Source organism: Typopeltis vanoorti, chromosome 16 (genome assembly GCF_054136105.1).
Source record: "Typopeltis vanoorti isolate ZY-2024b chromosome 16, IOZ_Tvanoo_1.0, whole genome shotgun sequence".
Lineage (NCBI taxonomy): Eukaryota > Metazoa > Arthropoda > Arachnida > Uropygi > Thelyphonidae > Typopeltis > Typopeltis vanoorti.
In genome coordinates this window covers 14,004,939-14,077,027 of record NC_143564.1, presented here as the reverse complement: position 1 = coordinate 14,077,027, position 72,089 = coordinate 14,004,939, and positions in this window count along the sequence as shown.

The window sequence follows — 72,089 nt, the reverse complement described above, 5'->3', positions numbered from 1 at the left end:
ATTTGCCCTGCTATCTCTTACCGCTTCCTCATAGTCTTTTACCACGTTTTCCATCACTGTGAGTACGTGTACTGACTCTTCATCATTAAGTTGCCATATTCTCTTCAAGCATTCATTCCATTCCGCTCGGTCGTAAGTGACTTTCCCAAACTTGAGCCATATTCTAAGACTCTCTAGCTCACCTTCACATTGCAAAGCCACGTCTCCCTTTTCCTGTACAGCTGTGTGGACTTTGTTTTTTATCTCGGGTTTATTCCTAAGATAGAATAGCATTCGTTCTGTTACATTCGAATATTCATATCGGGGTTCTTTTCTTTTTACCGGATTTGTAATGGCGTGAGAAGAACCGGTGTTTGTATCCTGTTTATTTCGTTTCATTTCTCCTTCTTCTTCCGGCGTGATGGGTCGTTTTGTTGTACTGGTGTTGATTTCCATTTCCTCTATTTCTGTACTGTTATTGTTGCCTTCCGATTCATTGGTGTAAGATTTCATAGTGTTCTGTTTCTTTTTCTTCCTAATTCTCCCTTCTGCGTTCCTCCCAGTTATTGCCTGATTTCCTAATGTAGTCGTTGCGGTAACTGGCGGTTGGAGGGCTGGAAACTCTTCTGGTTCAGTTGTTTGTGGTTCGTTTACTGTTTGGCCGGCCGGTAGCTCGAGAGTCCTGTGTTGTGAGCTTAGGAATGGCTACTGCCGCAGGTGTTATGGAGCCTCCTGCTCTTTCTGCAAGGGTCCTATTAGGACAAATATCTATTTTATGGGATGTGTTCCCACATTTACGGCACGGTGACTCACATTGATTCAATGTGTGTTCTGTCGATAAGCAGTTGCAGCATGTGTTGTTTTTCGGGCAGTGAGCGCTAAGGTGACCCAAAGCGGTGCACCGAAAACATTGTTTTCTTACGCCTGGATAATTGACTATTACTCTTGCTGAGCCTAAAAAAATCAAGTTGGGGACCTCGGTTTTCATCTCGATTGAAATGCTCACTTCCCCTGATTTCCACTCTGGGATATCCGCGTCTTGTCCGAATGTTACGTTTCGGACAGTCCCCCACTTGGAGAAAATGGTTTTAATGATTTCCTCCCCTTTCTCTAGATATTCGAGTGGAAACCTGTCAATTTTTATGGATTTTAAAATACTTCCGACTAGGAAGGGTAGGTATTTTTTCCCTTCACATTCTACACCCTTAAGGAGCGTTTCTCTTGTTTCTATGTTGTTTGTTACTACTTGGAATCTACCCCCCCCTGTAAGGGGTAAGCCCATAAATACTTTCTGCTTTGACGACTTTGAGAAGAGCTCTCACAAACGTCGCTTTGTCGATGTTTGGATCAATTTCGATCCCGAGAGTACGAACTCTTGGCAAGAATTTCGACATTGTTTAAAAGCAAATACCTTACCAACGGAATAGCAAATTTCAGTCCCCAAAAGGAAATACCCTAAAACGGACCTGCACCGATTGGAACGAGGCCGCAAAAAAAAAAAAAACCAACAAAAGAAAAACTAGAAGGGTTCTTACCAAACAATACTGGAATAGGAGCTCTCTCTCGGGATCTGGTAACTGGCAACTGGAATCCAAAAGAAGACTGGAACATGGAGCTTTCTCTCGGGGCCGCTAAATCTGGAACTTGTCTCATCAGTGGGAGGTCTCATCAGTGAGTAGGCAGACCTCTTCAGTGGGAGCCAGGCCCAAGTCGAGATATCAGGCAGAAGCATTAGCAGGTCATCTCCACCTATAGGAATTGCCAATTGGTGTGCCACCCTTTTTTAATAAATTACTCTGGATTTAGAGAAAGATGTTGAAAGTTTATTTTCCACTTGGTTAGAGTATAATAAATTTAGTTTAATCCTTTATCCAAGTGTGAGCAAACAAAGTTTGTGCCTGAAAGTATCTTCAGGACTGGGTTAAGGTGATACAACACCAGGGCAACTCGTTGCAAAGGTGGAGCAAGCTACCAACACTCCTATCTTAGTATCTCCTATAATGCAAAACACATCTCCTTGCGGATATGTCTAATGTTATGCATTAAGGGAAGGGCCACTACCCAGACCGGTTTCGATCTTTATTGAGGTCTCTTCAGTGGGAGCCAGGTCCAAGTCGAGATATCAGGCAGAAGCATTAGCAGGTCATCTCCACCTATAGGTGGAGATGACCTGCTAATGCTTCTGCTAATGCGTCTGGGTAGTGGCCCTTCCCTTAATGCATAACATTAGACATATCCGCAAGGAGATGTGTTTTGCATTATAGGAGATACTAAGATAGGAGTGTTGGTAGCTTGCTCCACCTTTGCAACGAGTTGCCCTGGTGTTGTATCACCTTAACCCAGTCCTGAAGATACTTTCAGACGCAAACTTTGTTTGCTCACACTTGGATAAAGGATTAAACTAAATTTATTATACTCTAACCAAGTTGAAAATAAACTTTCAACGAGAGTTTCATACTTGAGGTTGTACAAAAGAAAACATAGAGAGGAAAGATAGTTTGTGTGTGTGTGTGTGTGTGTGTGTGTGTGTGTGTGTGTGTGTGTGTGTGTGTGTGTGTGTGTGTGTGTTACCCAGGTATGATAATGATGAGCTGAGCAGAAAAGCAGTAATAATGAATAGCATAATAGCCAGAATGTGTCAGAAGACAGGATTGGAATATGTGGATTGGAGGGCATTTGAGGACAGAAAGGAGCTGTATGCGAGAGACCGCTTGCATTTCAATGAGGAAAGATGTAGGCACCTGGAGAGATTGCTGTTTTCTGAATAAGTCGATGCATCAATGCAAGGGGAAACTAGAACTCACAGAGTGGATAGTAGTATGGGTGGCCTCTTATTGGGAATGGGTGCTTGGGGGGAAGGGGGATGACATGTAACACTGAGTCCAGTGAAGTCTGGAAGGGATTAATGATAGGTATAGTAGAAGTGACATTTTTATACTTTATACTAGTGCCAGGAGTATCTGAAATAAAGGAGATGAATTGAAAGGAGATAAAGGTATAGTAGAAGTGACATTTTTATACTTTATACTAGTGCCAGGAGTATCTGAAATAAAGGAGATGAATTGGTGGCATTGAGCATCTGCCTGGCCAAAGATTATTGGGATCTCTAAGATGTGGTTCATGGAAGATGATATAATAACAGGAATAGAAGTAGCAGGGTACAGCATTTTTTGGCAGGATAGGAAGGGAAAATGCAGTGGTGGAATACTGCTTATGATAAGTGATGACTAATGTCTTCTAAGAATGGAGACTTTGAAAGTATATAGTGTGAGGTAGAGGTGGGAAAGACAGGATATTTAGTGGGATGTTGCTACAAGCCAGGTCCACAGAGGGTGGGGAGCATGAGATGTTTAGGCAGTTGAGCTTGGTAAGTGCAAGAAGAATCATTGTTATGGGAGATTTTAATTACAGCAGTATAAGTTGGGAAGAGGAAAATGCATGTAGTATTAAGGGAATGGAATTTCTGGAAGTCTTGAGGGACAAATGTCTTAGGCAACATGTAATAGAGGGAACAAGCAGTTCAAGAGTTTTGGATTTGGTCATAGCATCAGAAGAGCTGATCAGAAGTGTGGTCTGATCAGAGTCTTATACAACGGAATGATAACTCTTTTATCTCTGCAGGTCAGTGTCCTTCTCATTATTGCAGCAATCCTCTGTGTTACCTTCACCACCTTTGCAATATGTCCCCTAAATTTCAGGTTTCTATCAATCGTCAACCCCAGATCTCTTGTCTCCCCTACTTCCTCCAGTATAGCTCCTCCCATAGAGTGTGCAGCGTTCCATCGATGTGGCCCAAACCTCAAGACCTTACATTTTGCTGCATTAAACCGACATTCCCAATCATTTGCCCATCTGTCTAGCTTATTCAAATCCTCTTGCAGGGCTATCACATCTGCATTATTACTTAATAACCCTTCCAGCTTCACATCATCTGCAAACAACTCAATATCCCCTTGCAGTCAACTGACAATGTCATTGATATAAAGGTTAAACAATATAGGTCCGAGTACTGCACTCTATGGGACCCCCACTTGTAACCCTTCTGCCTCCTTGAAACTGCTCCACTATACACAAGTCTCTGATACCTATCGGACTGCCAATCCCGAATCCAGTTGACCAACCTGACATCCAGACCCATGTGCTACAACTTAAATATCAGCTTATCATGTGGCATCCTGTCAAATGCCTTCGCTAAGTCCAAGAAAATGGCAGTATATACCTTTCCCTCATCTACTGCTCTCTTGTAACTTTATTATAAAAGGCTAGCATATTGCTAAAAGAAGAGCACGCCTTCACAAATCCATGTTGACTCTCACAGATAACATTACTCTCATCTGCCCAATGCTGTATACAGTACCTCACTAATTTCTCCAAGATCTTAACTGATGACACACAAACTGGCCTATAATTAGACACTTCCAGTCTGCTACCACCCTTATGCAATGACACTATCTTACCTTCCTTCCATTTCCTGGGCACCTTTCCCTCAATTAGACTTTCATTGAAAAGCCAGGTCAAAGGTGCTGTCAGTTCTTTAGCACATTCTCTCAAAACTCGTGGTGAAATACCATCCAGTCCCACTGCTTTACTGATATCCAGAGTACTCAGTATTTGTATCAGTACCCAGTATGCACCTCTAATCTGCCCTATCCCTCTAGTATTAAAATTTACTCCTCCAGGATGAAATACTCCAATGAAGTGTTCATTGAACAACTCCACACCTATGTCTTCTGCATCAGTCACTCTATTCCCATTTTTATCCCACAATGTCATTCTTCCACAGTCATTTCTCCTCCTACTGGCCACATAGCTAAAAAATTCCCTAGGATTTTCTTTGGATCTTAGGGCCAATCTCTTCTCATATTCCAGTTTTGCCTTCTGTACCATACTAGTCACTCTTCTGGCCTGTGTCTGATATTCGTCATGCATCTTCTCTTTACGTGCCTCCTTATATCTCTTCCATAGCAAACAATATTCCTGTTTAATTTGTTTGTCATCCACTTTACTCCAAATTCTGTCCTCTTCTTCACTCGTGGAATACAGCCTACTATTGCTGCTAACAAATATTCCTTCACAATTTCCCAAGCACTAATGATATCCCATCCTTCCAATTCCTCCCTCCATGAAACTTCCCCAAGTTAACGTCAAAGACTTTATAATCACCTGCCTTATAATTCCACATATGTTCCCATCTCTTTGATACTCCTGCATGTACTTTTCTTTTAGTGTTGCACGGTGATCAACATTCATTTTAGAAATTATGGACTTTACAACAGTGTTATAAATAACTCTTTTAATTTCCCGACGTTTCGATCTTCATATTAAGATCATCATCTGGAGCATATACAAATATACAGGACAAGCTGAGTTACATTACATACAGTAAGCTAAAGAAACAATGATTTGATCACAGGTTATTTTACTTGCTTGACCTCTAGTGAAAAAAAATTACAAATTAATTAATGATTTAGAAACGACATCAAGCTAAATTCTATTTATGATAACATGAGCAAACATTCTTTCTTATAGATAGTTTTCTTTCAGTAACAATGATGTCCTATTTTTAGCATTACAATTGTTACTTTTGATTTAGGATCCTGGAATATCTACAGTGCTGTTTATATTCGACCCATATAACCTTACTCTTAGAGGAAGGTTATATGGGTCGAATATGTGCCATCCATATGTTTGGGATTTTTAGACCATCATTATTGTTCAGATTGGGGTGGTTGATAATAATCTCACAGGCTTCAATAATAAATTTAGTTTAATCCTTTATCAAAGTGTGAGCAAACAAAGTTTGCGCCTGAAAATATCTTCAGGACTGGGGTAAGGTAGTACAACTCTGGGCAACTCGTTGCAAAGGTAGAGCAAGCTAACATCACTCCTATCTCAGTATCTCCCATAATGCAAAACACATCTCCTTGCAGATATATATAATGTTATGCATTAAGGGAAGGGCCACTACCTAGACTAGTTTTGACCTTTATTGAGGTCTCTTCAGTGGGAGCCAGGCCCAGAGGTGGAGATACCAGGCAGAAGCAATGGCAGGTCATCTTTACCTATAGGAGTTGCCAAACTGTGTGCCATCTTTTTATTAAATTACTCTGGATTTTGAGAAAGATGTTGAAAGTTTATTTTTCACTTGGTTAGACTATAATAAATTTAGTTTGATCCTTTATCCAAGTGTGAGCAAACAAAGTTTGCGCCTGAAAATATCTTCGGGACTGGGGTAAGATAGTACAACAGCGGGCAACTCGCTGCAAAGGTGGAGCAAGCTAACATCACTCCTATCTCAGTATCTCCCATAATGCAAAACATATCTCATTGCATAACATTGTACATATCTGCAAGTAGATATGTTTTGCATTATTGGAGATACTGAGATAGGAGTGATGTTGTACTACCTTACCCCAGTCCTGAAGATATTTTCAGGCGCAAACTTTGTTTGCTCACACTTGGATAAAGGATTAAACTAAATTTATTATAGTCTAACCAAGTGAAAAATAAACTTTCAACATCACAGGCTTCCTTAAATTTGCGTTCATACCATGTTTTGATGTGATGTTAACAATTGGTGCTTTTCTAGTCAATTCTATGTAAGGTGTTCAGGGAATAATCAGAAAGGCCAACTTTACCATAGTTATTATATTTAATGTGTCATTGATGTTCTTTTTTGTCTGATAGGAATTCCACTTCCTGTTTCCCCTATATATTGTATGTTACAGGTGCAATAAATACGGTATACTCCAGGTTGGGCCAGCGGAGGGAATGGGTCTTTGGATGAGTTGAGTAAGCTTTTTAATTTTGCTGGAGGTTTAAAGGTGACTTTGAGGTTGTATTTTTGTAGTATTCTGTTTATTTTATCTGATGTGCCTTTAATGTAATGTAAGGAATGGTTATAGTTTTACTGTAGTCTTTCTTTTTTATTGAGGTCTTGTAAAAAATTTTGTTAATAGTATTTTGGCTGTAACCATTTTTTAGAAAAGTATTGCTGATAACTTTAAATTCATCGTTCAGTGCATGTTCATTGGAGCAGATCTTCAAAGCTCTGTTTTTTAGAGTATTAATGATACCTAGTTTTTGTGTTGGGAGGTGGTAGGAGTTTATGTGTATATATTGGCCAGTATGTGTCAGTTTCTGGTAAACAGTGAAGGAAAGATTGTCAGAAGGAAGAAGTGTGTTCTGTTTTTCAATCTCAATTGTGAACTGTATGTGTTGGTGTTGTTTGTTTAGGTGGCTAAGGAAAGTGTCTAGTGTCTGGCGCCCATGGGACCAGATCACGAAAACATCGTGAATGTATCTAAGCTAAACTTTGGGTTTTATAGGAGAGGAATCTAAAGCATGTTGCTCAAAATGTTCCATATAAAAGTTAGCAATAGGGAAAGGATGATAATGGCAAGCCCATGGCTGTGCCTTCTTTTTGCAGGTAGAAAGCATTTTGCCATATAAAATAACCAGAACGTAATACATGTGCAAGAGCGCTGCCGTGATATCTGGAGGGAATTTGTTCTGTAAAAGAAGGATTGTGTCATTGATTGGGACATTCGTAAAGAGGGCAGAGATGTCAAAACTGACTAATAAATCGTCATTTTCTAATGTAATGTCTTTGATTATGTTTACGAAGTGTTGTTGCTGCTAAAAAGAAATTAGCGGGAACACTCAAGGAGTTGGTAAGTCATTCCCCATCCTATATCAGAAACACACAACACTTCATAAACGTAATCAAAGACATTACATTAGAAACAGATGATTTATTAGTAAGTTTTGACGTCTCTGCCCTCTTTACGAATGTCCCAATCAATGACAATCCTTCTTTTACAGAACAAATTCCCTCCAGATATCACGGCGCTCTTTGTGCATGTAGTATGTTCTGGTTATTTTGTATGGCAAAATGCTATCTACCTACAAAAAGAAGGCACAGCCATGGGCTTGCCATTATTCCCCCCCCCCTATTGCTAACTTTTTTATGGAACATTTTGAGCAACATGCTTTAGATTCCTCTCCTTTAAAACCCAAAGTCTAGCTTAGATACGTTGACAATGTTTTCGCAATCAGGTCCCATGGCCGCCAGACACTAGACACTTTTCTTAGCCACCTAAACAAACAACACAAACACATACTGTTCAAATTGAGATTGAAAAACAGAACACACTTCTGTTTCTAGATATACTTGTGACACGTCTTCCTTCTGGCAATCTTTCCTTCACTGTTTACTGGAAACTGACACATACTGGCCAATATATACACATAAACTCCTACCACTACCCAACACAAAAACTAGGTGTCATTAATACTCTAAAAAACAAGGCTTTGAAGATCTGCTCCAATGAACATGCACTGAAAGACGAATTTAAAGTTATCAGCAATACTTTTCTAAAAAATGGTTACAGCCAAAACACTATTAACAAAGATGTTGAAAGTTTATTTTTCACTTGGTTAGAGTATAATAAATTTAGTTTAATCCTTTATCCAAGTGTGAGCAAACAAAGTTTGCGCCTGAAAGTATCTTCAGGACTGGGTTAAGGTGGTACACACCAGGGCAACTCGTTGCAAAGGTGGAGCAAGCTACCAACACTCCTATCTCAGTATCTCCTATAATGCAAAACACATCTCCTTGCGGATATGTCTAATGTTATGCATTAAGGGAAGGGCCACTACCCAGACTAGTTTCGACCTTTATTGAGGTCTCTTCAGTGGGAGCCAGGCCCAAGTGGAGATATCAAGCAGAAGCATTAGCAGGTCAACTCTACCTATAGGAATTGCCAATTGGTGTGCCACCCTTTTTTAATAATTTACTCTGGATTTAGAGAAAGATGTTGAAAGTTTATTTTTCACTTGGTTAGAGTATAATAAATTTAGTTTAATCCTTTATCCAAGTGTGAGCAAACAAAGTTTGCGCCTGAAAGTACCTTTCAGGCGCAAACTTTGTTTGCTCACACTTGGATAAAGGATTAAACTAAATTTATTATACTCTAACCAAGTGAAAAATAAACTTTCAACATCTTTCTCTAAATCCAGAGTAAATTATTAAAAAAGGGTGGCACACCAATTGGCAATTCCTATAGGTAGAGTTGACCTGCTAATGCTTCTGCTTGATATCTCCACTTGGGCCTGGCTCCCACTGAAGAGACCTCAATAAAGGTCGAAACTAGTCTGGGTAGTGGCCCTTCCCTTAATGCATAACATTAGACATATCCGCAAGGAGATGTGTTTTGCATTATAGGAGATACTGAGATAGGAGTGTTGGTAGCTTGCTCCACCTTTGCAACGAGTTGCCCTGGTGTGTACCACCTTAACCCAGTCCTGAAGATACTTTCAGGCGCAAACTTTGTTTGCTCACACTTGGATAAAGGATTAAACTAAATTTATTATACTCTAACCAAGTGAAAAATAAACTTTCAACATCTTTCTCTAAATCCAGAGTAAATTATTAAAAAAGGGTGGCACACCAATTGGCAATTCCTATAGGTAGAGTTGACCTGCTAATGCTTCTGCTTGATATCTCCACTTGGGCCTGGCTCCCACTGAAGAGACCTCAATAAAGGTCGAAACTAGTCTGGGTAGTGGCCCTTCCCTTAATGCATAACATTAGACATATCCGCAAGGAGATGTGTTTTGCATTATAGGAGATACTGAGATAGGAGTGTTGGTAGCTTGCTCCACCTTTGCAACGAGTTGCCCTGGTGTGTACCACCTTAACCCAGTCCTGAAGATACTTTCAGGCGCAAACTTTGTTTGCTCACACTTGGATAAAGGATTAAACTAAATTTATTATACTATTAACAAAATTCTCTACAATACCTCAATAAAAAACAAAGATAAACCAGACTACAATAAAACTATAACCATTCCTTATATTAAAGGCACATCATATAAAATAAACAGAATACTACAGAAATACACAACCTTCTGCAAAATTAAAAAGCTTACCCAATTCATCGAAAGACCCACTCCCTCCACTGACCCACCTTGGAGTATACTGTATTTATTGCACCTGTAACATACCGTATATAGGGGAAACAGGATGCAGAATTCCTATCAGACAAAAAGAACATAAATGACACATTAAATATAATAACTATAGTGAAGATTGCATTTCTAATCATGCCCTTGAACACCTTATATAGAATTGACTGGAAAAGCACCAGTTGTTTACATCATACCAAAACATGGTATGAACGCAAATTTAAGGAAGCCTGTGAGATTATTATCAACCACCCGAATCTGAACAATAATGATGGTCTAAAAATCCCAAACATATGGAAGGCAGATGTTCGACCATCATTGTTACTGAAAGAAAACTATCTATAAGAAAGAATGTTTGCTCATGTTATCATAAATAGAATTTAGCTTGATGTAGTTTCTAAATAATTAATTACTTTGTCATTTTTTTTTTCACTAGAGGTCATGCCAGTAGAATAACCTGTAATCGAATCATTGTTTCTCTAGCTTACTGTACGTAATGTAACTCAGCTTGTCCTGTGTATTTGTATATGCTTCAGATGATGATCTTAATATGAAGATCGAAACGTCGGGAAATTAAAAGAGTTATTTTAAGTTATTATAACACGGTTGTAAAGTCCATAATTTCTAAAATGAATACTCCTGCATGTCTATTCATCTTCCAAGTCAAAACCATATGGTCACTCCCTCTAACTGGTGGGGGAGAGATGTCATCTCAGTTATTATCAACTCTTCTGATGCTATGACCAAATACAAAACTCTTGTTTCCTCTGTTACATGTTGCCTTATACAGTTCTTTCTCAAGTATTCTAGAGATTCCATTCCCTTATTGCTACATGCATCGTCTCTTCCCAATTTATACTGCTGTAGTTAAAATCTCCCATAACAATCATTCTTCTTGCACTTGCCAAATAGAAGACATGCAGGAGTATCCAAGAAAAGGGAATGTATGTGGAATTATAAGGTAGGTGATTGTAATAGTCTTAGATATCAACTTGGGGCATTTCCATGGAGGGCAGAATTGGAAGTCTGGGATATCATTAGTACATGGGAAATTGTGAACGAATATTTGTTTGCAGCAATAGTAATCTGTATTCCATGAGTGAATGAAAGGACACAATTTGGTGTAAAGTGGATGACAAACAGTATCAAACAGGAACTGCAGGTGTAAAAGAGATTATGGAAAAGAGATAAGGAGAGTGGGATAGCAGATGCATGAAGAATACAAGACTCAGGTCAGGAGATGACTAATATGGTAAGGAAGGCAAAACTGGAATTTGAGAAGAGACTGGCACTATGAACTAAATATAATCCTAGGGATTTTGTTAGCTATATGGCCAGTAGGAGGAGAAATGATTGTGGAAGAATGACATTGTGGGATAAAAATGGGAATAGAGTGACTAATGCAGTGGACATAGTGGAGTTGTTCAATAAACACTTGATTGGGGTATTTCATCCTGGAGAAGTAAGTTTTAATACTTGTGGGATAGTGCAGATTCGAGGTTTAGAGGTGCAAGAGGGAAGTGTGTTCCAAATACTGAGTACCCTGGATGTCTGTAAAGCTGTGGGAATGGATGATATTTCACCACAGGTTTCGAGAGAATGTGCTAAAGAACTGACAGTTCCGTTCACCTGGCTTTTCAATGAAAATGTGGCTACAGGAAAGGTATTCAAGGAATGGAAGGAAGGTAAGATTGTACCATTGCATAAAGGCAGTAGCAGACTGGATGTGTCTAACTATTTAGCCAGTTTGTGTTTTATCAATAGTTGCTAATATCTTGAAGAAATTAGTGAGGGACCACATACAGCATTGGGTAGATGAGGGTAATGCTCTCTGTGAGAGTCAACATGGATTTGTTAAGGAGCTCTCTTGCTTTAGTAACATGATTGCCTTTTATAATAAAGTGACAAGAGTAGTTGATGAGCTCAAGGTATACTGCCATTTTTTTTTTTTTTTTTTGATTTTGAAAGGCATTTGACAGAGTGCCACATGATAGGCTGATATCTAAGTTGTAGCACATGAGTTTAGATGTTGGGTTAGTTGACTGAATTCAATATTGGCTGTCTGATAGGTATCAGAGAGTTGTGTATGGTTGAGCAGTATCAAGCAGGCAGAAGGTTACAACTGGGCTTACAAAAGGTCTCAGTACTAGGACCTGTATTGTTTAACCTTTATATCAGTGACATTGTCAGTGGATTGCAAGGGGATATCCAGTTGTTTGCAGATGTTGTGAAGCTGGGAAGGGTTATTAGTAATAGTACAGCTGTGGCAGCCCTGCAAGAGGATTTGTATAAACTAGATAGATGGGCAAATCAATGGGGGTATTGGTTTAATGTAGCAAAATGTAAAGTCTTGAGGTTTGGGAAACATCGATGGGAGACTGTATACTTGATTGGAGGAAATGTACTGGAGGAAGTAGTGGAGACAAGAGTGGTGGTGATGATTTATAGAAACCTGAAATTCAGGGAATCTATTGCAAAGGTGGTGAAGTTAACCCAGAGGATTGCTGCAATACTGAGAAGGACACTGACCTGCAGAGATAAAATAGTTATCATTCCATTGTATAAGGCCCTGATCAGACCACACTTGGACTATTGTTCTCAAATTTGGTCTCCAGGATTTGAAGGGGATAAATTAACTGTGGAAAGTGTACAGAGGCAGATAACAAAGATGGTTGCAGGACTGTACGATGTCAGTTACAAGGATCGACTGAGGGAATGTGGACTGCAGAGTTTGGTGGATAGAAGGAGAGGTGATATGATTGAGACTTTTAAACTGTTGAGAGGTAGTTACAGGGTTGACACTGGGAAGTTCTTTCACTTGGTTGAACAGCAGGAAGCAGTGATGTCAAGGGGCCATCCCTGGAAATTTCAAAAGTGACAAGAGGGTGAGGAGTGGTTTCTTTGCATCAAGGGTGGTTGAACCATGGAATGCATTGCCTGATTGTTTGGTGAGGGCAAGAACGGTGAATGAGTTCAAGGAGTGATATAGTAGCCTTTGTGTTTCTTAGGAAGGACCTTCCATGATGAGTCTTTTGACTCCTTGGAGGCTTGAATAATAATAATAATAAAAATAATCCAATCTCCAGCCAATCTGCTCTCATACTGCATCTCTTCTTTCTTTACCATGCTCGCCACTTTCCTAGCTTGCAGTTTATACTCTTCATATGGATCTGATCGTCACCAACTGTCCTGTACCTCCTCGATAACATTTTCTTTTCAAACACAGCTTTCTTGATTTCATGGTCCATCCATTTCACTCCTATTCTATTTATTTGCTTCACCCTTGGATTGCAGTTATACATTGCATGTGTCAGATACTGGAAGGACCTTCCATGATGAGTCTTTTGACTCCTTGGAGGAGTCAAAAGACTCATCATGGATTTCCTTATGAATTTCCTTATGAATTTCCATAGACTGTCAACATCTTTTTTTCACATCCCATCTACCCATCATATTGATGTTAGCTTCCCAGAATCACCTATCTAATTCCGCATGTATCCTTTTTTTGGTTGTAACCTTTTCTTGTTTCACCACTTCCCAACAAGCACCTTAGGGTCATGTGCATCAATTTGTGGCAGTGTTAATAAATCATTAACAACTACATCTTGTGAAGTTATCACCAAATCCAAAACACTAAAGCCTCTAATTGCTTTGGTCGCTTGCTGCTTAAGATATTTATCCCTCAGAAATTTGCCAATCTCACTCTTCTTGTTCCTATATACTATCTTCTCATTTCATTCTATATTCTTGTAATTAAAGTCTCTCATCAGGATCACCTTCTTTTTACATGCCTAACCAATTTGCCTTAATATTTCACAGTTAATAGGTTTTAGTTCTGGGGTGCAAGTTTTGCATACAGTAGTGGAATACCATCAGGTACCAGATGCCTTATTTATGTCCAGGTTATTAAGGATTCTTTGGATTTCTTGTGAAGGAGACTGTGGATTGCACAGAGTGAGCAGTTTTTGGTAAAATGGGGATGAATTTGACCCTGGTTATCTGTGCAGGAATTCAAAGAGAATGCTGCTAGTAAGTTGGCCTTGTCTTTAGGTGAAGTGACTATTGCACCTAATGGCCTTGACAAAGGATTAGAAGGCTCGACTGCCACTTTGACAAGTGAGTTGTGATATAATGGAATGAGGCTAGAGTTTTGGTCTTGATTCATTCGTATCATGCTGAGTTTTTCTTGTACTGCATTGGCACTTATTTTTGGAAATGAAGGCTTCAGTGGTAGCCAGAGATTTTGGGTGGTATCAGGGATGATGACCTTCATTCCAGTGAGAATGATTTCTTTTTTTTTTCTTTTTTTTTTTCAATCTTAGCAGATCATAACAATTGAAGCAGTAGTTGCACCACAGAAAGGAGGAGGAATAAAAGTCACTCAGGTGATGTCATTTGGCATTCTTGTAGTGTCGAGATGCCCTTGATTAGTTTCTTCTAGCATAATCTCACTAATATAATATAATATGCACTAGATATCTAATCACACCAAAGTTCATGCCTTTATGTTCACTAACATTAAACTGATAGTAATTTTCACATGCCCACTATAATCAGAGGGGATTGAAAGGAGATTATAATCAGAAGAATAATGTATTATTTGTGGAGGGGAAAAAAAAGGAATCATCAGTAGAACACCAATCGCTAGATGGAACCTTCGTAGATCCAACTGGAATGTATCAGAGAAACAAATTGAGAAAATCATTATAGCAATACCACCCACTGCTAATTGCTATCCCAGATTTGTTAAACTAATCAAAACTGCAGCCAAAGCCTCTATTCCTAGAGGCTACAGAAAACAATACATCCCATGCTGGAGTAGGGAAACTGAGTAACTTTTAGGCAAACATGAAGAAACTGAAGATCCAACTGTTGCTAAGGAACTCATAGCAATGCTCGAAAAAAACAGAAAGGAAAGATGGATGGATCTCAACCATCCATGAATTGACCTCACCAAATCTAGCCGGAAAAGCTGGTCACTTCTGAGAAAATTAGTGGGGGGTGGGGGAGCTAAACCAACAACACACAAACCACCAGAGATAACTCCTGATCAAATGGTTAATCATTTACTGAAAACCTGCAAGATATGTCTACCAGGAAAATAACTCTGCAATCTTCCATCATCTTGGGAGCCCACCTTAAGATGGGCTCCCAAGTTTCCTGAACTTGTACACCCAGTATCTTGGGAAGAGATACAGGAAGCCTTAAAACTCATGGAATGGCAAGGCTGTAAGAGTGGATGGTATCCTCCCCCGAGTTTCTAAAACATCTCGAACAACAAGGTCAAACATGACCCTTTTCTCAAAAATTATAACAACTGGAAAACTACCAAATTTGTGTTGGAAAGCCAAAATAATTGCTGTGCCCCAAAACCAGGGAAAGATCCAAATGATGTCAAAAATCTGCAACCTATCTCCTTGCTTTGCTCTACTTTTAAGTTCTTTGAAAGAATTCTCCTTAAACGAATTTCACTACTCATCGAAAGAGAACTCTCGATTGAGCAAGCTAGCTTCAGGCTGGAAAGAAGTTGCTGTGACTAGGTCCTGGCCTTGACAACACAGATTGAAGCAGGCTTCCTTAAGAAACTTAAATCCAGAGTCACCTTCACTGACCTAACATCCGTTTATGACACAGTCTGGATCAGGAGTCTCCTCCTAAAGCTATGCGATATTATAAGCTGCAAAAAACTTTCCAGCTTTTTGAATCCATTCTCTCCAACAGAAAGATCCAGATCCATATTGGTGGAAAAGAGAGCAGGTCCAGATTCTTCCACAACAGTCTCCCAAAGGACGCTGTGTTAATCCCTTTACTTTTTAACATCTGCGTGTCCAACTTGCCACATACCAACTCAAGCAAATATATGCACACCAATGATCTAGCGATCCTACACTGATCCACCTCCTTTGCCAACCTGGAGTTAACCTTGTACACAGACCTGAACATCGTGGAAGAGTACTTCAAGCAGTGGTTGGTACCTGAAGCCAAATCCAACAAAAACTGTGTCCACAGTATTCCACCTAAACAATGCAAACAAATCGACATTTCAACCCCTCTCTCTCTCTCTTTCTGTGGCAAAATGGTAGAACATGCCGAAATACCTTGGAGTGAGCCTAGACAGAAGCCTAACCTATAAAAGGCACATTACCAATCTGTCCAACAAAATTAAAATGAGAAAATATCATATCAAGGCTTGCTGGAACAACCTGCAGTTGTGGTGCAGAACTCCTAAGGTCGTCTGCACTATCCCTCACATTCTCTGCAGCAGAATACTGTGTCCCCATCTGGGAAAGAAGTGCTCACACTAACATTATAGACACCCAGCTAAACTGTACCATGTGCACAGTTAGTTGGACACAGAGAAGCACCTCTCTTCCCCTGACTTCCTGTCCTTTCTAACATTGCTCCACCAAATATATGGAGAAGACAAGCCTCGATTAAAGAATTTAATAAACTAATGAGCCCACCTCTGTCCCTGCACCAAACTCTCATAAATCCACCTAGTCTTCTCCTAAAATCAAGAAACCCTTTCTGTTTCATGGACTAACTCTTCAGCTGCCTTACCATCAACACCTGACATGTGGAGAGAACACTGGTCCAATCTTCCAACAAATGCTTCCTGGTTGAAAATCCATGTGCTCTGCAGCTTGGTTTTGCTCTTCCTAGGAAGATTTGGTTATCTATCAACAGGATCAGAACTAACCAGGCCAGATGTGGTTCCTACTACATAAATGGAGACTGTCAGACCACCCTTATTGTGACTGTTCCCCTTTGGCCCAGACAATTACTCATATTGTGAATGACTGCCCAAGGTGCCAATTTTATGGTAGTGGCCTCCAGGACATCCACAAGGTGACAGATGTGACTCTGGATTGACTTTCTAGACTGGACTTGACCTGTAGCTGTTTTGTATTCCTTTTGCCATAAGAATAAATAAATAAACCATGGTAGACACAAGAAGTTAAAGAAGCAGTCCTGGAAAAGAAGAAAGCATGCCAAATGTTCCTAGCAAATAAGTCGGTGTCTGCCAACTTATTTGCTAGGAAATAAGTCGACTTATTATCCCAACTTATTTCCTAGCAAATAAGTCAGTAGACATCCTGAAAGAATACAGAGAAAAATGTAAGAGAGCTAAGCTTTGTGTAAAAGTAGCAAAACAAAAGGCATGGGAAGACTTTGGTAAGAAAATAGAAAATGAATTTATTTAAATTAAGTGAATATTGAATCCCACATTATTTCTTAGCCGAAGAAGAAACTCTAAGATAGGAAATCTAAGAGTTTCATGCCCAATATAGAAACTATATAAAGTTTCAGCGAGTCCAAGCATAAACCAATACCTGGTAGTACATGCTGGAGCAACTCGTAGTAAAGGTGGATTACACTCCGATCACTGTCCTTAGTATTTTCCCATAATGTAAAACACATCTCCTAGGAGATGTATGCTGTTATACATTATGGGAAGAGGTCACTATCCAGACCAGTTTTTCGACCTTTATTGAGGTCTCATCAGTGAGTAGGTAGACCCAGATGTAAATACTGAGGTCGTCTACCTACTTTATTTCAGTTATGTTATAGAAAATGAATATCAGGAAAGTGGCAAAATGTTCTGGAGACAATTAAAGACGCTTAGAAATGGAGGAAAGAGTACTGTATAAGGAATCAAAGATGATAAAGGTGACATGAAAACTGAAGATAATGAATGATAATGAAGATAAGATGTCTGGGGTAACTACTTTGAAAGACTAGTAAACGAATCAAGCAGCAATAGAACCATACTAGAAAATTTTCATGTGTTCCTAAACATATACAGTGGCACTATTTTTCCTTCTTTCCACTCTTCTGGGACTGTTACTTTTTATGTTGCTCCCGCCCATGAAAGGTTATTTACAAACCTATAGTACATTTTGTACTATGGGTGGACTAAGGATATATTTTTTTAAAATATTTTTATCAATTTATATATATTTTTTTGTATTTTTATTTTTTTTACATAGTCTGGAAACCTGACCAAACACGGAACTTTTTCAAACCCACTTCAGGCTTCTGATAAGCGGGACATTGATGTCACACTAAGTGATGAAATTCATCTCCCACTTCCTGTTGCCAGACGTGTTGAGCAACCAAGTCAAGGGCACTGCCAACTATTTTACACATTTCCTTAATATACATGGTGATATCCCATCCAATCCAGCAGCCTTACTAGCATTAAGGTTACTTAATGTTCTAAACACTTCCTAATCCTAATTGAACTGTCAGTTTTCTGTCCTCCTTCCTATTGCTATTCAGTGCTGCTCTTATCCCCTTACATGAAATATATGATTCATCTTCTGTCTCTAGCAACTAAAGTCATTTTTCCATATTTCTACTAGCAGCATAACTATAGAATTCTCTAGAGTTTTGCTTCACTGCTTCAGCCAATCTCTTTCTTTACTCCACCATCCCTAGATTGCATCTTATATCCTCATGCTGTTTATGGGTACCCTATTCTTTATATCTCCTCATAACATCCTCTTTCTCAGAAGTTCGGGCATTTTCTATGGCAATGACTGATTGCCATAGTTTGCCACCTTCTTGATATTTATTACAGTATTCTTTGTATGACTCTCCATTTAGTTGCATTTTATTATTTGCTTTTCTTACATTTTTCTCTGTATTCCTTAAGAGCACATGTTGACTTAATTGCTAGGAACTTTTGATATGATTTACCCTTTTCTAGGACTGCCTCTTTAACAATTTGGGCTTATCATGAAATTTTGATTTCTGTCTTAGCAGATCATTTCATCACATGCTTCTCTCTCTAAGTCAGCAATATGTTCTTTGGATTGCCATTAAGTATGTAAGGTCTGGTTCTTGTTTTTAAACTGTTTCACTTTTTCCTCTGAAATACTGGTATATTTGCAATTTACATCTGAGACTATTTGACTTTGGTTCTTTTTAAAGCCTTCTTATATGTTTCATTTTAAATATGGTACTTATTTTGAACCTGCTCAAAAATATATATGGCAGTTCACATAGTTTTCAAATCCCCCCTGTATACCCTTTTATTCTGAACCACTGTGAAGATTTCACCATCCATAATAACATAAAATTTTTCTTATTTCTTACTTATTCTCTATGAAATTACTGTATGTCTGAGATGGTGGTAATAGTACATGATACATATTCTGAAGAAATTCATCAGGTATTTACATTTATTTTTAGGCCTGATTTTTCTCCCATTTTTCTCTCCAAATTTAAGTTCTATTTCGAAATATGCTATTCACCCTACTGTATACAGTTAACCATTCAGGTATATATGAGCCCAATTTCCTACTCTGCTGTTTATCTTTCCAACAAGAATTAGTTTTTCCTTTTTTTTTTTTTCTGTATTTCAGTTACCTACTGTAAATGACTCTGGATTCCTCTACTTCTTTACCAGCCTTTTATTAGACCTTATTATTATGTTACACCTCCAAGGAGTTCAAAGACTCATCGAGGGAGGACATCTGCTCTACAACTCTCTGTCTCCACCACTCACTCAATCCACCAACTACAACAAACTGCAACTACATCAATGCCATCTACCGCCCACCACTACTATTTTCAAAGACAACCACAAAGGATATATATATATAGGCAAATTTAAGTTCTATTTTGAAATATGCTATTCACCCTACTGTAAACGGTTAACCATTCAAGTTTTTCTTTGTATTTGGTCTTGAAGACTATATTTGCTTCTGTTCCTGCTCACTGTAGTACAAATAATCTTCTGTATCATTTTTTTAGAAATATTCAGAATTGTTATTTCATTCCTTTTTAGAAATACCTCATTTATTTTATTTTTGTTCATCATGATTAACACTAATTATGTGAACATGGTATTTCTCTATAATCTTCACCACTTTTCTTTTGATGTTTCTTATGTTGGTATATCTTCAATTCTATTAAGTTTGAGGTTGTTCCAATAGCTCAATCTTTGCTGCTAATTCTGGTTCCCTGATGAAAGTAGCTGCTATGTTTTTTAACTAGTTCATATCCCATTTATCAGCATGACATTTGATTGTTTGACCATCAGCTTTCCTGTATTCTTTAAGCCAGTACAGAATAGAATTTAGCTGTCTAAGTCCCAAATTGTCAGTACATCCTTAATTTACTAAGATCCTTATGATACATAGTAATAAAGTGCACCTGGGAAAATGAGGATTTGCTGTTAGGCAAGAAGTCCATGGTTAAGTCTCTTCATTCCTTGTAAATTATGTTTGAAGTATAGATTTATTTATTGCCCTTTCTGTTATCTGTTATGACCTTTAAGTGACCTCTCAGAGTTTCAGTTAATTTTTTTATAATGGTTTGTTCGTTTTAATGTATGCCATATACTTTATTACTAAATTCACGTAATCTATGCTTTGTTTCTAGTTTGCAAAATCTAAGTGAGAAGAATAAGCATTTGCAAAAGCAATTAGATGATTTGAAAGCAATTTTGTTATTAACTAAAGAAAGAAATGCAGATTTATTTCATAAATTACATCTTAGAGAGAAAGAAAATACCATCCTACAAGGAAATCTAAAAGTTCTCAAAGAAAAGGTAAATGCTTTTTCTCTCTTTCTCTCTCTCTCTCTCTCTCTCTCTCTCATACACACACACACACTGTTGACAAAAGTATTTAAATACCTTACATGCCATGCAAATATTCAGGGAGTGCCTGCATAAGTCTATTAATAAAAGGTGGGGATGATCTTCTGTATGTTTTGCACTATGCTCAATGTTAAAATGCCACGTTCAGCTAACCTGACAAATTGGTTGGTTTGAAAATTGCATCTTTTATACAGCTACTTGAATATTTTGACTAATTTTTCTCATATTCCACTTAAAAAATATTGATTTGAATTACCTACAAAATCACTGGGTTTGCATATTCTGTTTGTTCCATCTTTAATTTTTCATCTTCACTAAAAATTTTGCCTAAATATTTTCTGATTCCCATTCATGATGCGACAATATTCATGCCTGTTTTCATAGTTTTTTTTTTCCTTTTAATTACTGATTCATACAGTGCTGACTTGTTTCAGGTGGAGGCCAATAGGACAAAATATATTGTTGGGTGCTGCTATAGACCGTTTTGTGTGTGGGGGGGGGGGTCCTCAGGGAGATGCCATGTATTGGAAGATTAGCACAATAACTGCAGGCCAAACAATTATTATGAGAGACTTTAAGTATGTGGACCTAGATTGGAGGGAGGAAAAGGGGCACTGCAAAATGGAAGTGGAATTTATACAATTGCTAACATGAAATGACATATTATAGAGGGGACAAAGGCTTTCACAGTGTTGGATCTGATAATAACATCAGAAGATATATCCGTAACCAGGATAGACACTTTGCATCCAACTGGGGAGAGTGAACATGGAGTTTGTTCTGGGAAGTTGCCAGACATGTGGAATTCTCTATCAAGAAAAGGTTTATGTCGAACTACAGGGTGTCCCAAAATTCACACAAGAAGTACCTTTGATAGAAAACACGGGTTTCATCATCGTCATCATCAAATTCCTGCCATGTACCCTCAAGGGGTGTACAGGATATGATAAAACTACATGAAAAAATTACATCATTACTAACTTCCTATCTACAATTTTCCTCCAAATCAGTCTGTTACTTGTCAAGACTCCAACATTATTGGATCTTATATTTCTATCGTCTAAGGCACTTTGAACCGTATCAATCCACCTATATCTTGATCTTCCTCAGGGTCGTTTTCCTGCCAACCTGGCAGAGAACACTCGTTTTGCTAAACTTTTCTCTCCCATTCTATTTAAGTGACCATACCACCTGATATTAGCTCTGCTAATGCATTCCTGGATGCTGACAATGTCAAGTTCTTTCCTAATATCCTCATTTTTAATATGATATTGCCATTGATGCCATCTGTTCACGCCTCTAATCTTTCTCAGGACTCTCATATCTGCGGTCTCTAGTCTTTGGGCAAGTGTTTTATTTCTGACCCAGCTCTCAGATCCATAAGTTAAAACTGGTTTGAACACTGTCTTGTATACAGCTAATTTAGTGTTCCGACTAATTTCTCTCTTATTCCATATGAATTTATTCAATTGACTTCCCACCATACCAGCTTTGCTGATTCTGTTGTCTATTTCTATATTTAATTTACCATCTTCAGTAAAAATTGTGCCTAAGTAGCTGAAATGTTTTACTTGTTCCACGGGTTCTCCATTCACAACACAGTTGACATTTTCGATGCTTCTGCCTATTTTCATTGTCTTTGTCTTTTTATTGCTGACCTTCATACCATATCTATTATAACAGCTATTCAATTTAGTCAGAGAATCTTACAGACTAGTAGCGGATTTATTTAGAAGTATAACATCATCTGCATAAAGCAAAGAGCTGCTATTAACATCTCCAATTTTGATATCATGTTTAATACCATTTTCCTTCATAATGTGATCCATATAGATAATGAATAACAGAAGGGTTAATGTACATCCTTGTCTCACACCAGATTTAACATTAAACCACCTTCCTGTACTTCCTTCAATTGTAACTGCTGACTTATAACTCAAATAAAGACTAAGTATTGCTTGATATAATGCCCCATTCACACCATATAACTGCACGTATTGATTAGCTTCTCTATTGGCACCTTGTCATATGCCTTTTCCAAATCGACAAAACTTAAATACAGATCTTTGTTATATTTCCATGCTTTCTCGACTATTTGTCGTAAAGTGAAGATCTGATCCTGACAGCCTCTATTTGGCCTGAATCCATCTTGTTCTTCACCCAGCTTTTCTTCCACAATTCTTCTCAACCGTTTCTCAAGCATACTTGCATAGATCTTGCCAGGAACACTCAGTAGGGAAATACCTCTGTAATACCTCACATTCGGTTTTATTTCCCTTTTTATATATGGCTACAATGAGAGCTCTACTCCAATCATTGGGAATTCGTCCCTCTGTCCAGGCTTTCTGAACTATGCAGTGCAGCCACTGTAAGACTCTTATACCACCATGCTTCAGCATTTCTGGTCGAATATCATCTACTCTTGCTGCCTTTCCACATTTCAAGCCTTTAATGGCTTTTTCTATTTCAAGTATGGATATGTATTCCTGACTGCATGCCTGGTCAGTGTTTTTTACCACTGTGCTGTCATCACTGCTTGTTTCATTTAGCAGTTTTTCAAAGTAATTACTCCGTACTTCAAGGATATCTTTTTCTCCCGTTTTCATGTCACCTTTATCGTCTCTAACTCTTTTTACAGCACTCTTTCCTGCATTCCTAAGCTTCTTCAAGAATATTTTGCCACCGTTTTGATATTTATTTTCTATATTCTTGTCAAAGTCCTCCCATGACTTTTGTTTAGCTAGTTTTACACACTGTTTAGCATTCTTGCATTTGTCTCTATATTCTCTAAGAGCACAAGCTGATTTATTTGCCAGGAACTTTTGATATGCTTTCTTCTTTTCCTTCACTGCTCTTTAACTTCCTGTGTCCACCATGGAGTTCTGATTTTTTTATCCTTGCAGACAACCTCACCACGTGCCTTTCTGGCTGAATCAATCAGGGTTTTCTTCAAGGCTTGCCACTGAATCTCCAAGGTTTTGTTCCTGTTCTCAAACTCTTTCGTTTTTTCTTGAATAATCTTTGTGTATTTTAATCTACAATTCACATCTGAGAGCTGCTCAACCTTTATTTACTTTATAACTTTCTTACATATTATTCTTTTAAATATGAAATGCAATTTTATTCTGCTCAAGACGAAATAGTGATCACTTCCAATGTCAAATCCTCTGTACACTCTGGTGTCCTGCACCAGGGAGAAAACATCACTATCAACAATAACATAGTCAATGAGACTTTCTTATTCCTAGCCTCTTCTCTCCATGTGAATTTATGCACATTTTTATGTTGGAACATGGTGTTAGTAATAACCAGTCCATGTCTGAGCAGAAATCCAACAGATATTTGCCATTATTATTAGCTTTGCTCTTTTCTCCAAATTTTCCCAAAATATTTTTGTATGTCTCACCATCGTTTTCTACTCTGCTATTTAGATCCCCAACAAGGACTAACTTTTCCTTTTTCATTGTGTGAGTTGCTTTTTCTAGAGGGTCAAAAAATTCCTCCACTTCTACCTTAGTAGAATCTTATGTGGGACCATAGGCACAAATAAGTCTCATTGTCCATTTCCCCATTCTCATATTTGCCCACATTACTCTACTTGAGACTGACTGCCATTCAAGAAGATTAGCCTCGTATTTTGTGTTGAATACTATGGCTACTCCTTCTTTTCCTTGATTGTCATTGCCTGAATATAACATTTTGTATTTATTGCTCAGAAAGATCTCACCAGTTTTGGTCTTTTTTGTTTCAGTCACCCCTATTATGTCGATCTGGTACTTATCTAATTCCTGAGTTAGCTCCATTTCTTTGCCATTCAGGCTTCTTACGTTGATAGTACCGATCTTTAACTCTGGTGATGTTGAGTTGGGGTTTGTTTTCAGATTTGTTCCAGTAGCTGACTTTTCGCTGTTCGTCCTGGTTCCCTGGCGAAAACAATGGGGCCTTGTTTAACCGGGCAACGCCGCAGCCGGCATGAAATTTTGTCAAATTGTACCATCATTTTTTATTTTGGTTTAACCAATAAGAATACAATTTGGTCGGCTAAATCCCAAATTGCCAGCCCATCCTCGTTCGTTCAGTATCCAAGTAGATACCCAACAGGTGCACCATGAGAAGATGAGGATTGGAAATTAGGTCAGAAGCCCTAGTCGGTTCTCCGCATTCTTGTAATTTCTTATTGATTCATAAAGTATACAGTATAGGGTTATGCATGGAATAGCATGTCAGGTAAATGGCCTCCACGGCTTTGATGGCACATACGCACTCTTTTGTCGAAATTTTCCATGACCGTTTTGCATAAACATGGCTAAATTTCATTGATACAGTGCTCAATTTCCTCCTTCAAGGCGTGGGTGGTCGTGGGCTTGTTGGCATAAACCTTAGACTTCAAAAAACCCCAAAGAAAAAAGTCCAAAGGCGTTGTCACATGATCTGGGCGGCCAATTCTGATCACCAAAACGGGAAATTACACGACCAGGAAATGACTCGTGCAGTAATTGAATTGTTTCTCGGGCTGTATGGCATGTGGCACCGTCTCGTTGAAACCACATGTCGTCCACATCCATATCTTGCAGTTTAGGCACAAAAAACTGGATTATCATGTCGCAATAGCAAGCACCATTAACTGTTATTGCCTTACCAGCCGCATTTTCGAAGAAGAATGGACCGATGCCTCCATCCCAAAATCCGCACTAAACAGTGACACGTCGTGGATGCATTTGTTTCTCAACAATCACTCGTGGATTTTCTGAACCCCAAATGTGACGATTTTGTCGATTAACACAGCCATCAAGATGAAAACGAGCCTCATCGCTGAAGATGATTTTGTTCGAAAAGTAAGCATCCACTTGTTGTTGTTCCATAATCCATTCAACGAACTCTCTTCGCTGTGTGTGTTCAGTAGGCTTCAGTTCTTGAGTCAATTGAACTTTATAAGCATAAAGATGCAAATCTTTCGTGAGAATATGTTGTAGAGAGCTTCTTGAAATGCCCAATTCAAGACCACGGTGCCGAATTGATGTTCCTGGACTCTCAGCAACACTCTCACGAACTGCTTCGATGTTTTCTGTTGAACGACTTGTTGAAGAACAGCCAGAGTGTATAAGATCACTAATTGATCTAGTTTCCTTGAATTTTTTAATTAATCTTTTCACAGTTGAAGTTAAATCACTATTCGAACCATATTTTGTACAAAAATTGCAAACTGTAGCTGCCAAACCTTCATTATGTTTAAAATATTGCTCAACAATGAAAATGCGTTGTTCTTTCGTGTAGTGCCCCATTTTTAATAACCCTGAACTGTCAGCTGTCACGCTGTCTTTGTTTCCTCGTTGGCAACACTTTACTGCACAAATGGCACTAAATTTAAATCTTGCGTGAATTTTGGGACACCCTTTATAAAGCTGTTAATTATGACAGATTTGACAGTGTCATCCTGGGGAAATGCCATGGCTTGAGAAGCTACAAGGGAAGAATGTCAGTAGTGCATGAAATTGTTCAACTTCCTAACTACTCTTTTGACCCATTCCAAATATTGATTAAATATTTTTCAGAAATTGTTTGAGAGAAACAGTATCAGACTGCAGACCCAAGGTCAGGCAGATAAACCAAGTGGGTATTAAGAACATGAATTGAGATATAAAGCAAAAAAAGCAACACTGTGAAGGGAATGTAAAGAAAAAGGTGATCACATACTCATAAGCAGCACAAATTGCAACAGGAAAGGTGACTGCTATGATTACAAAGGCCAAATCAGATTATGAAAGAAAATTGGCTAAGTATGTCAAAGTAAATCCAAAAGAGTTTTTTAATTATGTAGCAAGCAAGAGGGAAAATTACTATTGTAGGATTACTTAAACATTAATACAAATATTTAAAAAAAATCTTTATCCCACTTACGGTACTAACATATTGGGTTGGCAAATAAATTTGTTCGGTTTATGCGTTAGTACAAGTTTACCCCACTTTGCCTGTCGCTATTATTGCACTACTGTGCAACACTATTGCACAGTTGGAAGGCAACATTTCATATAACCTTTCAGTGAATTTTCATTCAGCTTACTTCAGTTGCATGCGTGTAACATATATTTAGAAATGGAAGGAAATAATGTACATTACTGGCATATTTTGCTTTTTTATTTCAAAAAAGGCAAATGAGCTGCATAGGCCCATAAAAAAAATATACAGCGTATATGGGGATGGTGCCTTAACAGCGTATGCCAAAAATGGCTTACCAAATTCCGTTCTGGAAATTTCGAAGTCAATGATGCGCCTTGCACCGGTCACCCAATCGAGGTTGATTCGAGTGTTGTGAAGAATATCGTCAACAAAAATCCCTCACAAACAGTGTGGGAGATTGCTGCAATACTGAACATATCCCATACAAATGTTAAAAACCATTTGCACAAGCTCGGGTATGTTTCAAAACTCAATGTTTGGGTGCCGCATCAATCGACTGAGGCCAATATGACTGCTCGTATATCCATCTGTGATTCACTGCGACATCAACAAAAAAAAGACCCATTTTTGAAGCAGATCATTACAGGAGATGAAAAATGGGTCGTGTACAATAACATGGTGCGTAAAAGATCATGGGGGAACAAGAGTGAACCTCCACAAACAACCTCGAAAGCAGGATTGCACCCAAAGAAGATCATGCTCTCTGTGTGGTGGGATTATAAAGGTGTTATCCACTACGAGGTGTTACCATCAGGCAGAACAATTGATTCAACTGTCTATTGCTCACAGTTAATGTGACTGGCCTGTGCAATTAGCACAAAACGTCCTGCATTGGAAAATTGGAAAGGTGTTGTCTTTCACCACGACAACACCAGACCCCACACATCGTTAACAACCCGGAGTAAATTGTTACATCTTGGCTGGGATGTTTTGCTGCATCCTCTGTATTCACAGAACCTGGCACCTTCCGATTACCACTTATTCTGATCGTTACGGAATTCTCTGAACAGGAAAACCTTTGCTAATGAGGAGGCTGTCAAAAGATTCCTGGATCAGTTTTTCGCCAGTAAAACTCAGGAGTTTTATGAACGCACCATTATGAAGTTGGTGGACAGATGGCAAGAGGTCATTGATAAAGAGGGTCAATATATAACTGACTAGTATGTATTATATATATTAAATAAAATGTGTTTCATTCCACTCTGAAAAACCAAACGAACTAGGCTAACAACCTTTCATGAGGGGGAATCACATAATATAGACACACACATACAGTGATCTCGTATTATCTAACCTTCAATGAACAATCTTTCACCCACCCTTGAATAGATTTGTTAACTAACTTTTGACATAGTATTATAAATTGCACCTTCAGTTATCCAGTCTCTCAATTATCCAACCAACAAATTGATATCTTCCATTATGATTGGATAATTGGCAAATTACTGTATTATATATAATATATTATATATTACTATAATATATATATACCAATGGCATCGCATGCCCATTTAGGTTTGGTGTGCTGCCATGTGATATGCAACCCTTGCTACAAAATTCACATCAGTTTGACTGTATGATTGTATTTTTATCGATGCATGAAAGTTTTAAGAGTGCATAGCGCATCAGCAATCATCTTAATTGGTCCAATGCAATTAATTGTAGGATAATGTTAAATACTTTAAATTATCAATTAATATACTTTTAAATATGTAAAGCATGAAGGTCAAATTAACAACATAAGAAAATGAACCTCAAGGAAAATACAAATATGGGCACCTGGAATGTTAACTCAATGTATCAAGCAGGGAAGATGGCCATTGTGATCAGAGAAATTTAAAGAATGAAGATATCAATTCTTGGCATCTCAGAGGTTAGATGGAAAGGAGATATAAGAACAGGTGATGGATTTAGATTTATTTACTCACAGAAGAATATCAAAGGGAGGTGTTGGAATAATGTTGGTTAAAAGAATAGCCGATATGATGGAGGGATAGTGGCAGAGATCTGAAAGAATGATTGCTTTGAAAATAAATACCAAACCTAGAAATATCCTTATAATTCAAGTATACTTGCCTACAACAGATCACATAGATGAAGAAGTCAAAGAGATCTATCAACAAATAGAGGAATGTTTGCATTTGAAAAATAACAGAGATATACTGATAGTAATGGGAGATATGAATGCAAAGATAGGAAAAGGAAGAGAGAATGATCTGGTGGGCCCTTGGGGCTTGGGAGAAAGAAATGAAAGGAGAGACAGACTGGTGGAGTTTTGCAGAAGACACAAATTGATAGTGACTAACACCTGATTTCAATGACACAAGAGAAGACTGTATACTTGGAGAACACCTGGACAGAGAGGTGAAGAAATGAGAAATCAGATTGATTACATACTAATTAACTCAAGATATAGAAATGTAATAAAAAATGCAAAAACTTATCCTGGAGCAGACTGCAATAGTGACCATAACCTGCTCACAATTAAAGTAAAAATCAGAATAAAACAAATAAAGTAAATGAACTAGAAAAATATGAATTAATGGACTATAAAAGAAAATATATCAGAGAGAAATATCAAACTTAATTAGAAAATAAGATCAGCCATATTGATGCTGATAGACCACTAAAGTAATCTGGACTGATCTAAGAGAGAAAATCAAGGAATGTGCTAAAGGTCTTCTGGGTGAGGAGAGAGGAGAAGAAGGAAGCCCTGGATTATTGAGGAAGTGATAGAAAAAAATGGATGAAAGAAGAAAATGGAAGAATAAGAACAACGATGAAGCTCAAGCCAGATATAAAGAGATCAATAAACAAGTAAAAATTCTGGCTAAAAAGACAAAGGAAGACTGGCTCAATCAGGTCTGCAAGGAAATAGAGGAAAATGATACAGCAAAGGATATGAGAAGGGTCTATGTAGGCTTGAACTTGATTTCAGAGAAGAAAAGAAGAACAAAAAGCGGTGCTTGGAAGGATGAGAAAGGAAAGATGTTTTTGGAAAAAAATTATAAGATGGAAGAAGTATGTAGGGAGGGCATCTGGATACGGAAGTCTGGAGGAGGATAGAATACCTGAAGACTTTATAAGATCTATTTTTATTCCTATTCCCAAGACTATAGGAACAATGGATTGCAATAAGCACAGAACTATCAGCCTTGATTAGCCATGTTGCAAAAGTCCTAATCAACATAACATATAGAAGAATGGAACAGATGATAGAAAGAGAATTAAATGAAGCACAGTTTGGTTTCAGGAGAAACAGGGGATCCAGGGAGCTATCACAACATTACGGATATTGGGGGATTACCATATGCTTCGTGGATTACGAAAAAGCTTTCGATAATGTTAATCACTCTGTTTTATTTGATATTTTGCATAAAATAGGAATAGATGAAAAAATTATCAGACTGTTGTTCAGAATATATCAAACTCAAGAAGCCAGGGTTGGATTTGAAGGAGAGGATACTGAATGGATCCCCATAAGAAAGGGTGTGTGGGATGGCCCAACTACTTTTTAATGTCTATAGTGTGGCTTGCAAATAATTTTGAATAGACTGAACAGGGTTGGAAATGAGAGATATAAAATGAAAATAAACGTTCAGAAGATGAAAGTGATGAATATTTCAAGAAAAGGAAATGATGGGATGGAAATCACTTTGAACGGACAAAGAATAGAGAATGGAAAAAGTTTTGAATTCCTTGAGAGTTGGATAACAGATGACAATTGATCTAATTTTGAAATTAAGAACAGAATTACAAAAGCAGCATTTTTCCAAATATACCACATATTAGGAAACAGAAATCTGAACAAACATTAAAAGTAAGAATCCTCAACACAAATCTAGAGCGTGAGGACATATGGATCTGAGTCCTGGACATCAGTAAGGAGATGAGTGACGGTTGAATGCATTTGAAATGTGGTGCTTGAGAAAAATGGATCGTATCAGCTGGACTGAAAGAGTGAGCAATGAAGAGGTTCTTAAAAGATTCAAGATGAAAAGAGATTATATGGCTAGTATCCAAAGAAGAAAAATAGCCTTTGCAGGACATTTGATAAGGGGTTCTTCTGGAGAGCTCCCCAGAAGAGTATTGCAGGGGATGGTGGAGGGAAGGAGAGGAAGACCCTGACTGCAATGGAAAGACAACATGAAAGACTGGATGGGCAACATTCTTACAGAAGCAAGAGATAGAGAGGCATGGAAACGGACTGCTCATCAGCTGCAGCCCTCTTAAAAGATGAGGCCACAGGATTAGATTAGATTAGAACAGGGGCAAATGCTGGTCTTGAAATTCATGCTTGCTCTTGTTATCATTCAGGGAATGAGAGGTGTGATTAAAGTCTGATTAGCGGAATAATGAATTACTGACCATTTAAAACTATATACAGTAACCCTCGTATAACGCGGATGTTAGGTTCCGCAGAAATGCCACATTATATAAATCGTGTTATGAGCGTCTCAGATCACATAGAAAAAGTAGGGTTATGTTCCGAAATCTTTTCTTTTTTTTTTAATTATATAAACAACAATGACATATCCAACACAAAATATATTCTTATTTAATTCAGGTAATTCATGTAAGTTAAGAAAACATAAACTATGAAACAAATACATAGTATAAAAATTACAAATTTGAATCAAACTTCATTACACATAATACATAAATGTTTTAGGCAAAATAAAATATGCATATTTTAATCTATCATAGCACAAGGATTTGAGGATTGTTTAATAAACACTGGTTTTGTCATGTAATCACATGATGCATTACTGCAAAACAGTAGAGGAATTCTATCTTTGGAAACTTTGACTCCAGGAGCTGATCTTTAATTTTTTGAAATATAGGTGCGTTTTTGCACTTTTTTTCCAATATAACCTGGATTCATGTGCATTGAACACCTGGTCTGCACTATAAATGTTTAGAAACTTTGAGAGTTTTTTGTTTAATAAGATTTCCATCCATAGGAATTTTCTTTTGAGGTGCAATCTTCTATCAAAATCATTACAGATTTCTCCATTTTTCCATTAGAATATCGCATACACGAGCAATGAGCTTTGTACTTATTGTTGACCCAGCAATAAACTCTTTCTCAGATTTTATGTTCATTTTGTTTGATTGTTCAAATTGTTGATTCATTTAAATTCAAATCCCTGCACAAACTCCTGGTTTTTTCCATTTTTCAACCGATTCAAGATTTTGAATATTTTTCTTCGAGAGAAGTTAATTTTGTTTTCAATGTAGGTTTTTCCCTTTCGTTGCAGTTTGTGGTCATTACTATAAAAATAGTTTTTTACACATAAAAGCCAGCATTACATATTGTAACTCACCAGAATATAAAGTGCTCAGCTTGAGATGAACATACTTATGATTTTTAATGCACTGTCCTGGCAGAAACGAGGACAATTTTCAACAATAAACGTTTTATATGGTAAACAATTGAGGTGTGTGTTATGGTCCATCGAGTCGTTTCCGACTCCTGGCGACTCCATGAACATACACTTTCCATTCCGATCTGTCCCTCACCATGTCTTTCAGAACCCCCAAGCACACTCCAGTTGCTTCTTTAACTCCATCCACTCGTCTGATTCTTGGTCTTCCTCTTCTCCTACTTTCATCAACTTTAGCAACCATCATCATCTTCTCCAGACTGTCATTTGCTCACATATGTCCGAAGTATGACAATTTTTGCTTGATGATCATAACTTCAAAGGAGCAATCTGGGTTTATTCTGTCTATCACTGATTTATTGGTTTGCTTCCATGGTATTCTTAGTAAGCCTCCAAACCCATAATTCAAATGCATCTATCTTCTTTCTTTCACTCTTTCTCAGGGTCCAACTTTCACATCCATACAGCACCACAGGGAATACCATTGCTTTCACGATTCTGATTTTTGTTGTGAGGCTAATATCTTTAAAGATCTTGCCTAAATTTGACATTGCTTTTTTTCCGAGTAATAATCTTCTTCTAACTTCTTTGGTACAATAACCATCTTTATCAATTCGGAATCCTAGGAACACAAAATTGTTAACTGCTTCCATTTTCTCCCCATCTACTTCAAAACAGTTGAGGTACATGCGTGCTAAAGGGTATTTCCCCTAATATAAATTCGCTACTTATAATTACATGCAGGATACAGGTAGACACAAATTTAACGAAGATAAAATTTGATTTTTAAGTTCCTTGGTGAAAAACATATGAAAAGATAAAGGATTTTAGACCACGTTATATTGAAACTGCGTTGTATAAGTACTGCGTTATTATTATTTTTATTTTTATTATTATTATTATTCAGGCCTCCATGGAGTCAAAAGACTCATCGCGGGAGGTCCTTCCTAAGAACATAAAGTCTGTCAAGACTCATCGAGGGAAGGTTCCCCCTAAGAAGCACAAAGTCTGTCATACCACTCCTTAAACTCATTGACCATTCTTGCTCTCACCACTCCATCAGACAATGCATTCCACAGTTCAACCACCCTCCATGCCAAGAAACCACTCCTCACCCTCTTGCTCACAGTTTCCTTTCGTAACTTCCAGGGATGGCCTCTTGTCATCACTCCTTCCCGCTGTTCAACCAAGCGAAAGAAATCCCCAGTGTCAACCCTGTAACCACCTCTCAACAGTTTAAAAGTCTCAATCATATCACCTCTCCTTCTTCTATCCACCAAACTCTGCAGTCCACATTCCTTCAGCCAATCCTCATAACCAAAATTGTACAGTCCTAAAACCATCTTTGTCATCTGTCTTTGTACCCTTTCCACAGTTAATTTATCCCCTTCAAATCCTGGGGACCAAATCTGAGAATAATAGTCTAAGTGTGGTCTGATCAGAGACTTGTACAACGGAATGATAACCCTTTTATCTCTGCAGGTCAGTGTCCTTCTCATAATTGCAGCAATCCTCTGTGTTACCTTCACCACCTTTGCAGTATGTCCCCTAAATTTCAGGTTTCTATCAATCATCAACCCCAGATCTCTTGTCTCCCCCACTTCCTCCAGTATAACTCCTCCCATAGAGTATGCATCATCCCATCGATGTTTCCCAAACCTCAAGACCTTACATTTTGCTGCATTAAACTGATGCCCCGATTCATTTGCCCATCTATCTAGCTTATTCAAATCCTCTTGCAGGGCTACCACATCTGCACTATTACTAATAATCCTTCCCAGCTTTGCATCATCCGCAAACAACTGAATATCCCCTTGCAATCCACTGGCAATGTTATTGATATAAAGGTTAAACAATATAGGTCCTAGTACTGAGCCCTGTGGGACCCCACTTGTAATCCTCTGCCTTCTTGAAACTGCTCCACCATACACAACTCTCTGATACCTATCATACAGCCAATCTTGAATCCAGTTGACCAATCTGACATCCAGACCCATGTGCTGCAACTTAAATATCAGCTTATCATGTGGCACCCTGTCAAATGCCTTCGCTAAGTCAAAGAAAATTGCAGTGTACGCCTTTCCTTCATCTAATGTCCTTGTAACTTTATTATAAAAGGCTAGCATATTGCTAAAACAAGAGCGTCCTTTCACAAATCCATGTTGACTCTCACAGATAACATTACCCTCATCTGCCCAATGCTGTATACGGTCCCTCTCTACTTTCTCCAAGATCTTAACAACTACTGATGACACACAGACCGACCTATAATTAAACACTTCCAGTCTGTTACCTTATGCAATGGCACTATCTTACCTTCCTTCCATTCCCTGGGCAGCTTTCCCACAGCCAGACTTTCATTGAAAAGCCAGGTGAAAGGCACTGTCAGTTCCCTAGCACATTCTCTCAAAACTCGTGGTGAAATACCATCCAGTCTCAAAGCTTTACTGACATCCAGAGTACTCAGTATCTGAAACACACTCTCCTCCTGTACCTCGAACCGGCCCTATCCCTCTAGCATTAAAACTGACTTCTCTAGGATGAAATACTCCAATAAAGTGTTCATTGAACAATTCAACTATGTCCTCTGCATCATCACTCTATTCCCATTTTTATCCCACAATATTCTTCCACAGTCATTTCTCCTCCTACTTGCCACATAGCTAAAAAATTCCCTAGGATTTTCTTTGGATCTTAGGGCCAATCTCCTCTCATATTCCAGTTTTGCTTTCTTTACCACACTAGTCACTCTTCTGGCTTGTGTCTTATATTCTTCATGCATCTTCTCTTCACCTGTCTCCTTATATCTTTTCCATAGCCTCTTTTTCGTATGCAATTCCTGTTTAATATTGTTTGTCATCCACTTTACTCCAAATTCTGTCCTCTTCTTCACTTGTGGTATACAACTTACCATTGCTGCTAACAAATATTCTTTCACAATTTCCCACGTACTAATGATATCCCGGCCTTCCAATTCCTCCCTCCATGAAACTTTCTGAAGTTGACTTAAGACTATTAGAATCACTTGCTTTATAATTCCACATAAGTTCCCGTCTCTTTGATACTCCTGTATCTCTATTCATTTTCCAAGTCAAAACCATATGGTCACTCTCTCCAACTGATGGGAGAGATGTCATCTCGGTTATTATCAACTCTTCTAATGCTATAACCAAATCCAAAACTCTTGAACCTCTTGTTCCCTCTGTTACATGTTGCCTAAGACATTTGTCCCTCAAGAATTCTAGAAATTCCATTTTCCTATTGCTACATGCATCTTCCTCTCTCCAATTTATACTACTGAAGTTAAAATCTCTCATAACAATCATTCTTCTTGCACTTGCCAAACTTAACTGTCTAAACATCTCCTGGTCCCCATCCTCTGTGCTCCTGGGTCTGTAGCAACACCCCACTAAATATCCTGTCTTGCATACCTCTACCTCACATCATAAGCTCTCAAAATCATTTGTCTCACTTCCTTCCAAAGCCTCCACTCTTAGAGGACATAGGTCATCACTTATCATAAGCAGTATCCCACCAGCATGTTTTCTCCTCCTATCCTGACGAAAAATGCTGTACCCAGCGACTTCTATTCCTGTTATTATATCCCCTTCTGTCAACCACGTCTCAGTGATCCCAATAATTTTTGGCCAGGCTGATGCTACCTGCGCCACCAATTCCTCTCCCTTATTCCGGATACTCCTGGCATTAGTATAAAGCATATAAATGCCATTGTTTCTATACCCAGCATTATCCCCTCTAGACTCCACTGGGCTCAGTGTAACCTGATGTCTCCCTTCTCCCAAGTATCCATTCCCACAAGAGGCCACCCTTGCTATCATCCTCCTCCCTGGGACACACTGACTCATTCAGAACAGCAGTCTCTCCAGATGCCTACATCCTTCCTCCTTCAAATGTAAACAGTCTCTTGCATACAATTCCTCTCTTTCCTCAAACGCACTTCAAGCATCCACATATAACAGTCCTATCTTGTCACACATTCTAGCTACTATGCCATTCAATATCACCACTCCTCTGCTCAGCTCGTCATTATCAGGCGACACGCACACTATTTTTCCTCTCTCTGTCTTCTTCCGTACATCCGTGAGCAAAAATCTCATATCTCTCACTGCCCAACTTACATTACTACTCAAGTCATTTCTTCCTACCATCACAATCATCTCATCCACCCTTTCATCTCTCTTAATTGCCATAGCCACCCTTTCTGTTGTTCCTCCTGGCAAACACTCCTCACGCATCCTATCTTGAACACCACGGATCATTGAGTCGCCATACATTATACCTCTTACCATTCCCTCTCTCCTGTTGTTTCCATTCTCTCCTCTTCTTTCATTCCCATAGGGCTCTCATTCCCTCTCCTCTACTGCTATTCTCTCTTCTAGCATTCCCATACCCCTCTCTCCTACTGTTTTCATTCTCTCCTCTTCTAGCACTCCCATACATCTCTCTCATTCCCTCTCTCCTACTGTTTCCATTTTCTCCACTTCTAGCACTTCCATATCCCTCTCTCATTCCATCTCTCCTACTGTTTCCATCCTCTCGTCTTCTAGCATTCCCATACTTCTCTCTCATTCCATCTCTCCTACTGTTTCCATTCTCTCCTCTTCTAACACTTCCATATCTCTCTCTCATTCCATCTCTCCTGCTGTTTCCATCCTCTCATCTGCTAGCATTCCCATACCTCTCTCTCATTCCCTCTCTTCTACTGTTTCCATTCTCTCCTCTTCTAGCACCCTCATACCTCTCACTCATTCCCTCTCTTCTACTGTTTCCTTTCTCTCCTCTTCTAACACTTCCAAAATTCTCTCTCTCTCTCCCCTACTCGGATTCAGCTTGCATTTATCTCTTCTATTCTCCTAATCTTATCTTTCATACTTCTGTTCTCATTCACAGACATTCCACCTCCTCTTTCAGCTCATCTATCTCCCTCTGCAGGTCAGTCACTCTTAATCTAAATTCACTCTCCCAAACAAAACCATCTCCTAAACTTTCACAGTCACTCACGCCTTCCACACTATCAAGTATTATTTTCTCATTCATATATATTTTTTTTCATTCTCTTATCACACTACTTGTCTTCCTACATTCATTCCCTGTTCCTGGAGCAACAAGGTCAGATATTAATATTTCTAATGCACTTATTTCCTTCCACTGCCTGCATTTTGCACAGATACGCTCTCTTTCACAAGCCACATATCCAATTCCCGAGATGCATACATGCCGCAAGTACTGCATGCCACAAAGTCCCTTATGATATTGCTTATAATAGAGTTCTTAAATGTCGGAGGACTTGGCGATATGCCACTTGCGACTGCAGCAGAATCCACCATCATTCCTTACTGCCGAGTAGCGTAATTGTTAATTATTCAATTAATAAATTCCGTTAAATAAATAAGAAAAAAAGTACAATTACAAAAAAAACATTTAAGTACACTAAATAAAATGAAATATAACTAAATATAGTAATGAAAACTTAGCTTCGTTTTGTCTTCCACCGTTATGCATTCGATTCCGATGGTAACCAAAATATATTATATCGCGACAGCAACTAACTTCCAAAAAACAACCACTGAAGTACACTCGTATTCAGAGAAACAATTTAGCACTCAAAAACTTAGAAAAACAGGAAAAAAAATGGACTGTTCACCGATTAAAAATCACTTTCTTCTGAACAGATCAAATTCATAGGTCAAATTGTTAATCATACAAATGCAACATTTATTTTACAAATGATATTCTATCTTTTTCAATTTAGCTACTTGAATACAAATTCTACCCTACGGTTCTTCTTTATGAACTGGTCAATAACATCGTCATAAAAAGTTGGTTGTAACTTAATTTTCCCAAGCAACATGCACACTTGTAAAGGCTGGCTGAAACTCACTGGCTAGAGTTACTTTGACTGCGTATGGCCCCTGTTTAAGCAACAGGGTGAGATGACATGGAGGGAGCGGAAATGGCTATGCGCGTGCATGAAATTACAGTGCTGAAGCGAGGACCTGGATGCTCCCACAACCGAGCAATGCTTATAAATGCATGCATTTATTAACAAATAAATATTACTTCTTTCTCGCTTAATGAGCTTGCACAGCAAGCATGGAGAATTCGCCACTGGATTAGAAGGTCAAATGAACAATAGCTATACTTCACACATGCCATTTATATGAGAGCACAAAGGATGTATGCTTTATGGTGGCGTTAGATTATCATTGGCAAATCTAGAGTGAGATGTGAATCATTTGAATTTTGATACAGTTTTTAAATACAGCCATATAATATGCACAGAAATCAGAAGTAATCACTTGAGAAATTATTATTTTTTTGGATTGAACCAAAGAAAGACTGAAATAATTCATTTTACTTATTTATACACAATTTCTTCCCCCCCCCACCCCCTTTGACTATAATCATACACTCCGTGAAAGCTCTGGCAGAAAAATGACATTCAGTACATTATCAACACTGTTTCCCATTGTAAATATGGACAAAAAAAGTTAAAAATTATGTATAGAAAAATATAAATATGACAAATGACAATGTTCAATTGGACTGTGTCACACAATAACCAATCATAGCCACTAACGACTTCTGGATATTATTGTCTCAGCACACATTTTGTCTGTCTTTTGGACTGTTTAAAACCACTGGAATTCTAAGAATTCGACATGCTGTTCCATCTGCACACATATGTTTAAAGAGCTCAAAGGTGTTTGTATTTGTGGCCACACAACTAGGCCATTAACAAGAATGTGAAGCAATGTTTATGCATGAAAACATTTTCTCTTCATAAGCATTAGTATATTGTGTTTAATTTTAGGAATCACACAAAGGGAGCAAACAATTAGGGGAGTCTTTAACAGCAATAAATGCAAAAATATTATAATATTGGTGAAATTGCTATTTCATGGATGTGCACTGCACTTAGCACACCCTGAATATATGCCCCTGATACACAAATTCCTCTATTTTGAGGCCATCTTCAGAAGATGGCCTCAACATAGAGGCTGAAACACTGTTTGTAAATCAAATACAGTAGATTCCACTTAATTGGCATGTCCGATTTTGGGACAAGTTTAGAAGAACAAAAATTGAATGAGAATATAACAAGAAGTTGCCTAATTTATTTTGGATACAGTGCCGTTTTTTCTCGGCCAGCCAGTAACCTTGACCACATGGACAGTCTAAGTATAGCAGTGTATATGTATCCCTCTTGTCCAATACATTTGTCACCTTGTTATAGTACATGAACAAGCTTGTAAACCACAACCCTATGATAATAAGCACAAAGAATACCACCGTTATCAACCTACTTTTGTATCCTATATCTCACCAACCTCTCATATAACTGATCTGATCCCTTTCAATCATTTCTGACCATAGGTGACTTTGTAGACATTACCCACAAGGTATTCTTGGTGAGATTTTCCATTGCTTTCCCCAATCCCCCAATTTTATCCAGGCTCAGGACCTACATATGGCTGGGACATATTCATGCCTGTAATTCATGTGTGTGTTCACAGGGCCAGTTTGCTTGTTCTGGGGGACGAAAAACCTGAGTTTCCAGGTGAAAAAAAATCCCTACATCTGTATGAGACCGGCTAACCCACCTTTAGTCGAAAGAAATAAAGGTTTCTCACGTCACTGATGGGAATTGAACCCAGGTCTTTCCAACTAAACAGCTTCGTCTATACAGACTGAGCTACAGAGGTTCTAACAAGAATAATAATAAAAAAAAAAATAAAAAAAAATCAGCTAACGCCTTTTTATTCCCGTATATACGGGAGTAGGCGAGGCCATTTAGCCCTATCTAACTTTTGGAGACTGAGTGGGCAGTTCAATCTCCACTGGTACCCAATCAGAGACAGATGGCCCAAGGCTATCACTAATTAAGCGGTACGCAGTGAAGAGAGACGGCTCAAATATGCCGCCATCTCGTGGTCTCTAACCCTAACACAATATATTTAATGTCTGAAATAATGTGGGTTCTACGGTCGATTTTCTTGAGTTTACAGGACGAAAAACCCGAGTTTCCGGGAGGAAAAACCTGCTTGCCCGTGCCAGAGATCGACTAACTCGGGAACTGGTCGAAAAAAGGCTTAGAAAAATTTCCTCTAGTCGCCGATACTAGACTCGAAACCAAGACTTCCTTCGTGCGGCCTAGCACGGTGGTGTGCAAACGCCACATCCACTGAGCTACACAGGCTCTTCTAACAAGAATATGGGTAAAAAATTTATGTTGCTGATAGAGAATGATGTATCATTTATATATGTAGCAGAGTTTATGTTTATTTGATTCTTCATTGAAAAGTCTTCTAATTTCTGCTTTCATCATTTTCTAAGATGGAAACTTAGTTATTTTGATTAAAACAGAAACTGTCAGCATATAATCACCACTTATTGTTTTCCCCATTTTTTTCAATCCTTATATTTAAATCGAGCAATTTGGCTCACTCTTCAAGCAAAATTACGAAATGGAATAAATATTAAATGTGTCGTTTTCTGAATTGAACATCTGCCTGATGTCAGAAAAGTTTGCTCAAAACTGGTCAAAGATTTTGGAGGAAAAGGTTCAAACGACAAGTAGAAAATATACTGCAAAAAAATTCAAGGTTCATGGAATAAAGGTGTGCCAGACGACATAATTTCATAATTCATCATAATGATTTTACCTGCCCATAATCTTTTATGAACATTAAGTGAGATTAGGTGCAGTCAGTGCCAAGGAATAAGACAATAGTTTTGTCAGGAAAATCAGCAATCTGAAAAGGCAAAATCAGAGTAACAGAAATTGCAACTTCAAGAAAAATGGTCCACTGCTCACTCAAAAAAAAGTAGAAGTAAACAATACTGGTATAAATCTGACTTCAGTTTGATTGCTCCAAGAATGATGCTATAAAAGAACTAGCATTCAATTTTGGGAAGGGAGGAATAAAGGAATGACTTAACTACAACTCCAGATATACAGACTGTGGTAAAAGTTTTTGCCTCAAGGAACAATTTTGACTTCGTTCCACCCCTTTGGGACTTGTGCTGCAATCCTCTTGTTAAACAGGTCAGCCAAGGCTTGATGCTAACTCACTGCAACATTCCCTCAAGATTGTGGTGATATATCATCAAGCCCTATTAATTGGGCAAATTATGCTATTTTTGTTTGGCTGGTTTACCTATTTTGAGAGATGAAATATCTAAGTTTATGTAGAATTTGCAATCACTACATGAGCTTATAACTTAACTTGATCATTCAAAAAAAAAAAAAAAAAATCCTTAAGTTTCTTTGTGTCCTTCATGGGATTCAAACCCAGCTTTTTTTCATCAAAAGAATCAATGTTTCATCACTTTTATGACTGTGGTTCTGAGGTACTTGATATAACAAAGTATAAAGATAAGGAAATACCAGATAAATGACTGTAATTATATAACTAGAAATGAGGTGTGGTTTATGTTGATTGATTGATTGTCAGCAAAGGATTATCATGAACTGCAATGATAATCATCAGTCAGTTTTTGAAATAGCTGCACAGTTAAAGCATTTGATATTCAGGTATGCTATGTTATTGAAAATATGCAAATATATGATAGTGAAAGAAACACAAGAAACAGTCTACAGAACAAGTTGAGTGAAAGAGATTAGAGAGCACTGAAAAATGTTATTGGACTTTTGACTATTGAATTGCTGGTGAAATGAGACAAAACACTTGTGTGTGTTTTGTCTCATTTAATAAAAATTATGATTATTATTATTATTACGTTACACCTCCAGGGAGTCCAAAGACTCATCAGGGAAGGAGCACCTGCACTACAACTCTCTATCTCCACCACTAAATCTACCAACTACAACGAACTGCAACTACATCAACGCCATCTACAGCCACCACCACTTGTATTTTCACAGACAATCACAAACATCCATGCCCACAGCAGAAAATGATGGCATTGGTGTACAGATTTTTTTCCTGGTTTGGGTCATCAACTCTTGTGGTGTCCCTCACATTCTGGACAATGCTGTTTTGCCTTGGCTGCAATAGTTTTATAGACATGACCTATTAAAATTATACACCATTGTTGCCACTGCAAGAACATGGTAACATTCAGGTGAGGAAATGGGAGTACAAAAGTTTAACCTTCTACAGAGCACCTTTTTATAGAGAAGGCAAGAACATTTGTGGGCAAAACGAATGTTTCCCTTTATGTTGACACTTAGTGAAAGAGAGGGGCATCTGCATTCATGGTCCCATGGAGGTCAGTGGTGTATTCATATTTGTATAAAGGATTTATCAAACACTGAAGTGGCAGTGTAATTTTTTAAACATAGTGAATGTTTATCCAGGAGTAATCTGCCAGACTTTAAAGGTGATTCTTTGACAGATTTCAAACAAACTTTTTTTTTATCAGCATGGGTCAGTTTTCTAAATGTTATAGAGATGTGTCAATTGTAAGAAGAAATTAGAATACCACAAAAAACGTTTTTAGAATGAGAAAGTACTCATACAATGTCAGGATTACTAGTATTTGTATATTGAAAGAAATTGCTATATTTATCCATGGTTCAGATTTTGACTCATGTTGATACAAACTAACTTTTTTTTTTTTTTTGCTTCAAGTCACTTAAAATATCAATTCTTGAGAGAAGACTATATAAATCCCCTTTGATATTTCCTGTTTCCTTCATTGACTGTGTATGTGTTTTGGTTGGTTGGATGGTGCAAGGACAGGAAAGGCCATACTGTGCCTTAGCAAAGATTACAGCAGTACACATGGTATTAATAAATAGCCAGAGATAAATTAGTAAATAATATGCATGTACAAAAATTAAGTTAAGCAATGCAGTATTTACATAAAATCTATGATCAAATACGTTTGTATAAATTGATTCCTTGTAAAAAAAAAAGTTGTGCAGTTTGCCTGAGTCTGATAACTTTAACTGTCTAGCTTGACTAGCTAGTTAAAAGTTTCATTCTTTTCTCATGTGAAGTAAAGTACTGACACTCCATCAGAATGTCACAGTGGTAAGATGTGTAGATGTGTGTTGCATTTTTCACACATAGGTGGGTCACCAGCCCTCAGTAAATAAGAATGTGTGAGATAACCGTGATCTATGCAGAGCTTAGCAACAACTTCCTCTCTTCTGTTTCTATGTTGGCTAGACTGCCAGTGCTTAATTTCAGGCTAAATATCATATAATTTGTTAGTACTTCCTGCCTGATGACTGTCACTGGGCAATTAGCTTTGATCTTATAAACTGTCTATAGTCTGTATATGATACTGTCAGACTCTACATTGAGAAAGTATAAGCTGATCTAGCAGCTGCTCTCTCATTTCCCTTAATGGGAAATGAGAGAGCAGCTGCTAGATCCTCTCATTCTGTCAACTATTTCTGTAGTTGACAGAATGAGAGGTTTCAGGATGAAGTGAAAATCTGTCATGGAGGGATGCTGTTACGTTTGGTGCAGGCAATCTTGTCCATATTCATACCAACAGCTTCCATAGTCTCTTCAACACACATATCAAAAGGACATATGGCAGTTTGATGTGTGTGATACTGAGCTTCCCAGTGCAGAGAAAAGAGACTAGTGTAGGAGACTTAATTTTTAGAGCATAATTAAGAGACAGTTGTTTCCTTCTGACTGATAGAGTTGGTTCATTTGCTTCAACATAAAGTCTTTGAGTGGACGATGTGTGAAAGGCACCAGTAGTTATATCCAGATGATGAATGGGATCCAATCATTGCAAGTTATTTTGCCTTGCAGAACTATACACTTGAGATCCATAATCCAGCTTTGGACATATAAGTGCATGATAAAGATGAAGCAATGAAGATCGATTCACACTCTATTCAGTAGAGGATAGAGTGCAAAGGAGATTCAATGCTGTCTTACACTTTTCTCTTAATTGACGAATGTGTGCGAAGAATGTAAGTTTTCTGTCAAATACAAGTCCCAAGCACTTGGCTTCTGTTGCTACTCTAATAGCAGTTTGTTCCATTCTTAATTCAGGATCTGAGTGAAGAGTGCATTTTCAACAGAAGCATACACAGACACCTTTTTATATTGAAATTCTGAACCCTTTACTAAGAGCCCATAGAGAGAGAGATGCAATTGCTTACTGAAGTTATCTTTCAATTACCCTCATGTTACAAGAGTGACAGTAAATTATGAAGTTATCAACATATAGAACATTGCTTATGGTGGGAGGAAGCTATTCGGTGATTGAGTTAACTTTGATAGCAAAAGGTGTCACACTTAAGACAACCTTAGAGAGCACCCTGTTCTTGATTATATGGCCAAGATAGTGACTTGGAAAAATCACATTTTGTGTGTAATGGATGTGGATACTGGTGCATGCATAACTCATTGTTCAATTTAATTATTATTTCAGAAAGACTTTATTTACATTAATTGAATACATTGCTTTTGCTTTTTAACAAAAATATTGGATTTCTCATATTTCTCATATTTTCTCATTCCTTTAGCATTCTTCTAAAACCGCTGAAATTAATGAATTGAAAATGAGAGAAATGAAACTTCTCAAACTTGTAAATGACCTGAAATATCAGCTTCAGGTATTTTTTGAACAAAATGATAGACACCAAGAAACCATTAAAAAGGTATTTTATAGCATAATTAATTATTTTTGCAAACATTATTATTATTCATGATCTTCATGGAGTCCTAACACTCATTGTTAGAGACCTCTTAATACAAACCAAAGTGCACAAAACAATTTTAAACAACACATATCTATCATACTATCTATTTCTACTGAAATTTCTGTGATAGGTTGCACTTTTGTAATTACCTGATGATTATGTAATTATAAATTCGTTTCCTTTCTTTTAATGTTATATAATGATCAGCATTCATTTTAATAAAATTAGACTGCTACTGCACTACAAGTAATAACTTTAATTTCTGGGCAATTGACCATCATATTAATGTCATATTAATCCACCTGGAGTATCCACAGATGCACATATAGAGATATACAGAGAAACAAATTATATTATGGTGCAAACAGTATGGCAAAGTATTACTAACTTAGTTAACTTTTATATACTGAAATGGTGCCTGGCAGGGAAAAAAACACTACATGAAAGTTTCATTCTGCTTTACACCTTATTTTTATTATTATTAGTGGTTAGAACAAAAAGTTATATGGGTTGAATATGTACTATCTACACTCTTGAGATTTTTAGGCCTTCATGATTGTTGAGATTAAGGTGGTTAATTATAATTTTATATGTTTCTTTAAATTTGTGCTCGTGTTTTTGTGTGATGCAAGGAATAGGGGACTTTCCGGTCAGTTCTGTGTGGTGTATCCACTGCATGATCAGAAAAGATCAGATTTACCATAATTATTAAATTGAACATGTGGATTGTGTTCCTTTTTCTGTGTAGGAATCTTGTGTCTAGTTTTGCTTATATAAAGCAAGTTAAATGCACTTATTATTTATTTAGTGTATGAGTAAAAATACAAGAAATTATTGAGCAAAACTATATACAGATTGACAGTTCATTTAACCAGTTGATGTCAGAGCTGACCAGGTCCACAGGTGGCAAATAGATTACCTTCAGATATGAAGGATAGCTGTGCTAAATGTAAGGTAACCTGATGAATAAACAGTCCTGGACCAACAGTAGCATTACTATCAGGATGGAGTGGCCCTTGGGAGGCCTCTCAAACCAAAATTCCACAGAACCCTAAGCAATGTGATATGGTGCCCTATGCTGCCATTAAATAAGCATGGTCCTGGGGAAGTACTTAATTAACCACAGCAGTTGTCCACCAGGTAAGATACAAGGTGTATGTACTCCATGTCAGTAACAGCCTTTGCTTTGGGGATTGATGGTAACCGGCACCAACCTCTGACCAGGAAGTAGCAACTTCTGACTAATACCTCACCTTTGGGTCCAAATGTTGCCAATAAATCTGGATGCTATAAGAAATTAGCACACCGGTTCACTGAATACTGTACACTCCAGGGTGGCATTAAGGTTTTATTTGTGTAGTATTCTGTTTGTTTGTTTCCCCGATATTTTTTTAATATACTATGGAATGGCAATGATTTTATTGTAACGTAATTCATTTTTATTTTTAGGTTCAGTCATGTGAAGAATTTTGTTGATAGTATTTTTTCTGTAGCCATTTTTTAGGAAATTATTATTGTTATTATTATTATGGACCTGCAGGAAGTCACAGGACTTATTAAAGAAGGCCTATCTGGGACAACACAAAGTGTATTGTACCACTCCTTAAATCTATTCAATATCTGCGCATTCACCACCTTTACAGGTAATTAATACAAAGATCAAACCACCCTCCTTTCACATGTTTGAAGGATGGGTTCTCGTCGTTATTCCTTTGCCTTATTCTACTATAAAAAAAATTGCCATGGTGTCATTCATATAAATACCTCTCAACAGTATGTTATGTATCAATTATGTCAGTCCTTTGTCTTCTGTGATTTGTATACTTTCAGTCTATTCTCATAACTAACATTGTAAAGCTCTGATATATAATATTTGCTCTCTGCTTCTGTACAACACAAAGTGTATTGTACAACACAATTTACACTTTGAAAGATTAATTTATCCCCTTCAAATCCTGGTGATCAGATCTGAGCACAGTAATCCAGATGTGACCTGATTAGGGATTTATAAAATGAAATTACCACTTTTTTTTTTTTATCTCTATTGGTTAAAGGCTTTCTTAGTATTGCAGCAAATCTTCTGAGTTGCTTTCACTAACTTTCCAATAAATCACTTAAACTTCATGTTTTTATTGACTGACAACCAATCCCTTGCCTCCTCCACTTCATCTAGTATAAATCCAGCAATAGAGCATGCAGTTTCCCATTGGTGGATCCTAAATTAAAACCTCTCTTTTTGTCCATCTGTCCAGCATATTTAAATCCTTCTGAGGCGCTACCACATTGGTACTATTACTAATAACCCTTTCACGCTCCACATCATCTGCCAATAACTGAATATCTCCCTGTAACTCAGTCATAGTATCATTGACATAAAGATTAAAAAGTACATGTTTCAGTACTGATGCTTGTGAACAGTACTGGGACTGAACTTCACTTGTGACCTTCTTTTTCTTTGATACTGCTTCCCTATATATCACTTGAATGCCTCTCAGACAGCCAATATCCAATTCAGTTCACTAACCTGTATCTAATCCTATGTGTTGCAACTTAAATATCAACTCTCATGTGGCCTCCTATCAATGCCTTTGCAAAATACCCCCCCCCCACCTGGAAAATAATGACAGTATATGCCTTTCCCCACTCAACTGCTCTTGTCTGTTTATTATAAAAGGCAAGCAAACTGAAACAAGAGCACCTTTTTAACAAATCCATGCTAACCTTCACAGATATTTTCTTCATTTGCTCTATTCTGTATGTACTGTCACACTAATTTCTCCATGGTCATAACTGTAGAAGAAATACAAACTGGTCTATAGTTAGATGCCTGAATTCTGTCGTCATACTTGCACAATGGGGTTACTTTGTCCTCTTTCCACTTGTTGGGCACTTTACTAGTAGATAGACTTTCATTGAACAGCCATATCAGTGGAACTATAAGTTCTTTAACACATTCTCTTAAAACACACATGGGAAAAATCCCTCTCAGTTTGACTGTTTTATTGACTTCCAGAGTAATTAATATTTCATCATCATCATCCTTTCACAGATTTAGGTCTGTGGCCTGTTCTGGTCTTATTCCATCTTTTCCTTGGTTGTCAGTGACTTCTATATCTTCCAATTGGGTGGTATCGAAGTATTTTTTTGGATGGGCTTGAACCGTTCATTCTTTTGATATGTTCATTCCGCTTCTTTTAGTATTCATATACTTTGTCCAGAACTGAGTATATTTAGTTCTTTATGTATATCTGTGACCAAAAGAAGAAAGGAAAAACAAGAGATCTTTTCAAAAAGATCAGAGAACTAACAGGGAAGTTTAGTGCCAAGGTGGCAATACTGAAAAGTAAACACAAAGGATATCTTACAGAAGCTGCAGACATCAAAGAAAGATGGAAAGGGTATACAGAAGCCCTTTACAGAAAGACTCCAAAATTACTGAGAAATTTGAAGAGCAGGATTATACACAGGAGCCAGTACCACTGGAGAGTGAAGTGAGGTGGGCACTGCAACAGCTATCCAGTAAGAAAGCACCAGGAGGAGATTGGATACCTATTGAGCTGCTCAAAGCCCTGGGAGAAGAGGCAGTTAAAATTTTAACAGCTCTATGTCAGCTAATTTGGATCACAACTACATGGCCTAGGGAATGGAAAAAATCAGTTTATATACCTTTATTGAAGAAAGGTGATGCAAGAAAGTGCGAAAATTTCAGCACTATAGCACTGAATTCTCATGCAAGTAAAGTCTTACTTAAGATCATCCAGAAAAGACTGGAACCATTCATGAAGAGAGAAATGTCAGATGAACAGGCAGGATTTCGAAAAGGCAGAGGAACTAGAGATCAAATCACCAATGTGAGATGGATAATAGAAAGAGCACAGAAATATCACAAGAATGTCTACCTTTGTTTCCTTGACTATAGCAAGGCTTTTGGCTCTGTAGATCATGTGAAACTGTGGAATGTGTTAAGAGCAATGGGAGTCCCAGAGCATTTCATTATCCTTCTGAGAAATCTTTATTATGAACATGAAGCTACTGTCCGAACAGATCTTGGAGAAACTGAGTATTTCACAACAGGTAAAGGGGTGCGACAAGGATGTATTTTATCTCCGTACCTATTTAATTTGTACAGCGAATACATTTTAAGAATGGTAGGGCTGGAGGAGTCTCCAGTTGGAATTAAAATTGGTGGAAAAATATTAATAATTTGAGGTTTGCAGATGATACCACCTTGCTAGCAGAATGCAAAGAAGATTTGAAGGAGCTTATTATGAACGTTAAAGAAGAAAGTGCTAAATATGGTCTTAAACTTAACCTCAAAAAGACAAAAGTTATGGCAACATGTGAACTTAATGATTTTGAAGTAGATGGGGAGAAAATGGAAGCAGTTAACAATTTTGTGTTCCTAGGATCCCAAATTGATAAGGATGGTTATTATACTGAAGAAGTTAGAAGAAGATTATTACTCGGAAAAAAGCAATGATAAATTTAAGCAAGATCTTTAAAGATAAAGATATTGCCTTACAACAAAAATCAGAATCGTGAAAGCAATGGTATTCCCTGTGGTGCTGTATGCATGTGAAAGTTGGACCCTGAGAAAGAGTGAAAGAAGGAAAATAGATGCATTTGAATAAATCAGTGATAGACAGAATAAAGCCAGATTGCTCCTTGAAGCTATGATCATCAAGCAAAAATTGTCATACTTCGGACATATTATGAGCAAATGACAGCCCGGAGAAGATGATGATGATGCTTGCTAAAGTTGATGGAAGCAGGAGAAGAGAAAGACCAACAATCAGATTGGTGGATGGAGTTAAAGAAGCAACTGGAGGTTCTGAAAGACATGGTCAGGGACAGATCGGTATGGAGAGGGTATGTTTGTGGAGTCGCCAGGAGTCGGAAACAACTTGATGGATCATAACACACATGTATATCTGTGTTGCTTAGTATTTGATATGCATTCTCCTCACACACTTAACCTTCAGTCCTTCAAAAAACAAAACCTACTTTTCCAGGATGAATTATTATTATTAACATTTGACCGACCTCCATGGGCTCATCATGGGAGGTGCACTCTATTGCACACAGTACTCATCCAACTGAGCTTTAAACTGATTCAGTGTGTCTACATTCACAATACACTCAGGCAATGCATTTGACTCACCAACCACTCTCCATGCAAAGAAACCTCCTCACTCCTCTGTTCACACCCTCCTTATAGAGTTTCCAGCAATGGCCTCTTGTTCTATTCTCCCTCTCCCATTCTATGAAAAATCTCTTCCATGTCAACCTGATAACAATCCCCTGACTAGCTTATGTCTCAATAATATTCCCTCTCTTCCTCCTATTCACAAGGTTTTGCAACTTACATTCTCTCAATGTGTCCTTGTACTCAAAAATTCCATTGACCACTGAACACCTTTGTGAATCTTCTATGGACCCTTTCCAATATTCTCATCACCATGAAAACCTTGCGACAAAATCTGTGCACAATAATCCATATGGGGCCTGATCAAGGGCTTGTACAATGGCATCATAACTTCTCTATTTCTGCATGTCCACATCATTGTCATTATCCAATTTGACTGTGATGTCTTCACAACTTGTGTAATGTGGCCCCTGAATTTCAGGTCCTTTTTCACCATCACTCCTAGATCTCTCATCTCCTCTACTTTACTGTTTCCCCATCAAAGCAGATGCACTTATACCTCATTCACAACTAGATTCTGTTTGGCTATCAACACATTCAGCACTCTATTACATAATGTGTAGGAGATATCACTCAGAAATACTAAAAATTCTCTCTTTTCTTCTATATATTATCTCCTCTTTTCAATTCATATTTCCATAATTAAAATTTCACATTTAGGACCTTTTTTTTTAATTTTGATTTTACTTGCCAAACCAATTTGTCTAAACATTTCAGGTGTTTTCCTCTGCATTCCATGACCTATAATAATGTTCTGTTAGACACTTTTACATTTTCTGTAGAGAATTTATAAATACTATACTTTTTTTTTTGGAATATTTTGGTAGTTTCTTATAATAGTGAAAGTCAACTGTATACTCTTTATTTCAATTTCATATCACATGCACTGCTATTTTCTTCTACACCTTGAATGAAAACAAATCCATTCAAATGCTCATTCAGCCAATCTATTCAAATACTTTTGCAAAGCCACAACATCTGCTCTACTCCTCATCATTCTTCTCAGCTTTGCACCATCTGCAGATCTCATTTCAGACCTTTCCCAATATCATTAACATCTAAGTTAAACAGCAGCATCCTCAGAACAGATCCTAAGAGCATATCCCTTTCTCTTCTAGTGACCTTTCTCTTCTAGAATGTCCTTCCCCATACATAACCTGCAGATACCTATCAGACTACCAATCTCCAATTCAGTACACTAATCTTCTATCCAATCCCATCCATTCCAGCTTGTCATGTGGCAGTCTATCAGAGGGCTCTGAAAAATCTAAATATGAAATATCTCCTTTGTCCAGTATATTTGTCACCCTTCTCTGTTCATCAAAGAGACTGCTGCTGTTGTCAACCTAATTCTTAATGTTGGCAACAACTCTAGAAACACTGATTAGCCTATAATTTAAAGCCATAGTCATATCATCCCCCTTCCATATGAAGGAGAACAATTTTGCCATCTTTCGAACGCCTTTAGAACTTTGCATAATGTAAGCTTTATGTTAAAAGGCACAGCAACGATATTATCTCTCTGGAATGTTCGCTCAAAGCATGCAGTGAAATCTCATAAAGACCTACAGATGACCAATAGAATCAACTGCTCCAGATCTTCCTTAATTTTTGCTATGAGGCTTGTATCATAGGCATATCTTAAATTATTTTTCTCCCACCAATCTTAATTCCAGCTGCATTTTTGTCTAAGTTAGTCATTCTCATAATATATTCACTATAAATATTAAAAAGATAGGGTGACAGTATAGAACCCTGCTGCACCCCTTTTTCCACTCAAACAGTGTGGAAAAAGTGTTCAAAGACTTTTTATTGAAGCTTCTTGGTTTTCATACAGCTCTTTTATGAAGATATGTTCAGATATTCCCATTGATCTCATTACAATCCACAGTCTGTTATGATCCACACAATCAAAAGCTTTCTTATCAATAAAACAGATGAATGACTTCCTTCTGAAATTCTCTTGTTCTTTTCATAATCCATCTCATGTTTGCTATTTGGTCTCTGGTTCCATCTACCTCTTCTTAAAGCTTGCCTGTTCTTGTGGAATTTTTCTATTCACACATAGTTCCAGTCTTAGTTGGATCGCTTTCAGCATAACTTTACTTGCATGTGAAATCAAAGTGATGATTCTATAATTCTCACAATCTCTGGGATTTTTTTTTTTTTTTTTTGGAATTGGGATGAATACTGATGTTTTCCAGTCTCTAGGCCAGCATGTTTTCTTCTAAACCTGTTGACAAATTTCAGTCAATTTATTCCCTTCCTTTTGGCAGCTGTTCCATTGCTGATATCACTTCACTTTAGTGCAGGAGTTGCCAAACTTTTTTGACCGTTGACCCATTCAACAGTTTCTTGACTTTTTATCGACCCCCTCTATTTTACTGTTATGTAATTATAATAGGACAAGCAAAAATATGCTTATGTGAGTTTTTAGATTGTTTATTTTATAGTTAGTGTTTATTGTATGTATAACATAGTATATATTATTATATTACTATTACTACTACTATTACTATCATTAGTAATATCACTGGTATTACTACCAGCCCTGCTCAACTTTTCAACATAGAGAAGTTTAGTTCATAAATGAATAACTATTGAATTATAATATGTATGTTGATGAATTTTAGAACATTAACGCTCACTTGTATGTCGATGCGCAAAAATGAGACTGGATTGAATACGTGTAAGTATAAGTAAATAAGAACCGCACACGTGTTGCAATCTCGCTCCCACCGCGCCGGCCGGGGAGGAATCACCAACATCTGTTTATTGGTAAATACATCATTTTGGCCTACTTGATTGGCCTCAGTAACTATTTTCATGACCTTGCTCCATCTTACAGGTCCTATTCATGTCACTGTTCCCACAATTCACTCTTAATTGCATTGTCATTCAGGATGGAGGTAATCCAAGTTAACCGAATTAAATATTACCCTTACAATGATGTCTTATATTTTTCTGTCGACCCCTGAGCAGGAATAGACCCCTAACAATGTTATATCGACCACTTTGGCGACCACTGCTTTAGTGGGTTCCACAACAAATTCTCTCCCTTCAATATTATTATCTTTCTTGTACAAATCCTCTACACACTCTTTCCATCCTTTTTTCACCTGCTTCTTCTTCAATCAGGCATTTTTCCAAATTACTTTTTATAACTTCTAATCTAGGAATAAACTTCTCTGTAACATCATTTATTTTTCTAAACAGATCTCTTGTTCTACCTGTAATATTGCTTTCTTTGATTTCCTTGCAGCTTTTGTTTAGATATTTTTCTTTATCTTTCCTAGCCTGTCTCTGGAAATCTGCACATAGTTGTTTCACCCTTTCTTTGGTTCTTCTTTCTTCTGCTATTTGAATAGCTTTTTCTGACAACCATTTACAATCTTTCTTTCTTGTTGCTCTACTTAGTCTTCTTTGCTGCTTTTATGACTGTACATTTTGTTTCTTCCCACAGTTCTAATTCTCTTCCTGTCTCCTCCAAACTTTCTAATTTTTTTCTGAATTCTACTTTTAATGCTTCACTTATATGATTTAAATCAAATCTGATACTGTCCTTTTGTTTCTTCATAGCTATCAATAATTTATGATCTGTCCCATAGTCTGTACCAGGTAGTGTTTTTGCTGCTTGGATAGCACTTCTCCAAATTCTGCAGGCAACAGTATAATCTGTCTGATTTCTGTGTTCACCATTAGATGAAGCCCATATCCATAATCTTCTTTTATATTGTTGAAAGCAAGTGTTTGCAGTAAAACAACAGTTCTCAACACAGAACTTCAACATCGTTTCTCCTGTTTCATTCCTCAGTCCTAAACCAAATTTACTAGTGATTCCTTGTTCTTCTTTTTCTCCCGCTTTTGCATTTCAATCACCTAATATCAAGAGAAAATCTGTTTTATTGATACTGTATACTACTTGTTGAAATCTACTGTAAAATTCTTCAACCTCATCTTCACTTGAATCTGTAGTTGCATACTGCTGTATGAGTGTAATATTCGCTGGATATGCCTTTATTCTGATTGGAATTATTCTTTTGGACACTGGGTTGTAACCCAAAATGTATTTTCTTCTAACTATGAATGCTGCTCCATTTCTTTGAAGGTTTTCATGTCTAGAGTAATACATCATGTAATCATCAGTATCAAACTTTCAAAGTGTCACATAACTGTCCATCACAGTTCACTGATTCTTAAAATCTTAACTTGAGTTCCACTCATTTCTTTCTCGACATTCCAGTCTTCCTTGATACATGCTTCTTACCGTCCATGTTCCAATTTTATGTAAATCTGTAAAGCAGAGGCAGCTTTCTCTAAGATTAACTATCAGAAGTTGAACTTCCGGAAGGAAGAAGGCTTTGATCTAGCTTCATCATTCTTGTTAACTTCATTAGAAGTTCCGCTCTGCTCTTCCCCAGTAGCCATTTCAGTGCCTTCCAACTTGGGTGTTCCTTTTTTTCAGCACTATATCACAATAATTTAAGTCTCTCTTAATAAGATTTTCTTGGCAAAATATATACAGAAGTGTGCCATCCATTGCTTTCGTCTGTGTTTGTTTAGCCTGTTAGGTAAGTTAAATACCTATGGGGAGAAGGCAGACTCCCACTGCAAGTGATGAAGAATAGTAAAATAGGAAAGATTGGGGCGAAAGAGTAAGAAGGAATAAAAGAAGAGTAGGGACCAATCTACAAATAATATAACAGATGTATATTACATGAAATAAGGCATGGACCAGCATCAGATAACTCAGGTTTGCCACTCCTGTACTCACTAAAGTGAGCCCTTCAGAACTGTAGAATAACTACAGTGAATTTAAAGCAAGATAAAGAACTACATACTAGAGTAGTATATTACTGTTGATATAAAACTGGCACATACACACAAACTGATTGCTTACAATCATTAATAATAAGACTCCTAAATTTTTGGTAAAGGAGAACAGTCATTTCAATTTAAGAGATGGCAGCCACAAGGAATCTGGTAAAACATCTGTCAAGAAAAGTGAACACTGTTTATTCTTGGTAGAAGATAACATGGAAGCCAGTTTACTGACAAAGAAAGTATAAGTATTTGGGTAAAGCAGGGGGGGGGGGAATTGGTTCGTAGATTCCATTAATATAGGAGATTTGGTCTACATGTATTCAGAATTCTTCGGGATAGCTTATACGAATCTATGATAAGTATAAGCTTGTCGTCCTTTGGGATCTTCTTTAAGTTAAAGTCATTCTGCTATATAATTCATAAGTCCTAGTTTTAGTTTATTGGGCTAGAAGTAGATATATGTTCTATTAAGCAGTTTTAATAATGATAGTTTTTGAGATGGATAATGTGCCGTGTTCTGTTGTATGTATTGTATGCCTCTGAAGGGATAATGAGATTAAGCATGCAATACATAGAAAAAAAGGCATTAGCGGCAACATAACATCAGTGGTATAATAATAATCATTTCTGTGAGGATTACAAAGAACAGGGAGGATGACTGAGTTGGTAAGGCTAGCAAAAGTTCAGTATGAGTGGCAGTTAGCTAATGAAGCCAGAAAACTCCTAGAGAGTTCTTTCGATATATAGCCAGCAAAAAAAAAAAAAAAAAAGGATTATGGAATGAAATTATTGATTGGAGGAAATGAAATGACAACTGCTGCAGGGGATATAGTTGAGATATTTGATGAGCAGTTCATAAAAGTATTTCATTCTTGTGAATATGACATCATGGAAAATTTGAGAGCAGTGGATGATGATGAGGAGGCTAGAATGACTGCAAATGAGCAAGAAGTATATGGGAAATTGAGCAAACTGGATGTGATGTATCACCACATATTCCTTCAAAATATGTGGTGATATTCCTGGGAGTTAACATCTGCCTTGACATATTTGTTTAATATCAGTCTTACTCTTACATTGAGTCAATTTCCAAAGGAGAAGGAAGAGAAGATCATACTGCTTTATAAGGGAGGTGATAGAACTCAAGCATCAAATTATAGACCATTCTGTGCATCAGGTGTTGTGCTTAAAGTGTTGGAGAGGCTAGTGAGAACCACTATCCAGAATTAGGTTGACAACAGTGGTATTTATATATCTTTGCTGGACAGCACAGATTTCCTAAAGGGAGGTCATGTTTTATTACTCTACTTACTTATTACAATAAGGTGACAGCTGCATTGGATGAAGGAGATGGATACAGAGTAGTATACTTAGATTTTGCTAAGGCTTTTGATAGATTACCACATGATAAGTTGATAGTCAAACTAAAGTGGATAGGATTGGATATTAAACTAGTGCATTGGATTAGAGATTCATTATGTGATAGGTATCAGCAAGTTGTGTATGCAGAAGAGGAAAGTCATGAGCAGTGTGCCTAGAGGGTCTATTTTAGGGCTATTGATGTTTAACCTATGTGTTAATGATATTCGTGAAGATTTGGATAGGGATATTCAGTTGTTTGCAGATGATGTAAAGTTGGGATGAACTATGCAAAGTTAGGATGAACTTATACAGCACAACCAACGAATTCTGGGAATGAAGCTGGAGGACACTGACTTGTAGAAGTAAGGAGATTCTGGTTCCATTGTATAAGACCTTGATTAGTCCACATGGTCTACTGTTCACAGATTTGATCACCTGGTTTTCAATGGGAGAGGTCTAGAGGCAATTGAATAAGGTAGTTTCTGATCTCTGGTATGTTGAATATGAAGAAAGGTTGAGAAGATGCAATTTACAGAGTGGATAGGAGGAAGAGGGGTTGATATGATAGAGACGTAGAAGTTGGTAATGGGTTACTATAGGATTAACATTTGAAGAGGTTTTCATAAAATGGTGGGAGATTGGGGAAGAACAAGAGATCATCCCTGGAAGCTGTATAAGGAGGGTGTAAGAGAGGTGTGTAAGCAAGAGAGTGAGAAGCAGGTTTTTTGCATGGAGAGTTTTGAATGATTGGAATAGATTGCCTGAAAGTGTGGTGTCTGTAGAGAATTTGAATGTGTTTAAGGCAAGATATAATGAGCTGTGTGTAACAAAGGGACCACCTAGATGAATCTTTGACTCTATGGGTTCTTAGGATAATAAAAATAATAATATGAAACAATCAAATCATCGTCCAGTCCAACAGTATGAAATTCTAAAAACACTTAAACAGAGCTAGGGCTGTTTGTTCTACTCAACTATGTTTGCCATACTTTCTTGGTCAATGGCTACAGCTCCCACAAAATAGATAAAATACTACATGGTCCACTTCTACTTCTTCCTCCCCAAACACACAAGAAGAAAACACCACCATTCCTATTTTTTATATCTGAAATACAAGAGGTACAAAAAAAGATAACTAAAGTACTAATAAAATCTTCACAGCACATTCAAACCACATGTCAAATTAGCAACTTTGATCTGCTCTCCCTCCTCTATCATATCTTGGTGTGTATGAAGTTCTCTGTGACTTATCCTACCACTGGCAGACAGGAGGATCTGTTAATATCTGCCTTGGAGAACATAAAAAAATGCATTTGTTATCTTTATGATAGCAAGTCGAGACTTGCAGATCACATTTTGCACACCCCTTCACACAGGATTAGATGGAAGAAAAATTGTTGTGCTATATAGAAGCCATTATCGGTTAAAAAGATTAATTTTAGAGTTAGTAGTAGCTATGAAGCCTTCTCCTAAGCTTAACAAGTATGACTACATTAATTTGCCAAAAATTTGGGAGGCTCTCATCCTAAGATCAACTCCTATACAACCATGATACTTCTTAACACTATAAGACACCAAATTAGAACTTTAGATCTTTTGTTCATTATAATTTGAATTGTTTCACTGACTCATCATTGCATGTAAATTGTAACATATTGTTTGGTCTGAAGATACTGTGAAGTCCAGTGGAATATAAGCAAGTTAATAAACATCTTTTCAGACATTACTCGAAAATGTTATGGAGAGTATGGAGGAAACGAATGCCAATGTGACCGTAATGACACCCTCAACGCACTCTGGGCACACTCTCTCTCTCTTTCTTGGGTAGCTCACCATCTGATATAGGCTCATCGCCCCCTTGGCTGTGTGCATGGTACTGTCGTAGGTCTGCTCCATCGACGAGACAAAAGTCTTAATCTCCTCCATCCTAGCAAAAAGAGAGAAAACTGCATGGCTATCATTCAATAGACTAAAAGAAACACTTACTGACCCAAATCTTGACATCTCTGCAGAGGCAAAACTATTTAATAGTGACATTCTTCCATCACTCACATATGGATCAGATAAATGGAACACAACAAGAAAAGAAGAAGAGACGCTTAGAATAACTCAGTGCACAATAGAATGTAGGATTTGTAACATCAGCAAAATGGAACATGTTAGAAACACACGGAACTAAGAAAGTGATCAGGCATAAAAGATGTGGTAGCTGCAGTATACAAAAGCAAGATGAGTAGGCCACATAGCCAGACTCAGGGATAACAGTTGGACAGATATATATAGGACTTATTGGCAACCAAGAATAAAGAGAAAACCAGGCAAACCACCTACAAGATGGGAAGATCTATTAGTGAAATCTATGGGTATAACATGGAAGGGAGAGAGGCTCGAGATCGTTGGAGGCATCTTTGCGACCTGCACTCATGGGGAAATCCTGAATGAAACACAGGTCCATCAAGGTAAGTTGTTGTAATATCAAAATAAGTATTGAATACAGTCTCTTTTCATAGTTACCATTGCAGTGACTCTATACTGCCTTTGACAATATTTTCTGGATCCTCTCTAGTTTATTCTAATCCTCCTCAGAAACCAGATGATGAGATCCACATACAGTAGTCCATATGTGGCGTGATGGAGGCCTTATACAATGGAACAATATCCTCTTTATTTATACATGTCAAGATCTTCTTCTTTGTTGCCATAATCCATTGTAATGTCCTCAAATTTTAGCAGCTTACCCACTCTACTTCAGATCCCTGTCCTCTGTCACCATTCCCAGATCCATCATTTACTCTGCTTCCTTCAAAATTTCCTCACCAACTGTATACTGCTCATCCCATCTTTGCTTACAAATTTTAAACTTTATGTAATCTTTGCAACACTGAACTGGCAGGCAGTTCCAGCTTGCCCATTCATACACTTTTCAGATCCTTCCGTAAGGCAACAACATCCCAACATGCTTCATCTGCAAACAATGCAATTGTTTGCAGATGAATACAATTAAAACTGTCCCAATATCATTTACATATAAGTTGAACAGTAATGGTTCAAAAGACCTCTTCAGCATAATTCAAGTGACTTTCTTCTTGCTGATATCTGACAGCCACCCACCTATCCAACTCACTAATCTCTCATGTAATCGCATCTGTTCCAGTTTAGTTACAAACTTATCTGTTAATCTATCAAAGCGCTTTGCAAAATCTAAAACTTGGTACCAATGTATATGCATTTCCTTGTCCAATGCATTTGTCACCTTGTAATAATACATAAGTACATTTCTACCCTTTAACATATCTGTACTGCCTGTCACAGGGAATACTATTATTGACCCAATTCTGGATCCTAGCTCTTGCCAACCCTTCAGCTCATAACCACAAATCCAGACACATAGATTAGGGACTCCTGTTAGAAGATACTTGTTAAACAGGTGTGCTAAGGCTGCCATTAACTCATTGGTACATGGCGATACATCATAGAACCTACAGCTTTATTGCCCAAGTTTATTTAATAAGGTGGTAGGTTCTACGACATATCATTGTGTGATTCCTGATATGCTTACTATTCAAATACCATTTCCTCTGTACTCAAACTCTTCATGACACACACTTATGGGAATGAAATACTTGATGAATTGCTCATTGAATATTTAATTGCTTCCTCTGTAGGGATTACCAATTTATTGTTTTCATCCACTAACATCATCCTCTCATTATAATTTTTTCTTCTACTAGCCACATATCAAAAATTCTTTAGGATTTTTCATGACTTTAGTGGCTTATTGCCACTTACATTATCCTTTGGCTATCTTTAACAACCAAATCACTTTTCTGCCAGCTAATTTGTACTTCTCATGCAGCTGATTATTGTTACTCATTTTTTGCTGCCTTCATAATGTCATCTTCTAGAGTTCACACTTAATCTCCTCATTCAGACATGTTTGCTTTTCCTTGGTCAGTGCTAAAGCAGCATTTATCTCCTTTCTGCCTGATTCCTCATTCCATGTTAAAGCTCCAATCTATCTCCTTATTTATTTATTTTTTATGATCACTTCCTTGTAGTTCTATTTACATCATTTCCCCACAAAGTCTTCATATAGTGGTCCACCATCCAGGTAATCACCTTCATCATCTCTTTCATATCACATCTTCTAATGATCAGATCTAAAACTTTTGACCTTGTCCTTGTCACCTGCTTCTTCGAGTGGCTGTCCCATAAGCTACATAGACCTGTCTTATATATCGTAAGATAGGTGGCAGCAGCATGATGCAACAGTTGATCGATCTGGGAAGCATTCTGATGTATTACTTTAAGGTTTGGTCCCATGTACTATCATGGCTTGCAGAACCACTTTGCTGCCAAACTTGAAGGAGGTTTTGGTATTGCCCCACCATACACAACTCTCCACAGTATGTTTGATATATCCTTGTAGAGCAGTAAACTCTCACTGTATGAAAAAAAAAGTGAGGGGATATTGTACGATGAATGGGGTAAATTTAAATGACAGGAAGATTTATATATGAAAAATGGCCTGTATTTGAATGGATTTTGGATTAGGTATCATTGAAAAAAAAAAGTGTTGGTCAGTCAGAAAACAGATACAAAGAGGCAGGAACACTAGAGTTGTTATTGTGGAAGCATCAGAATTCATCTATGGTACAGTGTCAGTGAGTGAATGTGAAAATGGGACTAATGAAAAAAGGTGAAAGTATGACATTAAATTGAGTAAATTTGTGCATATAGGGGTAGGGATGATTGCAAATGAGAGCTGGCAAGGGATAGAAGTTAATTGCAGGTTACTAACTTACCATATAGAGAGGATTTTATTTCCCATCAAATTCCTTAGTGTCTCACATAATGCTAAGCACACTTCCTTCACAGCTGTGTATGAATCTAGGTAAATTATGATGAGTTATCTTGATTAAGGTCTCATAATTGTGTTAGAGCTGAAGAGATACTGGGAGCTGTATCAAGTCAGATAAATTATATTTCTCATGTGTTAAATAAGTAACTAATATAAATAGCATAGCATTATAGCACTGGATAAGAGGTAATTATAAAAATTTTTCACTGGATCGAAAAAACAACTCTTAGTGTGGCAGGAACCACAAATAGTTTTCTACAGTGAATTTCCTTGTGTAATTGTAGAAATCTGGATTTGTTCAGGATATTTTGTAGCTTGTTATAATGATTTGCTGTAGCAAAAGTCAACTTGACATGAATATATTTTTCAAGTATAATATAATCTTTAAAGGTACCTGTGGCATGACCATAAACAATACATTACACTGTAACCACAGTAATTAACTTTAATGAAGTAAAAGTGCAGATATTATTATTATTATGTTATGCACAATTGTGTTCATGTAATATATTATAAATATTATATATATAAAAAATTAATTATTGTATGTATGTATGTAATTTATCTGAGAAATAATAAAATGTTAAAAAAATACTATTATTATTATTAGTAGTATATTTATATTATACTACTACTACTAATAATTATTAGTATAATATAATGGGGGGCACTGTAGGCATCAGGGGACGGAGCCCCCCCTAGTACCCCAATAAAGTGTTTATTGAACAACTCCACTATGTCCTTGCATCAGCCACTCTATTCCCATTTTTATCGCACAATGTCATTCTTCCACAATCATTTCTCCTCCTACTGACTAAATATCTAAAAAATTGCCTAGAATTATCTTTGGATCTCAGTGCCAGTCTCTTCTCATATTCCAGTTTTGCATTCCTTACCATACTAGTCGCTTCTGCTCTCCACCCCTCTCCTGATATCTCTTCCATAATCCCTTTTTCACCTGCAGTTCCTCTTTGATATTGTTTGCCATCCACTTGACACCAAATTGTGTCTGCTTTTTCACTCGTGGAATACAGCTTGCTATTGCTGCTAACAAATATTCCTTCACCATTTCCCAAGCACTAGTGATATTCTGGCCTTCCAATTCTACCCTCCATGGAACTGCCCCAAGTTGATATCTAAGACTATTATAATCACCCACCTTATATCACACATGTTCCCTTTTCTTTGATACTTTTGCATCTGTCTATTCATCTTCCATGTCAAAACCACATGGTCACTCTCTCCAACTGGGGAAAAGATGTCATCTCAGTTATTTTCAGTTCTTATTATCTACTGTCAGGTCACAGTATCACTTCTGATGCTGTGACTAAATCCAAAACTTTTGAACCTCTTGTTCCCTCTATTACATGTTGCCTAAGATATTTGTCCCTCAAGAATTCTAGAAATTCCATTCCCTTATTACTACATGCATTTTCCTCTTCCCAGCTTATACTGCTATAGTTAAAATCTTCCATATCAATCATACTTCTTGCACTTGACAAGATCAACTGCCCAAACATCTCCTACTCCTCACCCTAATTTTCAGGGGATGAGGATGTATTGGAGAGAGTCCAGAGAAGGTTAACTAAGTCAGTGTCAGATCTATTGAAAGTCAGATACAAGGAGAGGATTAAGAGAGTACAACTTGCAGAGCCTGTGAATAGAAGAAGGGGTATGATTGAGACAGAAGTTAGTGAGGGAGTTGTTACCAGATTAATGTGGAGGAGATTTTTGATAGAATAGATGGGAACAAGGATAGAACAAGAGATTATCCCTGGAATCCTTTTTTTCATGCTTACACGGTGATCAGAATACATTTTGGAAAATTATGGAGACAACTACTGTGTCGGAGTAAAACTTTAGTTTAATATAAACCAAAATACATACTCGACGTTTCAACCTTCATATCAAGGTCATCATCTGGAGCATACACAATATATATACACAGAGACAAGCTGCACTACAATCTACATAGTTTGCTAAAGTTACTGACCAACCATTACAACAATTATTGGCCTGACCTCTGGTGAAAAAAAAATAAAATAAAGAATACACAACACTTTATAAACAAAATTAAAAACATAATACTTGGCAAAGATGATTTATTAGTCAGTTTTGACGTTTCTGCCCTTTTCACTAATGTCCCAATCAGTGACACAATTCTTCTCCTATGGAACAAATTTCCACCCGACATTACAGCCCTCTTTGTCCACGTGTGGCAAAATAAATTGTATCTACAAAAAGAAGGTACAGCCATGGGCTCACCACTATCCCCCCCCAATTGCTAACTTTTATATGGAAGCTTTTGGGCAAAGTGCTCTTGATTCCTCTACTCTAAAACCTACAGTTTGGCTTAGATACGTTGACGATGTTTTTGTTATCTGGCCACACGAGCGACAAACATTAAACACATTCCTTAGCCACCTGAACAAACAACATGAACGCATACAATTTACTATCGAAATTGAAAATCATAATTTGCTCCCGTTCTTGGATACACTAGTCGCACGTCTTCCCTCAGGCAGTCTATCCTTCACGGTGTACTGCAAACCTACACATACTGGCCAATATATACATGCTAACTCATATCGCCACCCATTGCAAAAATTTGGAGTCATTAACACCCTTAAAAACAGAGCTATAACAATTTGCTCTAATCAACAAGCTCTTAAACAAGAATTAAAAATTATTAGCAACACGTTTATAAATAATGGTTATAACAAAAATACTATTAATAAAGCTCTTCATAAAACTTCATCAAAAAAGAATGTAGATTACAGTAAAACCATAGCCATCCCATACATTAAAGGGTTATCAGAAAAAAATCAATAGAATCCTACACCATTATAATCTCAATGCCACTTTTAAACCACCTATAAAATTAAAAAACATATTCAACTCCTCTAAGTATCCTCTCCTCCCATTGGCTAATCCTGGAGTTTATTGCATCTAATGCACCTCTAACTTACCTTATATTGGTGAAACTGGATGTACAATCCCTATATGTAAAGAAGAACAATTTTGGTGAAGCAGGCCTCTCAGATCACACTCTGAACATCCTACACCAAATTGATTGGAAAAGTACCTGCTCTTTACATCATACAAAAACCTGGTATGAAAGAAAATTTAAAGAAGCCTGTGAAATTCCGATTAACCACCTTAATTTCAACAATAATGGTGGCATGAAAATTCCAAGAATTTGGATGGCACATATTCAGTCTACTTAGTATCTAGCATACTTTAGGACTTTAAGCAATTTTCAGCTTTTATTGGAAACTATCCCATACCACCATACCAGTTGGTTGAAATTTATATGTATAACGTTTTTTTTTTCTAATACATATATAAGCATGTTGCTCTCCATCCCAATTTAATTTTGTAACCTAATAGATAATCACAATAGGACTCTAGCTTTGATGTAGTAAAGGTTTATTTATTTATTTATTTTTTTTTTTCATCAGAGGTCAGGCCAATAATTGTAACGGTTGGTCAGTAACTTTAGCAAACCATGTAGATTGTAGTGCAGCTTGTCTCTGTGTATATATTGTGCATGCTCCAGATGATGACCTTGATATAAAGATCGAAACGTCGAGTGTGTATTTTGGTTTATATTAAACTAAAGTTTTACTCCAACACCGTAGTTGTCTCCATAATTTTCCAAAATGTATTATCCCTGGAAGTTGTATATGGCAGGAGTAAGCAGGAGAGTGAGAAACAGATTTTTTGCATAGAGAGTGACTGATGGTAGAATGCATTACCTGAAAGTATGGTGAGTGCAAAAAAAACTGTGAATGGGTTTAAGTTACAGTTCAATGATCCCTTTGCATTAGAGAGAAAGTGGACCTTCTGCAGTGTGTTCTTTGACTCCATTTAGGTCAGGTGGTAATATTAATAATAATAATAAACAAGAAGTGGAAAAAAATTTTAAAACATTTGAGAAGGTAGCTGATACAAAGGAGAAAAAAAAGTAACATTAGTCCTCTTTAGTGATCTGAACACCAGAGTAGGACATGATTATCCATACATATAGAAATGTGTTAGGAAAATTTTGTAAACAGAGAAAAACTAATAATAATGGTAAGTATCTATGGAATTTCTGTCCAGGACATGGACTAATCGTTACTACACCGTGTTCCAACATAAAGATGCACACAAACTCATGTGGAGAGAAGACATGAATAAAACTCCCATTGAGTGTGTTATTGTTGATCACAATATCATCAGGCTAGTTTAGGACACAAGAATATAGAGTATTTGAAATACAAAGTGAGCACTATTTAGTTTTGATCAGGATAAAATTAAATTTCATAATGAAGAAAAGAAAAAAAAAGTTGAGTAACTTTCAGAAGTGACTGTTGACTTTGATGCACACATATTATTCAAGAAAAGTGAATGAGTTTTAATGCAAGAACCAAGCATTGGAGATTCAGAAGAAAAACATTGATTCAGCCAGAGAGGCATGTGTCAGGGATTTTCTGCAAGGATAGAAAAATCAGAACTCTTATGTGGACTGAGAAAGTTAGGCAGTCAAAGAAAAGTAAGAAGCTTATTGAAAGTTCATGGCAAGTAGGTCAGCTTGTGCTCAGAGAATACAGAGAAAAATGTAAGAAAATGAAGTATTGTGTAAAACTAAGGGGAAAAAAGTCATTGAAAGACTGATATGAATATGAAAAAAATATCAAGAAGGTAGCAAAATATTCCAGAGGCTATTGAAAAAGCTTAGAAATGGAAGAAATAGTACTCTATAAGGAATCTGAGATGATGACGGTGACATGATAAATGATATTCTAGATGTCTTGGGTAATTACTTTGAAAGATTGCTATGTGAAGCAATCAGTGGTGGCATGATAGTAGAAAACATTCAGGAGGAATACAATCAGAAGTACCTATCAACATTTGAAGGGGAAAAGGCATCAAAAACCTGATATGTGGAAAGGCAGCTGGAGGAGAAATTTGACTAGAAATGTTGAGTATGGCAGTATAAAAGTTTTATAGTAGATTCACTGCCTGAATTCAGAAGCTTTAGCCAGTGGGTCAAATTCCTAATGATTGGAGCAGAGCTCATAGTAACCATCTATAAACAGGAAAATAAAACAGAATGCAAAAATTCTAGAAGAATTTCTCTACTGAGTGTTTCTGGTAAGATTTATGCAAGTATAGTTGAGAAAAATGCCCCAGAGGCCAAGACTCCTGTCTTGGGAGTATGTGGTTAGTGGCCACGGGGTCCTGAGCTGAGCCTGACATTGATTCCACTTACCCGTGTCAGGTTCCGTCTATATTCTTTCCTATATGGCCTCACTTGGCTGACTCTTCCTTACTTCGACCCCGAGGGTGTTTCTCCTTTTCCCAATTTCTACTCTAGCTGGTTGAGGGCAGCAGCTGTACTAGTACTTGATGAAGCACTTGGGTGGAAGGCAACGGGAAACACTCCACTAATATCCCTAGAAAATTTTAGTAGCAATGAATAGAACTTATAAGGGGGCAGCTACCAACCTGGCAAACCAAGGTGGTGTTTCTTGGCACAGAGAGGAAAAGAAGGTGCACATTGGAATAGATACAATATCGAGAAATAAGGACGCTTCAAGGGCTGATGTTTTTCCCGATCCAACCTCTAAAAGTGACTTAAACAAGCTAGAAACAAACTGAAAATGAAAGATCGTCAGAGAATCAAAATTGCAACATGGAATGTGAGAACAGTGAACAGATGTGGAAAATTAGAAAATCTCAAACAAGAAATGGACAAAGGAAAAATTGATATCATAGGGCTCTGTGAAGTCAGATGGGAAGGAATAGGTGATTTTTATAGTGACAAAGTAAGAGTAATTTACTCAGGTGGAGATAAAAAGGAAAAGGAGTTGCACTAGTTTTTAATAAAAGAACAGCAAAGAGCATCATTAGCATAAACTGTTTGAATGACAGGATTATGGTGGTAAAATTGAAGGCTGAACCAGTGGACATAACAATAATGCAGGTATATATGCCAACAGGTGACCATTCAGATGAGGAAATAGAGGAAATGTATGAACAGTTACAAGAACTAATTAAAGAAGAAAAAAGAAAAGACTATATGATTATAATGGGAGATTGGAATGGAGTTATAGGAGAAGAAGAGGATGGGAGTGTAGTAGGAAGATACGGACTAGGTAATAGAAATGAGAGAGGGGAAAGGTTAGTGGAATTCTGTAAAGAAAATAAGCTAATAATTACAAATACTTGGTTTAAAAAAATCTAAGAGAAGACTATACACATGGAAAAAACCAGGAGATACGGAAAGGTATCAAATTGATTACATTATAGTAAAACAAAGATACAAGAATAGTGTAAAAAATGCATGCACGTATCCTGAAGCTGGTATTTACTCTGATCACAACCTACTATTCATAGAAATAAATGTGAAACTAAAGAAAATAAAAGAAGCTATGAAAAGGAAAAATGGAACTTAGAGAAATTAAAAAATACCAAGGAATTTGGAAGTAGATTGGAGAAAGAATTAGAGGAAACAAGTTTTGTCAAAACTGAAGATCCAGAAAAGAAAACAGGGAACAAGTTAGAGAAAATAAAAAAGATTGCAAAAGAAGAAATTGGATATGTAAGAGCTAAAAGGAAAAAAAAACCTTGGATAACTAATGAGATGATTTCTCTAATGGAAGAAAGAAGAAAATGGAAAAATAAAGACACCCCCAGAAGGGAAAATACAATATAGAACCCTGGATTTTTGAGAAGGAAAGCAGAAAGAAGTAGAGAAGATTGGCTTAAAAACAGTGTGAAGAAATGGAAATTATGAGAGTGGGAAGGTATGATCTTTTATATGAAAAAGCAAGAAGCATGAATCACAAGAGAAATGGAATTCAAGCTAGAGGCATAGAAAATAAGAATGGAGAAATCATAACTGAAGAAGATAAAATCCTAATGAGATGGAAGGAATACATTGAAGATCTATATGACAAGGAAAATAGAAGATATAAACATTAGAAGATATAAACAAGGTAAATGAAGATGATCTAGGCCCAGAGATTTTGAAGACAGAAGTAGAAATGGCCATTAAAGAACAAAAATGTGGAAAGGCAGAAGGAATAGATGAAATTCCTGCAGAATTCCTGAAACAACTTCAAAAGAAAGGAACTGCAGAAAAAACAAAATAATAAATTTAATTTATAACAAAGGAGAACTACTAAAAGATTTTATGACCTTAATATTTATACCTATACCAAAGAAAAGTAATGCAGTGAACTGCAAGGATTTTAGAACAATAAGCCTCATTTCCCATACATCAAAAATACTCATGAGAATCTTGACACGAAGAATTGCATCTAAAGTGGAAGAATTTCTTGGAGAAGATCAGTTTGGTTTCAGGAAGGGTAGGGGAACAAGAGATGCGATTGTACTGTTAAGAATAGTAAGTGAAAGAAGTCTAGAAGTGAATAAAGAAGTTAACATCTGTTATATAGATTTTGAGAAAGCTTTTGACTATGTAAAATGGGATAAGGTGGTGGAAGTAATGGAAAAGATTGGTATAGATTGGAAAGACAGAAGGCTAATTATTTCACTATATATGGGACAAATTGCCATGGTGGGAGACATACAGGGTGTTCGGGATAAATTTGACATATTTATAATTAATTATATTTTTCCGTAAGTTACATGTATTAACACACACTTCTCTTCATTTAAAAGTTTGGACCCTTCTTCATTCATATACAAGATGTCAGAAAGGATGGATAACTGGAACCCACCTGAATCATGGAAGAGAATCACTTGTATCATGATGATTCGTGCCCGCCATCAAAATAAGGATATTACGACTGCTGCCCAATGCTCCCTGAATACAGTAAAAACAATCAGGCATGAACTAGAGACTTGCAATGGTGACTACGAGGATGTAGCAAGAAGAAAGATCCCTAGCAGACGATCTGATTGCGTTCGTACAGCAGAATTCCTCGCAAATCTGCAGGAACAGGTGTTGAAGAACCCTGGCATTGGAATTCGGGCTTTGTTCGTGGAGTTGCTAACTGTAGTCAAGCCCTGGATAACAAGGGTAGCCAATGGTAGGCCGTATGTATGGCAGCAGGATTCGGCCCCTTGCCACACCTCTGGGAAAAGTCAAAAATGGTTGTCTGAAAATTTCTACGACTTCACCAGTCCAAATGTTTGGCCTCCAAACTCCCCAGACCTTAACCCCATGGATTATTTTGTATGGGGCGCAGTTGAAAAAGACACCAATCGCACTTCCAGTAATACAAAAGCCCAGTTAATGGATAAAATTAAAACAGTTTTTGCGGCCCTTCCCAGGGAGACTGTAGCATCAGCTTGTTCGAGGTTCCGAAGCAGAATTGAAGCTGTGATCGATGCTAATGGTGGTTATTTTGAGTAAATCTTGTTGATAGTATTGTAATTAACTCTGCCTGTAATGTTTTTTTGTCAATTCATTAAATTTAATAGATACAAAGAAGATTTTCTTTTTCCTTACGAAACTGTCAAATTTATCCCGAACACCCTGTATATGGTACAACAGAACCAGGTATCATTGGACGAGGAGTAAGACAAGGCTGTTCTCTGTCACCAATTTTGTTCAACATGTATTCCGAAGCAATGCTGAAAGAAGCACTGGAGAATTCGGAAGAAGGAATAAAGATTGGAGGTAGACAGATATTTGCAATAAGATATGCAGATGACAAAGCATTACTATCAAACACTGAAACAGGACTACAACTTCTGTTGAACAGATTACTGGAATTCTGTATCAATTATGGAATGAAAATTAACATCAGAAAAACAAAGATAAAAATAGCAAGGAAAGAGGCAAATATGGATATCAGAATAAATGGGTAAAAATTGAATCAAGTAAACAATTTAAATATCTAGGAAGTGTTATTAGTAGTGATGGAAGATGTAAAAGTGACATAAAAGCAAGAATAGCAATGGGAAGAGATGCCTTTAATAGAAAATGGAATTTATTCAGAAGTAAAATGGATAGAAACCTAAAGAAAAGACTAATAAAATGTTATGTGTGGAGTGTTGCCCTCTATGCATCTGAAACTTGGACAGTGAAGAAAGAAGAAATTAAGATTTTGGAAAGCTTTGAGATGTGGATTTGGAGAAGGATGGAAAAAATCAAATGGACAGATAAAATAACTAATGAAGAGGTCTTAAAAAGAGTAGAAGAAGAAAGAAGTCTCTTAAGGAGGATAAAACGAAGCAAGGGAAACTGGATTGGACATATTCTGAGAGGGAACGGAATCATCAGAGATGCCATGAAAGGAAAAATAGACGGAAAAAGACCCAGAGGAAGAGTATGGAAAACAATGCTAGATGACATGCTCAATGGACACAGGTACACAACCTTGAAAGAGAAGGCTCAGAACAGAAGAGAGTGGAAGGAAAGTTTCTGCTACTAAAAAAAGAACCTGCTCAATTGCAGAATACTAAAGAAGAAGAAGAAGAAGTTGAGAAAAAGTTAAGAAAAAAAATTGGGGAAGGGAAACTTGCAGAACAAGACAAATAGAGGTTGTAAGTCAGATATTTCACTTTAAGATACATGGTTGAGAAATCATGTGAATATAACACAAATATGTAAGTTTTTGTAGATCTTAAAAAGCTGCATGAGAAGGTGCCAAATGAAAAGATGTTTAAAATGTTATGGTTATGTTGTATAAATGGGACAATATATTTCATGCAGATAATTTTATAAATCTTCCAGCAGAAATTGAATAACTGCTGTAATCAATCTGGTATGAAAAAAAAAAAAAAAAAAAGTGACTTGAAAATAGGCATATACATTGAAAACATCAGTTGTATCCTGAATGGGAAAATCTAGAGAACATATATATTTTTAGTTATGTAGGCACAAATTTAGTGAAGATGATAAAAATTAAATATAAAGAAAAATTTTAAAAATGATAAAAATTAAATATAAAGGAAAGTTTTAAAAAGGATAAAAATTAAAAATTAAGTAAAAGAAGACCAAAATACACAATCTCACAATATTGGAGTCCTGGCTGATAACAGATTACTTTGGAGGAAAACTGTTGACAGGAAGTTAGTATTGATGTACATAATGCTATCATAATATCCTGTATGCATCCTGAGGATACATATAAGGAATTTGATTATGAGGATGAATAATGGACTACCAAAAGTTCTGTACTGACTATTATTATTTCTATATCTATGTTAATATTAGAAATGGCTTGAAGGGAAGATACCTGTGTTTTTACTGATGACATTAATCTGGGTAGGGTAATATGAAACAATTTTGATATGGTGTTCCTGCTAGAGGATCTCAGTGGACTGTTGCTATGGGCAAATGATGATATGCTAGTTCATTGTTATCAAGTGCAGAGTTATTTATTTTGGGTTGAAAAGATTCTAGCTGGCATGCTACATTGCATTTTTGGAATTTGTTTCAAACCAAAGTGAGTAGAGATCTTGGAGTGATGGTAGACAGCCTTAAAATCTGGGATTGATATTGTGAGAATTGTCAAAATGACACAAAGGATAATAATGGTGTAAAAATACCACTGTTATCTTTTACGAGACCTCAATACAACTTCTTGTCTGTTTTAGAGAGAGAGAAGAGGCAAGCAACAAAGATGATATGAGAACTGTGGAATGTTGATTATGAGCATAGCTTGTAGAAAAATAACTGGATGGAATGCAGATACTAGGAGGAGAAGCGATATATAGTAAAGAAGCTGATAAAATAGTTTATCACATAGGATCACTCTGGAAGCTGAATAAGAGTGGAGTTAGCAAGAGTCTGAGGGATTGAGCAAGTGATTAGAGTGAATTGCTGATGGAAGCATAAAGTGCATCATATGTGAAATAAGTTTAAGGAGAGGTATAATTGGTCAAGTGAAATTTCTGCAATAAGCCCTCCAATCTTCTGGAAGTCTCCACATGAGGATAATACCAAATTGAGTCAAGTCCCAAGCACTGCCAAGTAATTTTGCTACCAAGTATGGTGTGTAGTGCATTACTGTAACCATCATTGAGCAATAGAAGAAATAACAGTAACTGGGAAATTCATTTTTAGAGGATATGATTATGAAGCCAAAAAAATCTTGGGAGTTTTTTTCGATATGTAGTCAGCAAAAAATCTTTACTCAATTTGGTATTATCCTCATGTGGAGATTTCTAGAAGATTTGGAGCGTTTATCACAGAAATTTCACTTGACCAATTAGAGCACCTGCAAAACTCTTTCCAGAGTGATTCAGCTAACATAAATAAACAGCATAAGAGTGGGAGAGTTTCTGAAATGAAGGAAAGA